At 41.7% G+C, this 72,089-nt stretch overlaps 1 protein-coding gene across 1 annotated transcript; it reads left to right on the top strand.

Annotated features, from left to right (window-relative positions):
* The first annotated feature begins 38,392 nt into the window (after positions 1 to 38,392).
* On the top strand, positions 38,393 to 41,825 carry LOC114265963 (uncharacterized). Its single transcript, XM_082880721.1, has 8 exons — positions 38,393 to 38,468; positions 38,919 to 38,983; positions 39,083 to 39,151; positions 39,311 to 39,321; positions 39,426 to 39,443; positions 40,012 to 40,456; positions 41,033 to 41,241; positions 41,357 to 41,825. The coding sequence occupies exons 1-8, from the start codon at positions 38,393 to 38,395 to the stop codon at positions 41,823 to 41,825; spliced, it is 1,362 nt and encodes a 453-aa protein (XP_082736847.1).
* The last annotated feature ends 30,264 nt before the right edge of the window (positions 41,826 to 72,089 follow it).

The following is a 72,089-nucleotide window of genomic DNA, read 5'->3' as shown; positions in this document are numbered from 1 at the left end:
CAGCCGCCATTCCATAAACTAACGAATACGGAGTTGCTCCGGTAGAAGTTCTAATTGAAGTCCTGCAGCCCCACAGAGCAAACGGTAACTTATCTGGCCAATCTCGATAGGTCTCCACCATTTTCCGCAGTATATGCTTGATGTTCTTGTTGGCGGCCTCAACTGCTCCATTGGTTTGCGGCCGATACGCAGATGACTTATGAAAAGCCACGTTATACTTTTCCAACAAGTCGACCACTTCTTTCTTAAAGTGGGATCCATTATCCGAGATGATCTCATTTGGCACCCCGTAGCGACAAATGATGTTGTTTCTGATGAACTTTGCGACGTGCGACGCTTTCAACACCGCGTATGATTGGGCCTCGACCCACTTTGTGAAATAATCTATCGCTACCAGGATATACTCATGTCCGTTCGACCCCTTCGGGGTAACAGCTCCGATCACATCGATCCCCCACACGGAAAACGACCACGGGGAAGTCATGTTGTACAACTTGGATGGTGGGATATTCATACGGTTTGCATGGATCTGGCATTTGTGGCATCGCCGAACAAAGCCGATACAATCCTCTTCCATGGTCGACCAGTAGTAACCCTGCCTAAGGATCTTTCTGGCCAACATTACTCCATTCATGTGTGCACCGCACTCCCCTCCATGGATGGCCTCCATTAGGCGTTTCGACTCTTCAGCTTCTACACAGAGCTTATGCATTCCCAGATGACCCCTTTTGTACAGCTTACCTCCGCAGATGATAAACTGAATAGCCATTCTTCTAATGGCCCTCTTATCCTTGGCACTTGCCCCCAGTGGATACGTCTCCTTTTCCAAGAAGTTCCAAATATCGTAATACCAGGGGTTGTCGTCTTGGGCCTCATCTATGGCGGAAATTGACTCATATGCTGGCACAAACTTCTGATCAATGATGACTGGACGCATCCGGACTCCCGACGGGATGTCTATCATGGAAGATAGAGTTGCTAGTGAATCTGCGAACCTGTTGTTCTCTCTTACGAGGTGGGTGAAATTTAGTTTCTCGAACCGAGGAATTAACAAATCCAGGGTTTGGTGGTAAATTATCGTCCTTTCCTCCTTGACCTTCCAGTCTCCTTTTGCTTGAGACACAACAAGATTCGAGTCCCCAATGACGTCCAGCCGTCTTACCCCTAGCTCTAGGGCTACTTCCAGACCAGCAATACACGCCTCATACTCTGCCTCATTGTTCGAGACTCTGAACTGGAGCTTGAATGCTAAAGGGATACGAGAATCGTCAGGCGCTATCAGTAACACCCCTATCCCATACCCATACTGGTTTGACGCTCCGTCAAAGTACATCGTCCAAGTTTCATCTTCGATGTGCAGAATGGCTTCATCTGGGAATAGGTACTCAACCGCTTCATCCCCCTCAACCGGGTGATCGGCAAGGAACTCCGCTACCGCTCTCCCTTTCACCGACTTGCGTGTTACATACTTCAAGTCAAATTCGGAAAGCAATAGCAACCAACGAGCTAGCCTACCCGTAAGTGCTGCTTTCTCGAAAAGATATTTGATGGGATCCAAACGTGAAACCAACATTACAGAGTGAGCTAACAGGTAGTGCCGCAGCTTCCTGGTAGCCCATACCAAGGCCAAACAAGCCTTCTCGAGTGGTGTATAGCGGGTCTTGTAATCCAGCATCTTCTTGCTCATATAGTAGATAGCCCTTTCCACTTTGTCTTCTGACTCCTGTGCGAGCATGCAGCCCATGGTGGTCTCAGTTACCGAAAGATACAATATCAACGGTCTCCCCGGTTCTGGCGGTGATAATACAGGCGGGTTCTGTAAATACTCTTTGATCTGCTCAAAAGCTGCTTGACATCGGCTGTCCCATTGGAATTTCTTTCCTTTCTTCAGGAGACCAAAAAGTGGTTCACAAGTCAAGGTTAATTTAGAGATAAACCGTCTTATGAATTGCACTTTACCTAGAAAGCCTCGCATCTCCTTTTCAGTCCTTGGTGGTGGCATTTCTAAGATGGCCTTGATTTTGGAAGGGTCGACCTCGATGCCCCTTTGCGTTATCAGAAACCCTAGCATCTTCCCTGCTGTAACACCAAAAGTACACTTCTGGGGATTCAGCCGCAGCCGAAATTCTATGATCCTTTGAAAAAACTTTTGTAAGGCGGTGTAGTGGCCCTCTCTTTCTTTGGACTTGACAATCATGTCGTCCACATACACCTTGACCTCTTTATGGATCATATCATGCAATATTGTAGTTGCTGCCCGTTGATAGGTAGCTCCCGCGTTTTTCAGCCCAAATGGCATCACTCGATAACAATATGTACCCCACGGGGTAGTGAATGCAGTCTTCTCCCGGTCTTCGGGCGCCATTACTATCTGATTATAGCCTGAGAAACCATCCATAAACGAAAGCAAGGCGTGTCCTGCCGTGAAATCTATCAGTTCATCAATGTGCGGCAAGGGAAAGTCGTCCTTCGGACTGGCCCTGTTCAAATCTCTGAAGTCTACACAGACCCGAATTCTGCCGTCTTTCTTCGGCACCGGAACAATGTTGGCCAGCCAAGTCGGATACTCAGACACCAACAGGAAGCCTGCATCAATCTGCTTGGTGACCTCTTCCTTGATCTTAATGGCCCAATCAGGGCGGATCCTCCTGAGCTTCTGTTTGACAGGTCGGGCCTCGGGATCAAGAGGGATCCGGTGCTGTACAATCTCAGGATCGATTCCAGGCATGTCTTCGTAGGACCACGCGAAAACATCTTTGAAATCTTTTAACAAAGCGACTAAGCGCTCGCGTTCCTCAGAAGACAACGTGGACCCGATCTGGACCAGCCACGGGTCCTTCTCAGTACCAACATTCACAGTAGTGATTTCATCCATTAAAGGTTTAACAAATCTTTCCTGCTCTTGATCAATTAACCATTGCAAAACCGGAGGAATTTCTTCCGCGTCGTTTTCATCAAAATTTTGAAAATCCTGATTTAAGCAATAAATCAAAGGCATAGAAAAATACTCCGAAACCACATCCATGTCGTTCTCATTAAATACTTCCGAGCCGTCGGATTCCTCTGTTACAACAGACTCAAAAGAAAATGAAAAAGACGACCTAGACAAGACTGTGGCATCCGGGTTGTCACCCCCGGGAATACCGGACTCAGACTCAGTTGAGCTGGAATCTGCTTCCGACGTACAAGATTCGGTAGAATCAGATTCCGGCTCACTACCTGACCCGGTGCTGCTTGATAAAAAGCCTTCTTCATATTGCCAGATGAGAGAAGGTGCGATGGACGCATCCAAAATAGCTGATGGTAGGCCCGCAGCCGCTTCATTCCCAATCACACATACCGAGGAGCTATCCCCCAAGCAACTCTGTTCGATCGGAGGATTTGAAAGCAGACACGCCAGCGCTGCCCCCATTTCATTTTCGGCGTCCTCAGACTGCACTTCCTTACTTTGCTCAGCCTCAGCCGATAAATTTGCCTGCCCTTCGGGGGTGTCATCCTCAGGTAACTGTAAATCGAAGAAAATCTCAAATCCCGGTACGCGCTTCTTCTCCGCGTTGAGCCACGGCTCTGGGAAGCCACAGAACGGAAAGTCCTCCCCCTCCCGGACGAAACGTCCGTTCATGGTCCCCTGAATGGGCTGGTGCATTAAGTCAAAGGGCTTTCCCATCTGTTTCGCCCTGGCCCTTCTGGCCATTTCCTTTCCTTTCCTTATCCAATCCTCTTTGGTGGGTAGGTAGCCCAAACCAAAGGTATGGGGGTTATGTGGCACTTCGGTCGATGCTGCGGCACCTTTCCTACCGCTCTTGCCTAATCCCATCCCGGGGATGTGCTGGAGTTTGTTCATGAGATAGACTGCTTGGGCACTGACATACACCCCTACGTTAGCTGCCATGATGTTCTGTACGACCCGAGCCTCGGCCAAGGTAAAACCTGATATGAACACATCTTCTATACCGTGCTCAATTTCTAGAACAGGCGTAGATACCTTTGGTGGCGGATGAATTGATGAGTTTCTAAAAACAATGGCTACTCCCTTCCCATAGGGGTATTTCACCACTTGATGTAAGGTAGAGGAGACCGCCTTTACCTGATGCAGCCACGGCCGCCCCAAAAGCAAGTTGAACGTTGCAGGAACCTCCAAGACATGGAAATCTATCTCGTGCTGTCCTGGCCCAACCTTTGTTTGAATCTTAACTGTCCCCATTACTTCCCGGCTTGTGTTGTCATACGCCCGAATCACCTGGGCCGTTGGCACAAAATCCGCGACTTTCAAACCAATCGCATAAGCTGTCCTTGCCGGGCAGACGTTGATGGCGGACCCCGTGTCGACAAGTACCACAGGTATCCATTTATCTCTGCACTCGACAGAGATGTAGAGCGGCTTGTTATGGTTCGCACCCTCAGGTGGCAGCTCTTTGTCAGAAAAACTCAATGCTGGGGAACTTCCTCCCGAAAAGACTAAGCCCACCAGCTGTTCGGGCGTGGTATCTATGGAAAGTTTGGCCTTATCCATGGCTGACAGGACAGCCTGCCTATGTACTCGACAAGCCATAAGCAGTCCCCAGATGGAGATGTCTGCTTGTATCTTTTTTAATTGTCTCAATACGGCCTCATCTTCGAGTTGCTTCTCCTTTTGTTTCTCTGTTTCATTATCTTTCCCAGACGCCTCCGGTTGATCTAGGTGTGGAGGTTTGAAATACCGTCCACTCCTAGTCATGTGATCGACTTCGCCGATATACCAGGTATCATCTGGTTGGTTACCTTTCCAATCCTCGTCCGTGTGGGCAAGACATAGATCGTTGTCTTCCCACCACATACCATCTGCGACTGACAAGCATCTGTCTGGTTCTGGCACAACTATCCCGATACTTGCAGTACCTTTTATCCCTATGCTCGCAGCATCCTTCGTTTCCGTACTTGTGGCGGTTTCGACCCCCACGTGGCCTTTTGCTTTCCTGATCCTCTCAGAATCCTCGAATCTTTCTTGTTCTGACTGTGTCAATGCAGTAGATTGCTCACTGATCCCTGTACTCAAAATGCTCCATTCCCGAGCGAAACTCTCGACACCGGCGCTCTCCGGCGATGTATTCTGCCCTTCGACACTCCCGGCCGTTGTTGACATTCCTGCCCCTGCCGGGCCTTGTTCTGACTGGAACTCCTCTATTACATCCGGCTGATCGTCTAACCACCCCGTGGCTTCTGCTGACTCTTCATAATCGAACCAGTTGATGGCTGAGTCTTGGTCATCGTGAAATTGGAACTTGACAAAATCCCCTTCCATGGCTGCCAAATCATCCGTTCCCTGTCTTGGACTGTTCCCCCTAATTACACACAGCTCTCCCTCGATTGGAAATCCGACATTTGGTCTATTCTGGCCCACTGGTGAAATGTAGTCACTCGGACTGTAAGCATTCCCAACATCATCCTCAGGCTCCGCAGACTCTGGTTTGACAACCTCTTTCCTGTTCTCGATGGTCACCACCACTGGCTTGGGTTGGGTTATGGAGACGTCCATCATGCACAAATCGGTGCAATCAGGGAGGAAAACTTTAGGTTTAGGCAGGTAGGAGGGTGTGATGTAGATACTAGGATCGTAGGATGCGACCCCAGTGTAGATGAAGTTGATTCTTTTGGGTGGTGGAACTTGGTTATGTGTGGGGAGAGGATTTGTGGTAACATTGGGTTTCTCAGGGGGTAGAATCACCCCATTATCAATGAGATCTTGAATTTCATGACGTAAACGAAAGCATAGGTCGGTGTCATGACCGTGCTGCTGGTGGAACGCACAATACTTGGCCGGATTGTGGGTGGCAGGCAGTCTTTCAGGTAAGGGCCGCGGCTCTAGGGGCTTCAGATGCCCTTTTCTGATCAAAACCCCCAAAGCTTTGGACAGGGGCATATAAAGTGGAGCGAAGGTTCTGGTGTTTCTGGGAGGGTATTTGGCTGTTTGTGAGTTGCTTCCGGACGCACCGGAGAATGGTGTGGCTGCCGTGTTTCTTGGGGAAGGGTTAGTGGTGACCATACTCACTTCGGAGGTCCTGGCAGTCGTAGCGCCGCTCGGGCCTGCATTAGCACTACGATTGAAATGTCTGCGGGGTTGCTCCCGGTCATTATCAATCCAACCTTGTCTCAAGGCGTCCTCGATCTGCACCCCTATTTCATACAGATCAGCAAAGGTGGGAAAGGGGACTACAATCATCTTTTGCATTAGCTTCGGCTGAAGATTGCGCACAATCATCCGAATCTGGTCTTTGTCTGTGGGCCTCAAGGTCATCATTGAAGCCTTAGCCCGCCATCTAGTTACAAATTCTGAGAAGCTTTCCTTGGGCTCTTGCCTCGTTGTCTCGAGATCCCGGGTCGTGATCTCGATTTGTGTGTTATACGAGTACTGCAGGATGAAGGCCTCGGCCATCTCGTCCCAATTTCTCTTGACGTCATCCTCTAACTTGGCATACCATGCGGCCGCCACACCCGACAAGGTCCGGCCGAATAAAGATAGCTTCTGCAATCTAGTGAGGCCCATTGGCCTTAAGACGTCTGAAAATAGTCGCAGGTGTACCATGGGATCCTCAGATCCGTCAAAACGATCAATTTGTGGCATCTTAAACCGGTCTGGCAGCGTCACAGCTGTGTCGATGTATCCATCTCCAATGTCGGGAATGGACTTCGTACCTTGGGATTTCTTGAACAGCTTTTCAAGCTTGTGCATTTTCAATGTCACAGGGTCCACCTCGGACTCGAAGGGAGAATCCGATAGATTGATGGGGGTGGGTGCCTTGGATTGTTGAGGCGGAATTGGGGGTGGAGCCGGCCCCGTTGGGATGTCTGTATCTTCTTGGACATTCTGGGCGTTTGGTGTCTCTTCGGGTATTGGAACCCTTAATGGAGGAGGGATTTGCTGTGAAGGTGATGCCCCAGTTTGCTGTTGCAATCTCCCAATTAAATCCGCTTGCTCACTCATGACTGTAGCTTGTTGCCTGGCGAATTCTGCCTGTCGGACAGCATCTTGCTGTATCATTTTCATGCTTTCCTGAAGTTGGCGCACCATCTCCTCTAAGCTAGCCATACTGTTCTGCTCTGGTTGAATTGCTGGTATGCGTTCCCTCTCTGTGGGTGAAACGGGATCCTGATCCCTACTGTACACAGGTGGGGTAGACGAAGCCCTCTGTACTAATTGTTGAACCGGTGTCCTCTGCCTAGTTGCTTTCCGTTTAGTAACCGGGGGTAGAGAATGGTACACTGGTTGTCCTTCTATCAGATCCTCAGATCGATGGAGCCGGTGACCTCTGATCCAGAGTGCTTGGGGAATGTCTACTGGGTTGGACGCAATGATGCTAAACTACCTAGCAAAAAGATAAATAAAGCAATAAATAAACCAACAACTGGACAACACAACGGCATAAAATAAACAAATAATACAGTCGGGTGTTCAAAACACATAGTCGATAAGCCGAACACACTGTTCCTCGATACTGATCACTGTTCTCAAAATCTCTATTCCCAATACTGAACCTTGATACCCGCAGATAACTGATTCTCTTAAAACTGATACTGATGCCCTCAGGCCTGATGCCCAGACTTACAAACTGGTGTGTTCATTTCCCTTGCAGAAATACATTCTAAAAGCACATAGCAAGCAAAGAGAGCCAAAACACCCCTACATTGTGGTAGGGTTTCCCTGTCCTATTTTGTCAGGAGCTAGGGTTTCACTACGCACACAGCGGTTCTCAAACAACCTAATATCGGGTAAGCAGCCTGTCCTAATTTGGAATGGTCACTATGGATCCGAATATGCACTAGGTCGAATGGTCAAAAAGGGTGCCCCGGTAAACCGGGGTTTGTGTTCCCATGCTGTCAGAGCCCATAGCCGGTCAGCCTTATGGACATGCCTTGACAAGACAAGCCTCCGGCGAACCGTTCAGGAATGGCAGATGGCAAACACTGTGTTCCTAGGCGCACCAATGCACATGCAATGCAAAGAAACACATAAATGAGATCAAAACAGGATATCACGAGTTCGAGTCAAGCGCTCTAATTTCCCCAGCAGAGTCGCCAGAAACTGTAGACGAGCCCGTGGGCCTCATGCTACAGTTCGGACTCGATTTGTGTCACGATTCTTAATCTGAACCAAAGAGTCCAAATCTGGCAAATCGTTTTGAGAAACAGATTTTTGAAAAAGTAGTGCCAAACATGGACTGCTTTGCCAGATACAGAGTCACCACCTAAATATTTTTAAAAAAAAGGGGAATTTAGGAAACCCTGACTCGGTGCCGAAGGCCACATGTCCGTCATCACCGGAGTTGTCTCGGCTCGGGAGCTTGGGTACGATCGGGGAAGGTCAGCTATGAGCACCCCCTTTCGCCCGATCCGAAGACCGGCCTCTACTAACCGTGATATCCATTTTTGAAAACTTTATATGTTCTTAAACCGATTGTTAGCCTAGAATTACTATGTTATGCGCGCAGCAAACAAGTATAGACCAAATCGCCCAAATTGGAATAAAAACATTTCACATTTATTTTGAAAATGGTTTGCTACTCGCAAGTAGGCTAAAATACAGATTTCGCAACCCTCAAGTGGGTTCTTGGAAAAGACGGTTTTGCCACTATCTAGTGGGCTTAAAAAATTACAGTTTTGACGCATTATCCCAGTTTAAACAATTTGACCTCCACTCACAGGCATTCAAGTAGTTTATCTCATGTAAACACTTAGCCGCATGGCAAGCATACTATTATGGCGACATTCACACGCATGTTGGATGCTAAAGCATAACCACTTACATTGTACTCCGTGCCAAAACAATAAACTAGTTAGCAAATGTGCGTGTCCTAGTTCATGTTATTTTGCCTAATGCAACACATACAAGATGCAATTTTGGTTAGGCTCGGTTAACCTAAATATGGCATACGATATGCAACCAACTGATTCATGTATTCAATTTTGAAATTTGAAAATACGAATGCGGTTAGTATGATGTACCGAGCCCGGTGCATGTCAACAAATGCATGAATGAACGCATGCATATCATAAGGTATGCTAATTTCAAAAATGCCCTAATCTACCATCATAAGCAGGCAAATAAAAGGGAAGAAAGAAATGGGGATTGGAAGACATACACACACTCACCCACACTTATTACATGTTTACCCTCACTCAGAGGGTCCGAATGAATATTACAGTCCCAAATAATAAACAAATAAAATTATTACAAAAATTTCTAATTTAATTTAAAGGAAAGGTGGCGAAGGAAAGAAAAGGGGTGGCCGCAGCCGCAGCCTCTGCCTCGGGATGCGCGAATGATGCATGCTCGAATCCGTCTCGTCCGAAAAACCCGTACTGTACTCCTGCCGCCTCTGTTTGTACTGCCTTGTCTTTCTGAAAATTGCCAAAGTACTGGAGCAAGTTCCTTGCATCCTGCAGAGCACCACCGGCCGGACAGAATTACCACCGGCACTTCACAGTTCCCATCGGCATTTTATTAGATTCATCGGCACTCCAGATAGTGCCGGTCGGCACTAAATTCTACCGGTCGGCAGAAGCTTCCTGCAGAAGACAATTTGACAGCAAACAGAGAACAGACAGTGCATGGCATGGAGTTCTTGGACATATGTAAGCATGGTCATACTTCTTATCATATTTTGAACTCAAAGAAGCATGACCTTCGATCTTTGAGCCATCAATGGTGCATGATGACTCAAGGGATCAAACTTGCCACTTAATGTAAGGATGTATGCAACAAACACAATGAACTCCGAAACCTTATCATGGCGAAGTCAAAGGCCTCGGGGACCGAAAGTTAAGGCGCGTTACATCACTTGTGGTATGAACGCCCCTCAACTCTCACACTTGGTTTGACACCCCAAACCAAGTAATGCAATGCATGTAATGTTCAATAAGGCTCAAATGTATCATGCCACCAAGATGTAAAGCACAACAAGCATTGTGCAACCAACATGACAAATGTATAATGCCAGGCATACAAGGTATAAACATGATGCAAACATGAACCAATTTGACCATGGGATTGATATGCTACAAGGCTTAATGGAACAACCATGCAACAAACCTGGAGCAAGCATGCAAGAAGGCCTAAAGCGATAAAAGTCCAGACCTTTATTCACCTCAAAACAGCACCAAAAGTGCTCAAAATGATGGACAAACAACTCATGTTAACAAGCAAGCTCATGGTCCCAAAGTTAAGGCACAAAAGGGGACAACTTTCCCCCACCAACATGACCTCTCATGGCATGATCAAGGCAAGTAAAAAAAGAATTTTTGCATGCAAAATAGGACCCCAAAAACTCCTAATATGGCAGCTAAAGTATCTCCCATGAAGCATATGTACTAGGGCTCATTCCTAGGCATAAGAGGACACACCCTCAAGGCATGAAAGAGGCCATGCGTGCGCACATACAAGCATGATTCTTGGACTAAAAAGTGGTCCTTAGATGATGTTAAATCATGAGGGTAATCACAAACATACATACTAGAGGCCAACATGCTCAAAGCTTTTAAGCCAAAATACAAAGCAACCTTAACACACATGTCAAGCATGACTAAATGGATAACCAACAAACCTTAAGCATGGAAAAACAACACTAGAAACTTCATGGAACTAAGCCAACTTACACAAGGATCATGGCCTAATCATGAGATGTATTTCTAAGCAAAATGGAGCAATACAAAGCAAGTATTACAAGCATACAAGGAGGCCCAAATCCGACCAAAAACAGAGGTTATATATGACCTAAAATGCCTACAAAAATTCTGAAATGAGGCCAAGAAACATCAAGCACACATGCTATCCTTTTGAGCCCAAAAGCAAGGAAACAAAACCATAAAGGGAGAGGGGTGTCCCTCCCCTATGCAAGACTTCAAACCATCCTTTTTTTTTACACTAAAATACACTGATTTTCAATGGTCAAAAGACCAAAACATTGAAGTGAACAAAACCTTATGAAAGGAGCACCAAAATGGATCAAACAAGGCTTAGAAGGGGGAGTTTGCACTCAAACCACAAAATGACCTTAATGAAAGTGTTAAAGCAGGAAAATACAAGCCCTTTTTATGTTATACACAAGAGCTAAAACAGCAAGCTAGATAGGTAAAAAACTATTGCAAGTTTGGGGAATATAAATCAAGATGCTCACCCTTGAAGAACCTTTGAAGAACAAATGGTCTAGCCTCCTTCTTTGGATCAAAACCAGCCCAAAACTCAAGAAACAACTCCTCCAAGTCCCTCAATCTCGGAGTAAGGTGTAATGGTGTGTGTAATGGTGCAAAAGTAAGGTAAAAACCACATTTTGAGCTAAAAAACACACACAAAGGAGGAGAGAGGGGGAGGTATAGAGATAATATGTATCTATATCTTAGAGGTCTGGTTTTTGGTTGCAAGAAGCTAACCTAGATCAAAGAGGAAGACCTTCCTCTTATAAGACTCCCTCTTGCAAAGCTTATTCAACAAGCTTGGCTAGAGGGAAATCCCTCCATACACGTGTATGGAGGGGGGAAGAGTTGGTGCCAGCTATCACAGCTGGCACAAAATATCTCCATAAAGTGGAGGAACAGTGGTCGGTTTCCCAAAAATGCTATTTCGGCAAAAAACAGTGCCGACCGGCAACATATTATGCCGACCGGCAATAAAGTGTGCCGACCGGCAAACAAAAGTGCCGATGGAAGAAAAAGACCATCCGGTGGCCTCCAGCCACTGCCGGTGGTGTGTGGGGATGCCTCATAAGGCATTCCCTGCCCTTTCAAGGCAAAACACAAGTGTTCGGTGCAAAACCAGACACTAAACGGTCAAGTTCGGAGATCCTGAGGCAGGGCGCGCGAGCCGAGACCTCCGGGAACTCTGAACAAACACGATCATGGATGATCACCGAGTGTTCAAACGGTGACGTCCAAGTCTTGAGGACGGTCAAAAATGGGGTGTCTACAATAAGGTACCGATTAACTCAAACCCTCTTTTAATTTAAAAATCCCAATTCTAGGGTTTTCAATAAAATAGGGGGTTTTTCCTCATTTCTTTGTTAAATTCTCAAATCATCAAGTATTAACCATCAAAGTACCAAAACATTCTAAATATTTCAAAGGTTTGAGTGAAAACCCCAATTTTTTAATATAAACTTCTTTTTAATCAAAGATTTCAAACTCAAATGAACCCAAACTTTCCATAATACAACATAATCGAACTAAATCTTAAAAGATTAGAGTTAAGAGAACTCCCTACCTCAAGAAGGTGAGCAAACAACGAAGGCCTAGGTGAAAACTTCGATGAAATCGCAATCCGATTGGTTAAGAGGAGGATTCTCACTCCTTTTTCACTAATCTTGCATGATCTAAAGTGGATCCTTGGTATAATAAGGTAAAATCAAAGGTTTTGTGGCTAGGGTTTTCAGACATGAAGAGGGGGGGGGGGGGTGAGAAAAGAGAGAAGAATGAGAGAAAACGGGCAAAAAGTGGCTTTTATACTGGCTGATCTCGAACAGACCACTCTAGCACAACTTCCTACGCTCGAGCGAACATCAGAAATTTGAAGCGATCGCTTAAGCGATCATTTCACCCTTAAGCAAAAAAAACGAAAAGTCCTATAAGTTTTGTAGAGCTACAGTGAAAATACTGGGTGCATGAATTCTACACTCAAGCGACAACTCCACCGCTCGAGCAGTTCCACCTACAAAACAACCAACTACTTGAAGCTGAAGATCACCCCTTGAGCGACCAAATGACTACTTGAGCGGTCTGAAAAACTCAATTGTCACAGCCACCACTTCCACTACCACCACCACCACCACCACCACCACGTCACTATCACCGCCGCCACCACCGCTACCACCACTACCAACACCATCACCATCATGTTGCCGCCATCACTACTACCACTATCTTCATCACCATTGTCATTATTGCCATAAGTACCACCATTATTTTACTACCACTATCATCGCTAGCACCACCACCATCAACCACCACCTTACTATATGCCTATGAATCACTTAATCTATTTATTTATTTAGTTATTAAATTGGTAAATAACATATGTTAGTGTTGGGTTTTATATTAAAATGAGTTAATTACACCAAGACCTCCAACACTATTAACAAATATTGCTTTGTCTTCTTCATCTATAAATTCGTATATATTGATCTTTTTAACTATACAAATGCAACACTTTCACCTCTTTATATAATTTTTATAGTTGAGGGAGTCGATATGTATGAATTTATAAATGATAGAGAGAGTAACAAAAAAAGTTGAGGAGATCTAGGTGTGATCAACCTTAACAAATAAATAAACATGTACATGCATATTTATTTTTTTAAAAAAATGAAGTTGGGCCAAAAATTATATATTTATATTTAAAATTATTGACAATTAAAACTGTCTAATATTGGCTCGCCTTAAAATATACGCCTTAGTCTAGCCTACCTTGCACTTGATCTAAAAAATTGATTAGTTAATTAGTAAAAATAATTGATAATAATCAATTTAAAATATCCTAGTTTAAGAGGTTGTGATAGGTATGAGTTAATTTGATAGTGTTAGTATTGGATTAAACACAAAAGTAATTTAGAAGCCGAATTTGGATAAATTTTAATGGCAATGATCTAAATTTTAGAAAATTGTCTTGGAATAAAAAATTATCTAATACTGTGTCGACTTAAAAAATGTGCCTTGTTCTAACCCTACCTTGGACCCAACCTAAAAAATTGATTGTTCAGTTAGTAAAAATAGTTGGTAATAATCCATTGAAAGCTCCTAATTTAAAGACCAAACATTTTGAAGGCTCTTAATTATATATAAAAAGAAAAAAATCAAAGATACGAAGATATTAGTATGATTTTGTAATATAAATTATGTACGTTTTGAAAATGTTTGGGAGTTAATGATATAGGGTTATTAAGGAATGAAACTAATATCATAAGAATTTCTACTTACACACACTTAATATTTTTTCCCAACCACCACATGCATAATAAATTTTATAATTTAGGCATAAATATTAGGAGATTTAAGTGTACAAAGAAATTAAATGTGTAATTACAAATATTTTAATACCACCGTTATTGATGGAGTGTTAAGAAGTTTATATAGTACTAAAAATATTAAATGAGGACTAAACATTTGAAGAATCCAAATTTAAAAAAAAAAAAAAATTCAAAGATACTAAAATATTAATATAATGGGTAAAGCACCAATAGGTTTCAAAATCTGATCTTGTGAACAGTTTAATCATCCATTTTTTTTCTTATAAACCCAAAGGTCCCATTAAAGTGGAAATTATACAAAAAGATAGTCACTTGCATGTTTGAGTTTAATTTTTTAATAATAAAAGTGGGTTTCTCCAAATATAGAATTACACATTTAGGTAATCCGCATTATAGATTTTGGATTTTCCATCATTCTGGAACAAATCTCACATTATGAATAAAAATGTAACACTCCAATGTAACACACTACAAAACTCATTGATGTACTTTTCTGAAACGTAACAATGTAACACTCCAAAAAAATTTCTTAGTATACTTTTCCCAAATGTAATACTCTAATATAACACACAAAAAAAACTCTTTAATGTACTTTTTCCAAACGTAACACTCCAATGTAATACATACAAAAAGACTAAAAAGCTCATCAATGTACTTTTATCAAATATAGCACACACAGTTTGAAATTATACTACAATTGGTTTTTTGTACTCCTTAGAGGGGTTTAGTCTCCTCGGGTATGATAGCCCTGCAGTTTAGACTCCCGTGGTTCTGAATATGGTTTCAAAAGTGTATGTGAAGCATGAAAATGAATGAGAGTCCAAATCCGACAAATTCTAGAAAATCCATTAATCATCAGAGATGCCAAAAATGGACTGCATTGCCAGATTTTAGAGTCGCAGCCTAAATATTTTTAGGAAATTTAGGAAACCTGCTAAAGGCTACTTGTCCGTGGTAACCAAAGTTGTCTTGTTTCGGGAACTTAGGTATGAGAGGGGAAGGTCATAAATTGAGCAGCCCTCTTACCTAATCAAAGATCAGTCTCTACTAATCATGATGTGAATTTTATTAACATTATATGCTCATGTTCTGATTATTATACTAACTTATTATGTGAGGCACATAAGTATAGACTGTTTCGTTTGCTTTGGAAATGACTTGATTTTATGTGATTTTTAAAAGCGTTTTGAGTGCTCGCAACCCAAAAAGAAAAAAATGAGCCCGCACATACATTTGATCAAAATCATCCCCAATGCAAGTAAAATAACCTTCATCCACAGGCATTCAAAGAGGTATTTCAAATAAGCACGTAGCCTCATGATAGTATGCTTGTCATGGCAATACAAACACACATGAATATGCTAAAACCAAAAATTGCTCACCTAGTACTCCATCACAAGTCGAAGAAAAAGAAAGCAATTAGAAAAATGCATGACCCTAACAATGCACATGACTAGTGCATCACATACAAAAATGTAACTATCGGATTCAGCTTCTTAACATTACATATGAATCGATTCAAGGCATGCGGTAGCGTAGGTATTCAAGTAAGTAAGAAATGACAATGATAGTATGATGAGCCAAATCCTAATACATGCAAAGATGGATGCAAATCATGGCAATAATAGAGAAAACATGATGCTATACAACTATAGTAAGCAAGTAAATAAAACGGAGAAAAGAATGGGGTTTGGGAGACATACGTCAAGTGTTACAAGTTTGCCCCCGCACAAGAGGGTCCAAATGTCCTAATCAACTAATTAATACAACACCAAATGAATTAACTAATTATTGCAAGTCCGAATGAAAGCAATTAATTAATTACAAATGATTCAAAGCAACAAATCTAAAGGAATTAAACAAAAGGCAAGGAATCGCAAGCGCATAACCAAGAACATCCTCTGGAAACCCCCACTACTCACTACCAGAAGTTGCTCTGTGTATAGTCTGAAAATAGCTCTGTTTTTGGGCCTTAGGATCTGCTCTGTTTATTTGGAAAACTATCATAACCGTACAAAAATGGGTGGCCGGCAGGCATTGAGAAGTGGTCGTCCGTACAAAGTGATGCCCAACCAACCACTATTGCTGGGGAAACACCTGCTGCGACAGAACTGAAACATAACAAGGTTTCCAAAATATGTTCATCCTTCTTTCTCTCTCTTGTCATGAAAAATTCTCAAGGAGAGAGTGCGTTTGTTTCACAAATCATCAATCACTGCAAATTTGTTACATGATGATCTGTAAATGCAAAAGGAAAAAACTTAGCTAAACACAAAAGGAGTGCTATGCTCGTTACCTCCTTCCTATCATGAACTTATTCAAGGAAGAGGTAGATATGCTTCACTCACAAATCATCAAGTCACAAGATAGTACATGATGATCATAGAACAATCAAAATGAAAAAAATGTAACAACTCAAAAGTGTTGTCAACTCATCTCCCTACTCATGGAATAAGAATGAAACATCCATTTCCTTGCTTCAAAGTGGAACTAGGAGAAAGTTTTCAACACTTCTCAAGAAAGAGCTCTTTAGGAGCAACAAAGCAAGTAAGGGAATAAAACAAGAAAAAAAAAAGCTATCTGTAAAAGCTTAAACACACAACTTGCCAAAATTGTTGACAACTACTCTTTTTCATGGAACAAGGATGAGACATCCATTTCCATGTTTCGAAAAATGATCGTTAAGAGAGTTTTTCAACACTTTGACCATGGAAGCTACTACCTAGCTTCAAGGTGGACAACAAGAATATGAAAGCAAGAAATTTACCACTAGATAAGCAAACTTGTGGGGGGGTGGCTAAGCCTAAGCTCTAATTCTCCCATGACCACAAGGTTCCAAGTTACACGAGGAAAGCTAAAAATGATCAACTCAACGGATTGGCAGCTATATCCTAAATACGCCAAATCCGAGAGGACTTACAACGACACAAATATAACATTCAAAGCTTAGGAAGTTAGAGCACATGTAGCGGGGAGGACTAGGACCTTTTTATAAGCCTATATTCAAGTCATATCACACAAAACAATCTAAAAACAGTGCTATAAAGGTACTGAAATTTAACCAAATGAAGTGAAAAGAAAGTAAAAAAATGGAAGAAAAACAAAGGGGTACACAACTAGTGAGCTAGCTAATGGAAGGGTAGCTAGCTCACTCGCTCATAACAAAGTTTTAATCACATTTTAAGCAAAAAAACAACTCTGAAATCACTATGTAAATAAAGAGAAAAGAGAGAAAAGATGGTGAAAAGGTTCAAAATTTACCTCTTGAAAGAGACGAAAAGCTTCTTAGTTCACAAACCACAAACTAAGCACTCTCAAGGAGCAAAAATTGTAATCAAAATCCTAGCAAAAAGCTTCAAGTTCAAGTTTATATGATGTATCTATAGTGTATGTATATTTTAAGAGAGGAGGGAAGTGTGTTGGACAAGCTATAGGTTCTTGGATGATTTTTTCGAACCCCAAACCATGAGTAATGGTGTTGTATTTATAGAAAAATAGTTTCTGATGTCGGAAATATCTGTAAAGAGATAGTTGGTCCAAAGCATGTACATGGGAGCAACTACAGCTGTCAAAAATATCTGTTATGCAGAACATGGTCAGCCGGCTAATTAATTGTATGGCCGGCCCAAAAAAGTGGTCTGCCAGTCAGTTTTTGGTCTTGTTACCACTGAGAGTCAACTGAGCCCAAAATACACACGGCCAGGTCCTATTTTGAAAAGTGGATTTTTTAAGGGTCTAAAACATTTTGGTCAAATATGGGGTGCAAGGTTTAGGTTTGAAGTTCAAAACTGAATTCTTTTGCTGAAGATTCGAATGATTGCACAACATAACATTTCATCATCGAGTTTTCAAAGTAAAGCGCCCAAGTCTTAAGGGTGGTCAAAATGGGGTGTCTATAGTTGCCCATCTTTGACAGAGCTTGGAGTCATGAAATAACGTGAGTGAAGGTCAAAACCCGAAGACATCCCATTTGACGAGGCCATAAGACTTGGGCAAACAAACAAACAAAATGCAGATGCAGTTAGTTGAACTAGAGGGTTGTATGCATATCCCTTCGCAAGGAATCAAACCAACGTAGTTCAGGGACAGTATGCAAATGATACACAATGTAACGAAATAATCAAATCGCAAGCTATGCTTTCCACAAAAATATCATCAAGGAGTAGGAATGCAAATCAAATTACGTTTAACACAGAAAAGGTGCCGACACCCTCAAACCACAATTCTTATAGAATAGGTGGATACACATGTAGAACTATGCCTTTCGCAGAAAGAGTACAAATAATTAGGTGGTATGATATAAGTGAGGAATGATTTGCTAGGGAAAGATAATGATCCTTAATGCTGAATGCAACAAGACAAAATACGATGCAATAGATGAAGTGAATAAGGGGCACAGGCCGAACTACGTCTCACCTAGAAAAGGCATGGACACAAAACAAACCACGTCTAACACAGAAAAGGTACCGACACCGTCAGACCGAAATTCTTGCAGAATAGGTGCGTACACATGCAGAGCTATGCTTTAACGCAGGAAAGGTATGGGCACATGCCAAACTAGGTTTAACATGGAAAGGATGCAGGCAATAAAATGGTACAATGTAATGGATGTAATGGATGATATAGTAGATGCATTCGATAGATGCTATATGCAATGTGATAAAGGTACTAGATAAGATGTGATGTAGCAACTAGGAAGTGGTGCCTTAGAAAGCACCTTACAGGGGTAATTGGCGAGGTCTCACCTTATGCTAATGGAGATCTTCCTCTTCTTTTTGGTTTTAAGACTTCTTTCTTCATCTTGCGTTTCCAAACCAAGGGTACTACTTTTCTCCCTGGCTATGTTTGTAACTTTCTCTATTCTCTAACACAGTGATAGACTAGATTGGTTCAGTATCCAGAATTGAGGTGCCTACAAGCTACCTCAACCTATAGGGCTTCCATATAGATTTCAAGCCGATGATGTTTTGAAATAATCTTTACATATCTGAGTATTTAAACCAGACTTTTGAGTTCTCACCGTCTCAATTGGTCTCCTAGGAACTCACTACAAACACAATCATATCAGAATCATCATGGGGGTGAGTTACCCTAACCTAAGGGAAAGTGCCAAACAAAATGGCTTTGAGCGGACTGAGAGAAAGGTTGGGTTCATGCCCCTTGTTCAATTGATGGCCCAATCAGATGTACTGAAAATTGTCCCTAGTGTCCAGTCACTGGCCACCTTTTTCAACATTATGCAGGCATGTGTGGTGGGAATCATTAGATCCTAGAATAGTTGCCAACCAATCAGACTCATGCTTCTCTTCTATCCCGGCATGTTGAGAACTTACTCTGGTCTCTCAAAGTAGTGACAGATTCCTTACATATACTGATCATGAATGTGATGCCCCTTGTATGGGCACTCTTAGTTTGTTTTGAATTCCACACATGGACTTGTTTTTGAGTTTGGAGCAAACATTCGTGTATGGAATTTTAACCATGCCACTCTGTTGAACTTTGAGCGATAGATACGCTAGGGTGACTCGATAAAGAGCCCAAACTAAGACAAACACAGGACACGACACGACACAACAAAATTCACAACTGACCCAAAAATAGAAAAATACTCAAGGTGACTGATCATTCATAGTGCCCCTAGTATTACTTATGCTCATTTTAAAACTCAATTTCGCAAAACTCGAGTTTTGATTCCTTTTTTTGCTCAGGTAGAGATTCTACTGATAAGCTCAAGTATTGAAAATTTCTCCACTTGTTGATTCAAGCTAGTTCTTTCTTACCCAACTCAAGTATGTGATATGCATAGCAGTCAGTGTAGCTTATAGACTAATGCAAAGATGACGACGTGAATTTGGGCAAGATGATTATGTCGAGATGGATAAGATGGATATGGTTGAGACTGAACTTCAGGATGAAGTTGCCTACATATCCCAACACAGTTCATCGATAAGGCTCACTCGGGTGTTAACACTCTGATTTGGCGCTCTATCTTTTACCAAAGGCGCCCCTTGCGAGCCCTATTTATTTGATTTATCATTTTCTATGCTCTAACTTTTGCCTAGGTCACCCTTTTAAGTTTTTGGCCTAGCGAGCCTCTCAAGGATAACATTACAACATATGCGGTGAATTTGATCAATAGTAATCTTTGCCCTAATACTGGAACTGGCTTCACCTTGATTTGTGTTTGGTTCTCTATTCTCTTATGCAGGTCTTCTTCCTTTCTTTTGCTCCATTTTCAGAGTTGGGTCTTCTTGCAATGTGGTACCTCCTCGCATTGGCTTTCTCGAATTCAGACAACAGTTCCTTTCCTCATAGTTGATTGGATTTCATTCCCTGGCTTGATGGGTTGACTTCTTTTCCCTTTCTTTTTTCTTTGTTTTTTCTTCTTCTTTATCTTTTTTCTTCTTTTTTTCTTTTTTCTTTTTTCTCTTTTCTTTTCTTTTTTGTTTATCTCTTTTCTTTTTCTTTTCTCTTTAAAGTAATGAAAACACCAGGGGCTATGATTGTGAGATCTAAAAGCCGTCTTGTGCTTGCCAAAATGATCGCCTAAAAGTGAAGAGAATTGCCAGGATAATGTAGAATACCATGCACAAAGCTGAATCTATCTTTGCAAGTTTGCAAAAGAAACAACTTAAAATTTTGAAATCATGAAGGACTTTGTGCCGATAATTCAGAATCCACTCAAACCATTTGGGGGATCCTTCTCAACACTAGAGCTTATTAATGGAATCTCATTGAAAAAACAAATTCGAAGCTTTTTTTATTTTTAAAAGTTCACACATGAATTACTGTAGGCACAATAAAATGATCAAAAACTTGACTCCTACTTTATTAATGAAAAAACAAAGACATAAGGGTACACGAGAGTGACTCAAAGGAAAAGACTCAACTGGCGGAACAGCGCAAGAAAAGACAAAGAAAATAAAACTCATGACTCAACTATTTACAAGACACAACTCAAAATAAAATCAACATTCTTGAGACAAAATGGGTTTTCACTCTCCAAGTCCATTGGCAAAATTTAAGAAAAACTTCAAGTAGCCCATGAGAGGGTCCAAACCTGCCATCATTTCAGTAATACTAACATCTACACCTAGTAGGCTTGATTTCAAACTTTCAAGTTGGGTCTCACAGATTGAGCATCACAATTACCCTGATAGTCCCCACACATCTCCTTCACAGTGCTGGCTAGGGTCAAGGTTGGTTGTTGGCAAGACATGAATGGGATTTATGTTATGGAGTGGCAATCTGTTGTAGTCAGGGATAGGCTTATTGATAACTTTGTGATTTTCAAGTGGGGTGATGAACTTATTGTCAATCAAGTCTTGAATTTCTTGGTAAAGACGGAAGCAACAGTCAGTATGATGATCATACTGCTGATGAAATATGCAATATTAGTAGGGTCATGTCTAGGTGGGAAAAGGTTAGGGAGAGGTCGAGGATTGGGGAGTTTAAGATATCCCTTCTCCATCAATAGCTTCAAGGCGCGAGTTGGGCTCATGTGGAGATGGACGAAGGTTCATTTTTGGGAGTAGGAAGTACTAGTTTTAGACACAGTGGCAAATGGGTTGGCGGGTGTTGGCTAGGTATTGATGGGCTTGGGACTAGAATTAGGATGGGTGTTTCTTATAAAGCATCCATTTTCATGGCTTACCCCCTGATTCAAAATGCTCCCAACTTGAGCGACAAAAGTTTCATCCACAATATTTGCAACAACTGCAAGCACTTGCTGCTTGTTCAACCATTTCACCTTCAAAGTCTTAATAGCCCACGAAAGATGTGCATAGGGATCAATACTTGCCTGGCCTTGTTCTTGCCACTCACTCCAGCTTTGCCAAGGGATTGGATGACTATATCAAAGCGAGGCCCATTTGTTGTTAACATGTCATCACCAAGACTTGAGATAGCTTCGGGTTGGCTCCTTCTAATTACAGCTCGCTTTAAGATTAGGGAGCTTTTTGACGTGAAATTCCTGGCACTGGCATGTGATGTAGTCGATGATGGAGCCAAGATCCCAAAGGTTAAATCTGCCACAGTTCTCTAAAGATCTTAAATCATGCTCATTAGCTCAGAAGGAGTGGGCTAGGCCATTGGTGCCCACAGTGTATTTGAACCAACTTAGTCTTGATGAATTGGTTGGGCTGGACTCTTTGGAGTAGGCTGGACTGGAATTGGGCTATTGTGGAGTTCAAGTTTTGGGGTTTGAGATGATTGGGGTTCAAGTGCATCCATTATACACAAGTCCGTGATTTCTGGAATGAACATCTCAGGCATGGGTAAATGGGCTGGGGTGATGTATATGCTAGGGTTGAAGGTAGGTGGGAGTGTATGAATAAGGTTTGGATTTTGTGGAAGTGGAGGTATGCGGTCATGTACGGGAAGTGGGTTATTGGTTACATTGGGTTCTTGAGGTGGAACTATCGTCCAGTTGTTGATGAGATTCTGAACCTCATGACGAAGGCAGTATCAACGATCGGTGTCATGACCGTGCTGCTGATGGTACGCACAGTATTTGGTGGGGTTATGTCTAGCAGGGAGTGGGTCAGGAAGATGTCAGGGATCAAAAGGCTTGAGATATTCTCTTTTCACCAGGACTTTTAGTGAGTGGGTTAGGCTTATATGGAGGGAGTGAAGGTTCTACCTTGACCTTGGGTCAGGCCGGCTATTTGTGGGCTGGTATTACCAAAAGGATCGACAGTCTTGGTAGTAGTGGTAACGATATTGATTTTGGTAGGCCTAAGAATAGTGCTATTGCTAGCATTGGTACCCCTAGTAAACGACCTCTTTGTTGGTTCACCTGTTCTATGGATAATTCCCTCCTTCAAAGTGCTCTCAATCTGAGCCCCCAATTCATGTAATGCAACGAAGGTAGATAGTGGCGCGACTATCATCTCTGTAACATGTCTGGTTTAAGGTTCTGAACTACCAATCGAACTTGTTCCCTCTCTAAAGGCTTGCTTGTCATTCGGGCTGCATTTGCCCTCCATCTAGCAACAAAGTCAATAAAGGGTTCCTTGAATTTTGAGAGGTTGCCTCTAGTTCACTGATTGTTACCTTCATCTGAGTATTGTAAGAATATTGATTAACAAATCCCTCAGATAGTTCTTCTTAGTTCTGCTTGGCCAAGTCTTCTAGTTTGGCATACCAAGTGGCTGCCACTTCTGATGAGGTCATTTCAAATAATGACAATTTCTGAGCCCGCGTCAAACCCATTAGTTTCAAGACATTCAAGAAGAGACGGATGTGGACGATAGAATCTCCGCTTCCATCAAATCTGTTAATGTGCGACGTTTTGAACTTCTTTGGAAATCTTACAGAAGCCTCAGTATAACCGTCTTCAATGTCTGGGATGGAATTGAAGCCTTGAGATTTCTTAAGCATCTTTTCCAGCTTGGTGATTTTTATCATGGAAGGATCGATGTCATCGATGTCTAAACGAAGAAGCCCTCCGTGAGGCTATGCTAAAGGCCTGAAAGCTTGAGCTTGAGCTAACACTTCTTGTGGATCTGGAGCTTGGAGATTTTCAGCTAGGAGAGGTAGATCAAGGTTCGGCGAGGTAGCTGGGACTGGATGTGAGGTAGATGCCCTAGATGGGCATCGCATTTCAGCAATGGTCTCATCTTGTATGGCGATTCTTTGGTTTAGTGTATCTATGGCCTTTTGAAAGGCCATCATCATAGTTGCAACTTTTTCTTGACTCTGTGCCATCATGGGTCTGCTGAATTTGGTAATTAGGGAACTAGATGGGTGTAACCTGAGAGCTAACTAATAAAGATTTAGAACTGGTTACGTTTGATAGATCTGAACTGGATAGATGGATTTGACTGATTGGGCTTTTCAGAATGGATCTTTTGGGATTGAACGAACCTTTTATAAGTTGGCCTTTTGGAATCAGATGGATTGGACCTTTACTGAGTGGGTTTTTTCAAGATTGGATAGACTAGACCTTTGCTAAGTGGGTTTTTTTGGGATTGGACAGACTGAACCTTTGCTGAGTGGGTTTTTCTGGGATTGGATGGACTGGACCTTTGCTAAGTGGGTTTTTATGGGATTGAATAGATGATGATGGGTTGAGTTCTTCCGGGTTAGATTGGGCTTGGCTTTTTTTGAATTGGGTACTGCTTCTTCTTGGCAACCTGGCTCAAACAAACCTAGCATTAAAAACAAATACCCTATCAAATTGAGGTACCGGATATGCTGGTCAAAACATAGCAATATACAAATTTTGGCCCTAGTTCTGGTCTTGCTGAAAATTCACCCATTCAAATACAATCCCCATATCTTAATTTTTTATTTTTACCATATCAAACACAAACCCCTAGGTTTTGACCCGAATTGTAATTCTGATATGACCTTTAAGGTTTAAATGGAATCACCTCAAGATTAAGACTCCCCAAAAATTACATCACACATTGCCAAAGATTTCACATTCTGCACAAACGGCATTCAAAACGCCCCTATGAGAGGTTAGGGTTTCCTTGTCCTAGCTTTCGAGTGATCTACAACTTCACTATTCAAACAAGCGGTATCACAACATCTTGCATATGGGCGAGCATACTGTCCTATGCTGGAATAGTCACTTGAGCTTATTACATGCGCTAGGCCAATTGGACAAAAGGGTACCTCATCAAGATTACCTAATATATCTCTCACACCTAACACCGAAAAATAAAAGGAGGATCAAACGGTATAGCGATAACCCAGATCTGAGGGTTGTATTCCCAACGTGACATTGCCTACATCCGACCAGTCTTTTGGCAAGCGTCCGGCAAGTGGTCCAGGATATCAGATGGTAACATTGTGACTTAAGAGCACCATGCAAATGCAATGCAATGAACATATGTATGTAAATAAATTTCACATCATGAAGTCCAAATCAAGTTCTCTAAATCGCTAGCAGAGTCGCCAGAAATTATAGCTGGTTTTTTGTGCTCCTTGGAGGGGTTTAGTCTCCTCGGGTACAATAACTCTATAGTTTGGACTCTTGTGGTTCTGAATCTTGTTTCACAAGTGTAATGTGAAATAGAAAATGAATGAGAGTCCAAATCCGACAAATCCTAGAAAACCCATTAATCATCAAAGATGCCAAAAATGGACTGCATTGCTAGATTTCAGAGTCGTTATCTAAATATTTTTGAGAAATTTAGGAAACCCGTGACTTTTGCTAAAGGCCATTTGTCTGTCATAACCAAAGTTGTCTCGGTTAGGGAACTTAAGTATGAGAGTAAAAGGTCATGAATTAAGCACACCCTCAGTCGATCAAAAATCGGTCTTTATTAATCATAATGTGAATTTTATCAACATTATATGCTCATGTTCTATTATTATACTAACTTACTATGTGAGGCAGATAAGTATAGACTGTTTCGTTTGCTTTGGAAATGACTTGATTTTATGTGATTTTTAAAAGAGTTTTGAGAGCTCACAACTCAAAAGGAAATAAATGAGCCCGTACATATATATGATCAAAATCATCCCCAATGCAAGTAAAATAACCTTCATTCATAGGCATTCAAAGAGGTATTTCAAACAAGCACATAGCCTCATGATAGTATGCTTGTCATGGCAATACGAACACTCATGAATATGCTAAAGCCAAAAATTGTTTACGTAGTACTCCGTGGCAAGTTGAAGAAAAAGAAATCAATTAGAAAAATGCATGACCCTAACAATGCACATGACTAATGCAACACATACAAAAATGTAACAATCGGATTCAGCTTCTTAACATGACATACGAATCGATTCAAGGCATACAGTAGCGCATGTATTCAAGTAAGTAGGAAATAGCAATGATAGTGTGATGAGCCAAATCCTAATGCATGCAAAGATAGATGCAAATCAAGGCAATGATAGAGAAAACATGATGCTATACAACTATAGTAAGAAAATAAATAAAAGGGAGAAAGAAATGAGGGTTGGGAGACATATATCAAATGTTACAAATTTTCCCTCACACAAGAGGGTCTGAATGTCCTAATTAACTAATTATTTCAACACCAAATTATATAACTAATTATTGCAAGTCTGAATGAAAGCAATTAATTAATTACAAGTTATTCAAAGCGACTAATCTGAAATTAAACGAAAGGCTGGGAATCGCATGCGCATAACTAAGAACATCCTTCTGAAACCCCCTTTGCTCACTACCAAAAGCTGCTCTATTTACAGTCTAAAATAGCTCTGTTTTAGGCCTTAGGATCTGCTCTATTTATTTGGAAAACTACCACAACCGTACAAAAAGGGTTGGCCGGCCTTGAGAAATGGTCAGCCGTACAAAGTGATGGCCAACTAGCCACTATTGTTGGGGAAACACCTGCTGCGACAGAACTAAAATAGAGGCAAACTGGGGGTTTTCAAAAGATGTTCACCATTTCTTCTCTCTCCTGTCATGAAAAATTCTCAAGGAGAAAGTAGGTTTGCTTCACAAATCATCAATCATTGAAAATTTATTGTTTGATGATCTTTAAAGGCAAAAGGAAAAGACTTAGCTAAACAAAAAAAGGGTGCTATGCTCCTTACCTCATTCCTTTCATGAACTTATTCAAGGAAGAGGTAGACATGCTTCACTCACAAATCATCAAGTCACATGATAGTACATGATGATCATAGAGCAATCAAAATGAAAAAAATGTAACAACTCAACTCCTTACTCATGGAATAAGAATGAAACATCCATTTCCATGCTTCAAAGTGGAACTAGAAGAGACTTTTCAACACTTCTCAAGAAAGAGCTCTTTAGGAGCAACAAAGCAAGTAAGGAAATAAAACAAGAAAAAAAAAGCTATTTATCAGAGCTTAAACACACAACTTGCAAAAATTGTTGACAACTCCTCTTTTTCATGGAACAAGGATGAGACATCCATTTCCATGTTTCGAAAAATGATCGCTAAAAGAGTTATTCAACACTTTGACCATGGAAGCTACTAACTAGCTTGAAGGTGGACAACAAGAATATGAAAGCAAGAAATTTACCGCTAAATAAGCAAACTTGTGGTGGGGTGGCTAAGCCAAGCTTTAATCCTCCCATGACCACAATGTTCCAAGTTACACAAGGAAAGCTAAAAACGATCAACTCAATGGATTGGTCGCTATATCCTACACACGCCAAATCTGAGAGGATTTACAACAACACAAATATAATATTCAAAGCATAAGAAGTAAGAGCACATGCAGCGTGGAGGACTAATACCTTTTTATAAGCCCATATTCAAGTCATATGACACAAAAAAAACCTAAGAACAATGCTATAAAGGTACTAAAATTTAACCAAATGAAGTGAAAAGAAAGTAAAAAAATGGAAGAAAAACAAAGGAGTACACAACTAGTGAGTTAGCCAATGGAAGGGTGGCCAGTTCACTCACTTGTAACAAAGTTTTAATCACATTTTAAGCTAAAAAAAAACTCTGAAATCACTATGTAAATACAAGAAAAAGAGAGAGAAAAGATGGTGAAAATGTTCGAAATTTACCTCTTGAAAGAGAGGAAAAGCTTCTTAGTTCATAAACCACAACCTAAACACTCTCAAGGAGCTGAAATTGTATTCAAAATCTCAACAAAAGGCTTTAAGTTCAAGCTTGTATGGTATATCTATAGTGTATGTATATTTCAAGAGAGGAGGGAAGTGTGTTGGATAAACTATAGGTTCTTGGATGATTTTTTCTAACCCCAAACCATGAGGGCGATATTGTATTTAAGAAAAACAATTGCTCACGTCAAAAATATCTGTAAAGAGACAGTCGGTCCAAAGCATGTGCATGGGAGCAGCTACAGCTATCAAAAATATCTATTACGCTGAACATGACCGGCCAGCCAATCAATTGTACGGCCGGTCCAAAAAAGTGGTCTGCCGGTCATATTTTGGTATCGTTGCCACTGAGAGCTGTCCAGGCCCAAATACCCCCGGCTGGGTCCTATTTTGAAAAAAGAATTTTTTAAGCGTCTAAAACATTTTGGTCAAAAATAGGGTGCAAGGTTTGGGTTTGAAACTCAAAACTGAATTCTTTTGCTGAAGATTTGGATGATTCCATCGCGTAACATTTCATCATCGAGTGTTCAGTGTGAAGCACCTAAGTCTTAAGGGTGGTCAAAATAGAGTGTCTACATATGCATTTGCTCAAAACTTACTAAAAAATTTTTGTACTCCTTTTGGAATAGTTTGAAGAATCCCACATCCTTTTGGAATGGTTTGAAGAATTCCGCATCCTTTTTTTGGAATGTTACATTGGAGTATTATCTTTTGAAAAAGTACACTAAGGATTTTTTTTTTTTTATATGTTACATTGGAGTGTTATACTAAGGAGTTTTTTTTTTTTGGAATGTTACGTTTGGAAAAATGCATTACGAATTTTTATTTTTTTGGAGTATTACATTGGAGTGTTATATTTGAGTGTTACAGTTTGAAATTAGACATATGCCCAAAGCTTACTAAGGAGTTTTTGCACTTCTTTTGAAATGTTTAAAGAATCCCTCATCCTTTTGAATGTTTGAAGAATCTCATATTTTATGTCATTTTTGTACTCCTTTTGAAATGTTTTCCATATAAAAAATCAATCAAAATTTGATTCCCATAGATTGTGTACTTTACCTTTCGAAAACAAAAAGAAAAAAAGAAGAAGAAAATAATAGAAATAAGGGTATAACCGTAAATCTAATTTTTAAATAATATATTAAGAGTGATGTTCTTAACACCCTGTCAATTATTTTGGGCTCTCCATTTCTTTAGACCCCCACTTATAAATTTTAAAACCCTTAAAATTTCTTTTCTCCTCCTAAATAATACCAAAATATCCCTCTGAAAACATTTTACCCATTCAATTGAATGCACACCCCCCACACCCCAAAAAATCTCTCTCTCAAAAACCCTAACAAAACCCACAATGGTGATTACTACTTCATCTCCACATACTTGTTCATAACCTTATAATGAAAAAATAAATATAGGATTTTTAATCTTCAATCCCTGGAATATATAAGCAAGAAATTGGGTTGAGATTTTTCTACATGAGAAAGAAGAAGAAGAGCCAAATGTGATTACTGTCAATTGCCAGACAAGACTGACTTGGGTTGTGATCTCTACCGCCTCATTCTTTTCTTCGGTTTGACGATTGTTAGAGTTGGTTACTTGTTCCTGAGCAAATAAGAAATGTTCGGTTACCTGTTCCTAGAGAAATAAACAATGTTCGGGCCTGTGTTTCTGTGACAACCCTCACCTCTGATTAGTGCTAATCTCTGATTGAGCATGATAAGTAATTGAACAGACTGAAATTCTGAACTGAATGCATGAGTATATTGCTTTACTTGCATTTCTATCTGTTTGTCATTTGATTGATCTGTTCATGTTTTAAGTTTCAAACTGTAAATTGAAGGCCTTATCAGCGACCGAATCTGAAATTGATTGGTATTTTATGCTAATTAGAATTTATGTGATTTTATGGTGAATTTAATTGAAATGTGATTTGGTATGATTAAATTAGATTAAATAAAGCTAAATTACATTAGTTTAAGTTTATTACAATATTGCCATTGAGTGGCCATTTTCTACAACATTGTTTGGCACGTTTATACATCATTTTATTCAGCCATTTTCTTAGACCCAAACTGTGGAAGAGAGAGAGAGAGTTAGGAGAAGTTTGGAATTCATCTTGAAATCTTGCTTGAATCTAGAGGAATTGAAGAGAGATTGCATAATTGAGCTTCTATACTTGGAATTCAAGACTTAAGGTAGAGATTTCATCCTCTTATTTGTACATTTGAGTTGTTCTTGCATGGTTCATGGTAAATTGGTGATCTAAGTCAAGAATTGACTTAAAGAGTTGATTTGTGTAGCTAATTCATGTATGCATGTACATGTTCTTGGAATTTGAGGTTGTTTTTAGAAAATCCTCACATGCATGTCCATTTTCTAGTTGTAGTTCATGAATCCATCATGTTTTTGGAAGGGTTGACTCATTTGATCATGTGTTAGAAGCTTTGAATTCAATTGAACACTTACATGTTAAACGTACATCTTGTTCTTGAAGTTTATTTGAAATTCGTGTCTAATTGACTTACCCTTGGGTTTTGATTTTTCAAATTGATCTTCAAAACGTGTTATATTATGGGTTTAAAGTGTTTTTCCAAAAAATTGGCCAAAAGGATCGAATTTGAGGCTTTTAAAGTTGAGTTTTGTGCTTGGGGATGAATTTGGAAATTCCAGATTTTGGACCCACGCTCGAGCGTAGGACTTCACGCTCGAGCGTACACTCTGAGTTGTGCATCTCCGTTCGAGCGTGAAAAGTCACGCTTGAGCGTGAAATGCATATGCCTAGAAGTTCATGTGTTTTACAGTCCGCTCGAGCGAGAAAGTTCACGCTCGAGCGAGGACCTGAGTCTCATGCTCGAGCCGAGGTCGAGCGTCCGTCGAGCGTGAATTGCATGCATCTAGTACTTTTCATGAAGTTTGCAGTCCGCTCGAGCGAAGGAAGTCACGCTCGAGTGAATCTCCTTTGTCTACATGTCCGCTCGAGCGTAGAAAGCCACGCTCGAGCGAGACCCTTGTTTTCTGAAAATTTTGAAAAGTGTTTTAAAGTGCATCTTTGCATCCTCTTTCCATCGTAGGCATTCTTAGGCCATATTTAAGGCATCTTATTGAGGATATTGATGTAGAACTACATCGAGTCAAGATAGGGACTAAGTTGTTGATTCCCAAGTGTGTAACTTAGTGTGTGTTCGTTCTGTAACTGTGTAGGGTTGGCATCCGAGGACGCTCATTAGCTGCTTATAGCCTAGTGCTCTGAGAGTAACAATGTTGTAAAGATATATTCAATCATGAATATTTTCTGAATGATCAACTGTACTGCTTTCTGAAAAGATATTTCTTACTGAATGAATGTTTGTCCTATTTGTGAACTGTATTCGTGACATCCATAGCAAATTACTGTTATTGCTACTGTTACAGAGATCTCTGTCAGTTCCAATGTTGGAACCACTACTGTTTACTGTTATGATGGCTATCAATTGACTGTTCGGTCTGTTAAGACCTACTGTACTGTTTTGCTATTGGATACACCACAAATAACTGCTATGGTTTCTTAGTGATTGATATGGCTGTTTAAATACTGAAAGGACATTCATTCTTAACCCCTTTACGCATATGTTATTCATTAGGTTTTAGCTCACTGTTTCTATTTATATGTAGGTGTCTAGGCACCGGACCGGAGCTAGGTGCGTCGGGTTAACTCCCTTTTGTCAAGCTAACCTTTGTGCCTCACTTCGAGGTTCCAAGTTTGTTCAAGCTAAGGCTTTTTAGGATGTCTCAGCTCACCCTTCTGTCTCCGTTTTGTTGTATTGTTTAAGACTTGCACTGTACTGTTATGGTAGGGATTTGGTCCCTAACTTGAATGTCTGTATATGATGTATGTATATACTGTTTTGGTTTTGAATGTGAATATATTCAGAAAAGTCTTTTTGCATTCAGACTGTCACAGCTCATTGGATATCTTTTATTTACTGTTTTGGCTTCCGCCAGCCCATTTACTCAGTATTACTGTCATTACTGTTAAGCAGGCCTTCGGTGATCACGGATTACTGGCCGGTTGCAATGCTAAACCCATATCGTTGGAGTTGGAGGGTGGCGGTGGCGGTGGGGGTGGGGGTCCAATATTATAGAATATTAGTTCTTATTGATAGGTGGGTGTTCCATTTAATAATGTCTTTTAATGTAATTTTATTTTATGGTATAATTGTAAAAAAAAAATTATAAAATGGGGGGTCCAAAGAATTTTGGCAGGTGCTAATAGCAGCACTCTTATTCTTTTAATTACGGTGGTGCTAGATGCACCAATTAGTGTACTGACTAGTGTATCAGCACTAGTTATAACATTATTATTGACATCACTCATAATATAAATTATAAATACCTTATGACATTATTATTGACTTCACTCATTACATAAATTATAAATACCAAAAATCTCTTAAATTATGTCACATCATCAATTGGTACACTAATTGGTGAATATAGTATAATTCTTTTAAATATGGTGGTGCTACATGCGCCAATTAGTGTATTAACTAGTACACTAATTAATATACTAATTGATGTATATAATATTATTATCGGCATTAAATAAAATAACTTTCTCCATGGTAGTATTAAATAATTTTGTTTATTTTTATAGTAAAATCATTTATTTTATTTATTTATTTATTTTATTTTGTTGTAGTAGACGACAAGAGATAATATTACATCACCACATCATCATTTTCATAAGAAATACTACAAAGCAAATTTCTTACTGTTTAATAAGAAGCACTTATAAATAGATGCGTTTTTATACTGTTTAATTTTAATTTTAAAATTGATTATTAATTATTTATTTGAAACTGTGCGTAGCACAGGTATTACGCCAATATAATTTAATACAAGATACATATTATATCTTGCAACAGTGAGGTATTAATATTAGGAAAATGTTATAAATTTTAAATAATTTATCAAATTTTTCATATCAGTGTTGGATCCACATACTATCTTGCAACAATGGGGTATTAATATGAGGAAATGCTATAGACTCTAAATAATTTATCAAATTTTCTATCAAATTTCTCACATGAGTATGAGACCGACACAAACCCACATGTGTGTGGATCCCACACCCATATGAGAGATTTAATAAAAAAATTTGGTAGATAATTTGAAATCCCTAGCATAACTCTTAATATTATGAAAATTACTTTTCAGAGAGTATTTTCAAAAATTATTAAAAAATAAAAAAAAATGTATAATTTTAAATATTAATATTGATAATATTTATTATTTTAAATATATATATTGTGCTAAAATCCTTTGATATCTAATTGTCCCTTAATATCATGTTATGTTTGAGAAATTATTCAATAATTCCAGAAAATCACGTGATCATACTCCAAGTCAATCACCAATTACTTAGGGCCTATTTGGGAAGGGCTAATTTGGCTATTTTAGCCACAAAAAACAAAATAGGCTATTTTAGCCATAAAAAATAAAACATCACATCTAATCCATAATCATTATACTCTTCTCTCACAAAAAAAGTCAAAAAAACCAAAAAGCCCTTCCCAAACTAGACTTTTTAGCCTATGCTAAAATAGCCCAAAAAGCCAAAAATTCAAAAATTCAACCCACTTCCCAAACCAACTAGGGATGGCAATTTAAACCCGGTCCGACGGGGACCCAACCCCCCGATCCCGATTTGAGCAGTTTTTCCCTGAAAAATATCCCCAACGGGGCGGGGATGGTATTCAAAAATTAATCCCCGATCAGTTTTGGACCGGGGACGAGGGTAACTGTCTTAGCCTCGTACCCGGCCCGGCCTTGTCCCCGTTCCCTGGCCCCGTCCCCGTTTTCCCGATATAAAATTACTATTATACCCCTATATATATATATATATATATATATATATAAATCAAACCCTAAAACACACACAACTCTCACACGGTGTGAGTCACACCGCCTCTCTCTCTCTCTCTCTCTCTCTCTCTCTCTCTCTCTCCGCCGAGCTCCCTTCTCTCCCTGCCGATCTCTAGCCGAGCTCCCTCCTCCTCTCTCTCTCCCCACCGATCTCCCTCATCTACCCGCAGATCTCTCGCCGATCTCCCTCATCCTCTTCCTCAGTTCGACCGGCGAACGAGACCCACCATCATCTCCAAACTTTGTCGCAACCACAGCCCTAAGAGGCTGGCCACAGCGGCTCTGATCGGGCTCCCCGCCGATCTCCCTCCTCCTCTCTCTCTCCCCGCCGATCTCATGCTTTTGGGTATGTCTGTTGGGTATTAATTTTTTAGAACTGGGGCTGATGAGGAAGATGATGATTCCGCTGCCATTGTTGACAACTCTTGAGCTTGTTCTTGACCCCTCTCTCTCTCTCTCTCTCTCTCTCTCTGTGAATGTTTCTGATTTTTTATTTTTCATTTTTTACATTTGATTTCCGATCTGTGCGATTTGTTGAATATATATGTTAAATTTGATGTGTGTGTGTGCTGTTGTTGATGATGATGAAGAAATATGTTCAGATCTGTTGTTATTGAAAATCTATGGTTTGTTGTTTTTTTATTTTTTGACCGGGGAATCTTCGGGGTCGGGGATCCCCGATCCTCGTTAGGGGGCGGGGGCGGGGGTGGGAGTGGTAATAGGCTCCCTGTTGGGGATCGGGGTCGGGGACGGGGAAATTTCAACCATCGGGGATCGGGGACGAAGAGTGTGATCCCCGGCCCCGCCCTGCCCGCTTGCCATTCCTAAAACCAACCCTTAGTCTCATGTTATTTCTCCATCCCTAATATAAATCATGGGCTCTGACCTCTCTCTACCAATCAAAATTTTAAGAAACACCACGTGTCTATACCCTAAAAATACTAAATAATCACCTTTTATGTAAACCACCGTTTGCCGCCAATAACTGAAAAAGCTCTAAAGGAATCAAAAACAATCCCTACAAAATTCCATTCCATCTTTGTCTCTCTTTCCTGCCTTCTTGATGATTGTCAATTTTAGAAAGTAATAGTAGCAACTCAATCACATAAAACACAGAATCAATCCCATAAAATATAAGTAAATGGTAAAATCGTATCTCTTATGATAGATTCACCATATGGTATGTATGGTCATAACTATTTTATGTGATCAATTATTTTGCCAATTTTGTATGCATAGTTTTATTAATATTTGGCAAGTTGGGTTTGAGTTATTTTTTTTGCCTAAAATTCGTAAAAAAACAAAATAAGTTAAAACAGTTAATAAGACAAAATATCACATTAAACATATAATCATTTCATTTTTTCTTTCACAAACATTACATCCAACAAAAAAAAATCTAATCATCATTTCAAATAGTAAAATTTTAGCCTATTAAAATAATAAAAAATTAAAATCACATACTAAAATAGTAATTTTCTAAACACCCACGTAAAAATAGGCAAAAATATAGACACAAAATCAATTCCATAAAATAATCGCAATCAATACTTGTTTCCATAAAAAGGTCTGACATTCTCCATAGCAGTAGATACAAAGTTTACGGTTATGATTTTTTTAAGCACCTATAAATAGATGCTATAGGTATGAACATTATAATTAGCGTACATTCTTTTTCATAAGAAACACTGCAAAGCAAGTGAGAGAGCAAAAATGGCCATGAACAAATTGGCACCCCTTTCCATGCTGTCTCTCATTGTCCTCTTTAGTTTACTCCCTCCCTCAAGGTACTATTATTCTCAAACTTCTCTCACACTTTTCAAAAGAAGACTCACTTTAGTATATAACTAAGAATATTGATCAACAAAGTTTAAAATAACTATGTATTTTTTTACTGTATTTCACAAAAAATTTCAAGATGTCTCCTTTATAACAAAATAAATCATGAATTTTTAATTTTGTTAAGTTAAATATTAAATTTTTTATTTGTTTTCAATATAAACTTTTCTCTTATTTCTGTTATATAAAATCGACCAAAAAAAAAATAAAATTTTAGTTTTTAAACTCAACGAAAAAAATATGTTAAACATTTATATACACTTATATTGAGTTTAATAACTAAAACTATTTTGGGTTAATTAAAAAAAAAAAAACTTAAGAGTTCACGCATTTTTCGCTTTAAAGCCAAGTGTTTTGATTTTGACCAATTAAACTCTGAAATTATATTTGTATTTCAATATGTCCCTTTCGTCCATCTCTATCTGTGTAAGGTAACGGATGGCGTTTAAAGTAAAAAATGTATGAAACCTTGGAATTTTTTGTATAATTAACCATTTTTTAAAATTAAAATCACTAAAAATAAAAAAAAAGGATTAATTACGAAATAAATCCTAAGGTTTCACATGTTTTTCATTTTAAACGATGGAGATGGACGGAGGGTCACATTGAAACAGGCCTCAAACTACATGGTTTAATTTGTCAAAATTAAAATACTGAGATATAAAGTGAAAAACGCATGAAACCTTAAGCCCTTTTTATTTTATTTCAATTAACCCCACTATTTTTTCGTTGTTTTTACTTAATGAAAAAAAAATTAATAATTTAGATTGAAAATAAATTAAAAAAACTATAATTTAAATTGATAAAATTAAAAATTAAAATTTAGTTTATTATAAAAGACAAATTTTGATTTATTTTATTTTTATAATTTTCTCGATTTTTTATTTGTTTTCTTTACTTTGGTGCAGAGGAGTAGAGTTTTGCGCTCAGAGCTTGAAATTGCCAGGGACATGTGGGCCAAATGCAACTTACGATTGCTTCTTGGCATGGAATGCCAAATGTGGAGCGAGTGCGATTACTCACGGTTGCACATGTGCCCCTGCTGCAGGGAATCAACACTATTGTACATGCCAAGTTGTTTGTGGTCAATGTTTGCCTTAGTACTAGTGCTAATTAGGCAGTTATTATTATTGGTGATCATGATAAATTTACAAATGTTTGCCTTCATCATCATAGATTACCACGAATGTGGAGGCTTATAATGTTATTGATGACAATAAATCACATTGCTTGATACTTACATGTCATCTCCCATTGGTTAATTCAAGTGCTGTAGCTCGAAAATTATAAAAAAAAATTAAATAAATAAATAAGTGGATGTTTGAAATGTTTTCACTTTTTAAGTTGAAAGTCAAAATTATTTGTCATTAGTTAAAAAAAACTCAAAAACTACTCAACTTTTTTACTCATAAAAAATTGGATAAATTACTAATAAGTCCTAATAGTTAGATTTTAATTTTCATCAAGTTTTATTAAAAATAAATCCTAATAAAATTGTAGCTAAAAATAAATTTTTTGACAATTTTTTATATATGTCGCTAAAAATTGACCATTAGTAACTTTTTAGTCATAAAGATTGTGCAGGGTAATTTAGTCATAAAGATTTAAAATGAAACAAATTAGTAGATGAGGGAGGTTAGTTGTTACCATTTTTAGTTGAATAAGGCAATAGTTGAAAGGGGTAAAATATAATTTACTCTACCATTATGTTGATTTGATTTTAAATGTCATAAATTCAAATAATGAAACAACCTCTCCACACAAGATAAATTTGTGCACATTTGACACTTTCCAAATTCTATAATGTTGATAATTTTGTGTGTGAAAATTATCTTTTTTACACTTGCTTTGACCAATTTTGTGTGTGAAAATTATCTTTTTTACACTTGCTTTGACCCTGTGAATATATATTCTGGCTTCATCCCTATCTATTGATTGACCATTTTTCTTTTTTTCTACCCCTTTCTCTACCCTCATTATCATGGCAATTGTCAATGGTTACTCTGTATGCATCTCATGGGTTGTTTTTTCCATCTATATTCGTTATTAATACTCCATTTAATAGCTTTTATAAATTATAGTAATATACATGACCAAAAAAGAAAAAAAAAATCTTACAAAATTTATATATCATGATATGGCGGGTGACTGTAAATGTGCTTCAAAATTTTGATTAGGCACACTAAGTTAATAAATTTATTTTATTACTATTATGACCCTGTTCAAAATAATCAAAATATACTTAAGCTAGAAAAAGTGCAAATCATATAGTATCTTTGAACACCCATCTCATAACGAGTACCAATCTTCTCCTCTATTCTCTTACTCTCTTAACTGTCCTTGAATCCATCATTCACGCATTTTATTTTATATTGAAGTGTCAATAATCAACAATGAAAAAGATATTTTTAAATTGCTTCTGATAGAAAATTTATGATTTTTTGTAAACTTAATACTCCATCTAATAGATTTTATAAAGTATGGTAATATATATGACCCAAAAAAAAAAAAATTTCTTACAATATTTATATATGTGATATGGTGGGTGGCTGTAAATGTACTTCAAAATTTTGATTGGGCACACTAATTTAATAAATTTATTAAAATGATCAAAATATACTTATGCTATGAAAAAGTGCAAATCATAATATCTTTGAACACTCATCTCATAAGGAGTGCCAATCTTGTACTCTCTATTCTCTTACTCTCTTACTCTATTACCCTTGAATCCATCATTCTTGTATTTTATTTTATATTGAAGTGTTAATAATCAACAATGAAGAAGACATCTTCTCAATTCTCTTACTTTTTTACTCTACTGTCCTTGAATCCATCATTCTTGCATTTTATTTTATATTGAAGTGTTAATAATCAATAATGAAGAAGACATTTTTAAACTGCTTCTGATAGAGAATTTATGATTTTTCATAAGCTTCTTTGTTTCTAGGAATTGATTTTACGAACTTTATTCAAAAATCTCATACCAAACAAATTATATTTATTCGAAACTTGTTTTAAACAAATTATACTTTTTTGACATTGTGTTTCCAAATTATTCGAAGTTGTTCAGTACTTCATATTCAAACAAAATACATCTATTCGGCTTTTTATTTTTGTACATTTTAATTTTATAATGACGGTGGTAGCCGGCGGTGCAACGGTGGTGTGCAACAGTTTGAATGATAGTGGGATTGATGTGAGAGTTTCTTGTAATTTTGTTTTTGTTCAAGGGTGGATTATGGGCTATTTGTTGCATGGGTCTCTTAAGAATGTATTTACTCTGAGGATAGAATGATCATTATTTGGATGTTTAAAATAGTAGAATAAAATTTAAATTTCATAATGTGATGTACGAAGTATTGGGACATTCAATCAAAATTTTGGGGTATGTATAAATTATTAGCTTTAAAACAAAATGCTCACAAATATAATATTTATTTACTAAAATGATATTGTCTCATAATTTTTGTGTTATTTTTTGCCTAAATTTTATGTATGAATAGCATTTTCTAGATATAAATATTATTATTGGGAAATTTATTGGAAACACCTATTATAGTAAATTATGGTCCATTTGGTCCCCTGTTTTTTCCCTTTGTTTGACAAGTCCATTTAGTGAGTACTTTCTTACTGGGTAGTCCTTTTTCAAATGTTAATAGGGTGTAGCCGGACAGATATGCCCTCATGTTCCAATTTTATGAGGATTCTTATGCGTTTATCTTTGGTATGTGCAAGTCACGTTTTGGGAGAGTTCAGGATAGCAGTTTACATAGGTATCAAATGGGGGGGCTAGGGTTTTATTGCTTTCTGTTATTCGGAGTAGGGCAACGCAATTAGGGTTGCAGTGAGGGGTTACGTGGATCTCTGGCTTCTACCGGTCGTTTTTTCACAGGTACATTATGAAGCCATTTTATTATTCAACATTTGCACCTTCAGGATCACTCAATATTGAGGCTGTCATTGAACATTGGTTTAGTGTGTGTACTCATTTTGTGCCTGTGCCCGGTTCTTTTTTATCAGTTGCATTTATATGTTGTTACATTGTTGTCAGGAAATTCGCCGGTATACCCCGTTCGGTGATTAATCAATGCAATCGTTTAGGACTTCATTTTTTTTCCTGTTCGACTTCTATTGTTTTTTGTTATCGCACATGGTTCTTACTGCAGGTCTATTTCAATTGTGGGGTTCGTGTGGGAGAGGGGGAGTGTTTTTTTCTTGTGCTTGTGGGGGAGAGAAGGGAGTGTTTTTTGCTCTGTTCATGTGGGGGAGGGGGGGAGTGTATCATTTTGCACCAATGGTGCGTATTTCTATACGACTTACACATCTTTTCCTTACAGATGGACGCATTTATAATGCTTATGTGTTGTTACCAATCTACGAATGTCGCGTACAACCCACAACCGCCACACATTTATGACAAACTAGCGGAATTCGTTTGTTCAAAATTCAAGGAACTCACCCCGGGGAATTTATTATTTTTCTTCAAAATACTGGGATACAATGAGTTCACGTTACAAAATGATGTTGACGTGGAAAATATGCTTTGTCTTGCGTGGTTGTTCCGGTTACAGGTTGTTGACGTGGTTGTGAGACAAAATTTGGGTGCGGACACATGGATCCAATCCAACAATCAGAGTGTTAGCAAAACATTATCGTCGTGTCGCCCAAGTGTGTTGGAAATTTTCGACATAAATGATGAGGTTGATTTGTTGCAGACATTCTGCCCCTATAATGATAAGGTATTCATGTCAGAGTCATGGAAAGTGGGTTCACTCATAGAGGACAGCATTTTGAAGGTGGTGCAGCTGAATTCCGCAATATGTTGCGCAAATACGCTGTTCAGTGTGGCTTCAAGTTCACATATGTTAAAAATGACTCTGTCCGGATTATTGCCATTTGCACAATGTCTGCAACGAAGGGCTGCAATTGGAATATTCATGCAAGAAAATTGGAGGCATATGGGTTCTTCTACCTCTGCAAATGGGTTAGTGAACATACTTGTGGTGTTGCTATACGCACGTCCACAAATCGGCTTGTTGGATCTGACCTGGTGGCCGACATCATAACAGAGCAGATACGTGACAGGCCGCTCACACGTCCCACTGAAGTTATACTTGACAAGAAACAAGATTACGGTCTTGACATAACTTATCGTGTGCCATGGCTTGGGGTTGAAAAAGCAAGGGGGAACTATTTGGTGTGCATTCAATGTCATTCGATCAGTTGCGGTGGTATAGCGTTGCTGTGATGAAACACAACCCCGGCAATTACGTTACCCCCAAGCACGATGAACACACCCACCGGTTCACAAGATACTTCATATCTTTCAAGGCATGCATCGATGGGTTCACCCACTGTCGTCCACTCTTTTTCTTTAATGCCACATTCCTCAAAGGTTCTTCAAAGGATTTTTACTAGCAGCCACTGCGAAGGACGGCAACCAAGGTTTGTATCCCCACCAAAATTTTTGTACTAACGCATCATTTTATCATACATAAACGTTTCCACCATTCACACATTCACGTTTGACATTCACAAAATATACTTTTCAACAATAGTTGTAAACGTCCATCCATGTTTTATAGGGTTATTCCCACTAACATTCGCTGCGGTCGACTCCGAGAACACGACAAACTGGTCTTGGTTTCTACAAAACCTCGCACATGTTCTAAATGGGGACAGACCACTCACATTCATTTCAGATCGGAACGCCGGGTTACTGGAAGCAATGCCAACTTCTTTCCCTAACGCAGAACATGCCTTCTGTTTGCAGCATTTGCATAGAAATCTACGTGACAGGTTGCGTTATACAAACAGTATGCACCGGGCTGGGTTGGTGAGCAAATTACGCCATTGTGCATATGAACCAATGATTACCGCGTTCAATGATAAACTCGAACAATTCCACAAATCAGGTCGTGATGTTGTATCTGAATTCCTTGTTACCACACCACCACAACATTGGGCTAATGCATTTTTCAGGTAAATGAAATGGGCATCACCATTATTCTCAACAAAATTCACCCTACACAATGTTACTAAACCGTCCACATCGTGCTACAATCCATAACACCCGTAACTCATTTTTAAATTGCAGGGGAAGACGGCACGGCGAGATGTGCTCAAATGCTGCAGAAGCATTCAACTCATGGATACGAGAGGCCCGTAATCTGCCAGTCACCAGGATGGTTGACAGCATTAGAGCCAAAATAATGCGTCAAATGTCAAAGCGTGGAGATGCATCCCAATCATGGACTGATATAATATGTCCCAAAATGGAGTCCCATTTGGAGAAAGCATTCAACAAAGGCAGGTTATGGCAAGTCAGCCAATCAAATGCAGACGTATATGAGGTCCACTCATGCCCTTCGGTTACAGTCAACATTGACACCCAAACATGTACATGTTTCCAGTGGCAACTTAATGGATTCCCCTGTGCACACGCGATGGTCACCGTTAGGAAAAGCGGTCGTGATTTGAACGATCTTGTAAAACCCTACTTCCATGTGTCAGAATACCATTCAACTTACGCTGTAAGTATCTTCCCAATTCCAACCGTGGAATAACCACCGTTTGATCCGCATGACTACCTCATCAACCCTCCCGTTGTCAAACGCCCTCTCGGCAGGCCAAAGAAGAAGCGGATACTATCAAGGGGTGAGCATGTGCAACAGATCCGATGCAGTAGGTGTGGCCACATGGGGAACCACAACAGGAAAGCCCGAACGTTCAACATTACAATTTTTCAATTTCTGTACCTATGCTATGACAACGCCAAACAAATATTTATTTACGTTTTTGTTTTTTTCATGAACATTCTCTATCCACTTTTGAGGCAATTATATAAAAAGTGTGCAACGACACACCCTTTATGAATATTCAATGTGTAATGTACACATCATATAATATGTGTATTACGACAATAATCAACCCTCCAAATTTCACACATCCACACATTGCCAACAAAAAAAAAAGAACAACACATACTGTACCAACATTACTATGGGACTAAAACAGCACATTTTAATCACTCACCAGTTTTCGAACATTGAATGTAAACAAGTTATTTTCTTGTAACAACACCGTGCCATATCCACGTAAATCGTTATTTACTTGTTTGTTATTTTCTATAACTATGCAGTGCCACAGACACATAATATGTTATTCACGTGTTTGTTGTACCGTCCTAACATTACCCTGGGACTAAAACAACAATTTCGGAGCCACTTCCATTTAGAAAACATATTACATTATATTCGTTTCTCACCAGATGTTATCGTCGTGTTAGGTTGACATTACACGTACACAAACACTCCCTTCAAACGTTAACATAGCGTCGCACATGCTAGAAACCACATTCCTAACACTTACAGCAACCAAGTCATACATAACACTTAAACACTATTGCAACCACTATGCCAAACATAGTTACATCACATCCTTTTCTTCTAACGTTATCACCACACATTCACATCACTCAATTGCATCCACTTCCGTCCTACAAACGTGTGACAAAAACTAATACAGCGTGACATGCACTTCACGATATGCAATGCATGGTTTTCGTTCCAACTGACACGTTCTCGTCATTTCAACATGCCATCACACTCACACCAAAACTCCCTTCAAACATCAACATGGCTTTCTACATGCTCCCTTTCCTCACACGGCGACGTAGTGTCCAACGTGGTTGACCTTGCATTGCTCCCACCCCCAGTGATCACGTTCCACTACTACCCACACAAAACAACCACTACACACACTTCACATTGCACGTTAGGACAACATCATTAATAATAGAACACTTGTTTCAAAGCATACGCCAACCATGGTCATACCCCACACCTTTTCAGCTAACATAAACAACGCACCACCCACCTTTCACTGCATCCATACATTATCCGCTGCATGATACAAATATTCCAAACACGCTCCCACAAAATTGACCACGTTACTCAAACAACACCAACCCCCTCCAAACTTATAAAATCTCCAACTCCACTCACTCGTTACATACACACGTCCCATGAACAACACATCAACTGACCCCACCGTTGCCCAATAACCAAACGAGAACCAAAACTTAACCTCGCACACCCACCACCCAAATAAAAAGAAAAAACAAACAAAATCGCCCCACCCACTCCAACAAACACACAACCAACACACACACTCACTGTTGTTCCACCAAAATAAATTTGAATCCACAATCTTAGCGCAACAAACCAACCAAAAAACATTCATGTGCAATTAAACAGTTTCACCAAATTTCAAAAAAACTCAAAAACCAAATCAACATATTCCCCATGTTCCAAACAAAACAAACAAACCACAATAACTGTATGCGCACATAGTTCACTACACTACCCCCAAAAAATCCTAAATTATTATAATTTTCCACATTATATCAATGTTTGCCCCATATTGCTGGCAACCCCTCTCAGCAGATCCCCAATCAGCTGTTTCACCATGTTATCCCGAAGAACACTGCAGTTGCCTCCTTGCAAAGACCGTGCAACATCCACATGGTGCACGTACTGTCTCATGATGGCGCAAACTACAATTGCACAGTCAAGCCTGTGAAACCAAACATATAATTAAAAAACCAAATTACAAAATGATATGGATCCAATTTGTGGCATTATTTACGCTAACTAGATTACGCGCCACTTACGATTCTAGCCGTTGCTGTGGGCATTCCACGACTAACTCTACCGGCGTATCGACTTCCTGTGTTCCGATAACGTCAAACACTCCACGAGACGCCATCGACTCCCGTTGCACTTGGAAAAAAATTCTTTTCTGCACAATTACCAAACAAAACAAACTAATATTAACCCTTATGCAATTTCGAGGGAAACCCAACACATGCACTAAATCACCACTGCGCAAACTCACCAACATCATAGCTTCCATGGTATGAGCATCTCCCGCACCACCCCTATTATGCATCGAGTTGTAATGTTTCCAATTACCATCCTCCGTGTCGTGCACAACAAGTGTCCAATGCGATTGGTGGCATAGGGGGAAATGGAAGTAACGTGCGTCTCTTGCGCCACACACGTTATTCATCACGTATTTCGCCCTGGCCGACTTATTATCATTCTTCATCATGTCCTGAATTAGCCAAATAATCAACAACATAAAATGATATAATGTACCAAGCAAACACATAAACATATGCACGCGTAAGACCCTCACCAAACATATACTACTGAAGAAGTAAGATTTATCTGGGAAATCGTTCACTGCATCAACTTCTCCTACTCATCTGTAAGCACTTCAGCGTACGCATCTATCACCTGTGAAATGGTAATAACAAACTGTGAACTATCACACCCACAATGAAAACATGTGCGACCGAACTATCATTCAGTAGCACTACAATATCCAATTACTAAAAAAAATTCACCACAACTTACATTTCTTCTCACAGCCCCCTGTCGCACAATAGCTCTTACATCAGAAAAGTAAACAGCCTTACCATCCACTCGCCCAACCCACATCACCGCCCTGCACACATTTTACACAACAAAACAGTTAGATAAAAGCAACACACGTCAAACACATTATGTCAAAAAAAAAAATAAAAAAAAAAAATAAACAACAACAACAAATAACAACAAACAACACATTTGCTTACCTATCACCATATCTGTCATACGCAATCTATATGATACATTTCTCGCACTCAGACATCATCTTCCACACAGTGTTACAGTTGTTTATACCAAACCCAGAAAAATTCTTACCCACATCACCAACCTCTTCAACGTCAATAACATCATCACACTTAACACGGTCGAACCCATGCCCAACATTACCGTCTTGTGCACTTCCACCTTTGTTACCCACCTTCTGATTCCGCAAATGCACCTTTGGAAATTCAAATTCTGGTAATTTTAGATTTTTCCTAACCTTCCCTTTTATATTACGCACAAACGAATTCGTACCATCGTCCAACGCACCACCATTCCCAATCACAAGACTGATGACAACCACTTCATGCTCTCCAACCTGACCCACACCAGCATTTACATCCGTCTCACCACTACGTCTGAAACCATGCACATACGACAATGGGGACTCATTTATCACAACATCGCTACAAACTGCTTTACCACCGCTTCCCACCCCCTGCACACCTCTCCCCTCGTCCCTCTCAGGTACCATTTCACCAACAGCCTCACCAATGAACCCATTGTAACGTTGCATGACATTGTGCATGGCCTGATCTGCAAGTTGCTCTTCCAAACACGCTACAGTCCTCTTCAACTCCGCATTTTCCTCTGCCAATTTTTTAATTTCCTTATCTTTAACTTTAAAAATGCTCTCGAACCCTCCAACCAGATTCAGTGCCTGCATCTCATTCTTCTATTTCAACATTGCAACCTCGTCCATCAAATTTGCCACAAACTTTTCTGTCTCATCTCTACTCACACCGTCAACCACAGATTTTGTACTAGTTTGAAGATGACCCCCCTTGCCACTAACGTCTTCAAAATCCAACCTGGATGTTCCCACTTTTATCCCCGGACATGCATCCACGTCGCTCCCTAATTCCCTCAACTGTCTACCCACTCCTTCATCATTGCCAATGGACATCTTGCCATCTACTACTTCAGTCTTACCCCCAGCATCATCGGTATTCGCGTCACTACATCATTCATGTAAGCCACCTACCACTAAGCCCGTACCGTCATTGACCATGTCTGCATCATCACCCGAGCATGTACAGCCCATTAGGATGGAACGTTCGTGTTCCGCAACCACCAAATTATCTGGTAATACCTACACGCAACACAAATTCCCCAAACCATTCAGATGTGGCCCACTAATTACATCGGAAACAATAAATACACATTTTAACAATAACACCACATATAAACAAAGCAAACAATACCTCAAATTTTGCTTGCACAGATAGTTTCACCCCTCGTGCGCTGGATACCAATTCACCAACATTCCATTTCAAAAATCTTGGAAACATGTGCACCAATTTCGCTTTAACTATGGTTGTGTGTTCGCATAACTAGAACTGGGAAGAACAATACACAACACGTTACACGTCTTACACATGTCTACCACAAGCAAACAAGAAAACAATAAGCACCAATTTCAAATCAGCTACACAAACATTTATTCCACACACCACTTACTAACAAGGCGATGACACATCCAGTCACTTTCTCAGGCGTCCTGTGGAAATCCCTAACAGAACACATCAGTGAGTGTCGTATCGCTCCACACCAATCGTACAATTTCATTGCTTCTAAATTTTAACATATCGGATAAATGTCCAACTAATTGTCTCTCCAGAGTTTGCAAAAAACAACTTCCCACAAACATAAAGGCATAACAATTTTGCTGTGTCCTCATGATCACGTGGGGTGTCTCCCGCTGCTGCCTCAGTCAATATATCCCTGACAAGTTTTGCTGCAATTCGACTCGTTCCTCCACACCTACGTTGCACAAAATCCAACGAAGGCCTCGGTCTTGGCGTCAAATCAAGAAAAACATCCCCACATTGCAATCCAAATAACAACTTGATATCCTCATCTGTAAGATCAACACTCTGTGCACCAATAACAAACTTCCCATGCTGTATGTTGTATTCCTTTATGATGCTGACCACCAAATCATTACCTTTTCTAAATTCCGTGTGATCAAGTTGATTTATCAATATCGCTTTGTACATCAGCCATAAAGGGGTTTTCCTCAAATGCACAAGGTGCACGTCCTGAAGCTTCACCGCGTACACCAACTTAATAATGCCAGACATGTTTGACCGGAAATTTAGACGTGCCTTCGGACGTATATGTGAGCCCCCCAAACATGAGCCAACTTCTTTCTGGTTGAACAACACACGCGCTGGCATCTTAATACATTTTTCCTTGCTATCTGCCAAGCCTAACGTTTCTTGCCATTGACGTTTACATGACCGCGTCCACGGACTGAGACCACTTCCACGCCTTGTAGCATGGAACAACAACATCATAAACGCTTGCTCCAAACATAAAATGAACAAAATAGCAAGTTCTTACACCAATCCACAGCACCCTAGCAAATCAAATTGACAAAGCAAAGTTCACTATTTGCATGTATCAAGATTTTATCATTCGCCTTAACCGTAACAAATGTGTGACGCGAAGTACAATCCAAACAAAACAATAAAAGTAAGCACGTGTTTATGTCCATTTCGGACTTACGACCCGCACATCCATACCACAATGTCATTCAACTATACTAACATAGTCAACACAATGAAACTTCCCAACCTAAACTAACTCACACCACCCAAGCCACAGTGTAACCACACATATATGTTCACGTACACAAAACCAAACATATGCAAGCACATGGGGGGTTACGTATCACATTAACATACACAATTTCACATTACAATTACACTTTGTCCTCAGACTCCTGTGCAAGCATGCATCCTATTGTAGTTTTAGTCAGTGAAAGGTACAGAATCAACGGTTTCCCCGGCTCAGGCAGTGACAACACAGGTGGGTTTTGTAAATATTGCTTGATCTGTTTGAAAGTAGCTTGGCATCGGCCGTCCCATTGGAACTTCTTTCGTTTCTTCAAGAGACCAAAGAGTGGTTCACAAGTTAAGGTTAATTTTGCAATAAACTGTCTTATAAATTGCACTTTACCCAGAAAGCCTCGCACCTCCTTTTCAGTCATTGGTCGTGGCATTTCTAAGATGGCCTTGATTTTGGAAGGGTCGACATCGATACCTCTCTGTGTAATCAAGAACCCCAGCATTTTCCCTACTATAACACCGAACGTACGCTTCTGAGGATTCAGCCGCAATCGAAATTCTCTGATCCTTTGGAAAAACTTTTGCAAGGCGGTGTAGTGGCCCTCTCTTTCCTTGGACTTGACAATCATGTCGTCCACGTACACCTCAACCTCTTTGTGGATCATGTCATGTAATATCGTGGTCGCAGCCCGTTGATATTTAGCCCCAGCGTACTTCAGCCCAAACGGCATCACCCTATAACAATAGGTCCCCCATGGGGTGGTAAAACCAGTCTTCTCTCGGTCTTCGGGTGCCATCAGAATCTGATTGTAGCTAGAAAAGCCATCCATGAATGAGAACAATGCATGCTCAACTGAAAAATACACTAAGTCGTCGATATGCGGCAGAGGAAAGTCATCCTTCGGACTGGCTTTGTTCAAATCCCTGAAGTCCACACATACCCGAATTCTGTCGTCCTTCTTCGGCACTGGAACTATGTTGGCCAACCAAGTTAGGTATTCAAATACCAGCAGGAACCCTGGGTCAATTTTCTTGGTGACCTCTTCTTTGATCTTGATAGCCCAGTCCGGGCGGATCCTTCTGAGCTTCTGCTTAATAGGTTGGGCCTTCTAGGTCAAGAGGGATCCAGTGCTGTACAATCTTAGGATTGATTCTAGGCATGTCTTCGTAGGACCACGCGAAAACATCTTTGAAATCTTTTAATAAAGCGACTAAGAGCTCGTGCTCCTCCGAAGACAAAGTGGATCCGATCTGGACCAGTCGCGGGTCCTTCTCAGTACCAACATTAATTTGGGTGATTTCATCAACCAGCGGTTTTACAAACCTCTCCTACTCTTCATCAAGTAAATATTTCAAAACCGGAGGAATTTCTTCCTCGTCGTTTTCATCAAAATTTTGAAAGTCCTGATTAATACAATAAATCAAAGGCACAGAAAAGTACTCAAAATCCACAGCCATTCCATTCTCATTAATCACTTCCAAGTCACCTGATTCCTCTTTTACAACAGACTCAAAGGAAAAAGAAAAATACGACCTAGACAGGATGGTGGCATCCGGGTTATCACTCCTAAGAATACCGAACTCAGACTCAAACGAGCTGGAACCTGATTCCGACCCCACAGACTCGGTTGAATCGGATTCCGGCTCACTACCTAACTGGTGCTATTCGATAAGAATTCCTCTTCGTACTGCCAGACGAGGGAGGGTGCAATGGACGCATCCAAAATGTTTGAAGATAGGCTCGCAGCCGTTTCATTCCTGATCATAAACACTGAGAGGTCATCCCCCAAACACTCATGTACGATCGGAGGATCTGAAAGTAGACAAGCCAGTGCTACCCCCATTTCAATCTCGGTGCTCTCGGAATCCACTTCCTTTCACTGCTCAACCTCAGCTGATAGGTCTGTCTACTCTTCTGTAACATCATCCCCGGACAACTGTAAGTCGAAGAAGATCTCAAAACTCGGCAAGCATCTCTTCTCGGCATTCAGCCATGGCTCTGGAAAGCCGCATAATGGAAAGTATTCTCCTTCCCGGACAAAGCGTCTGGTCAGCGTGCCCTAAATAGGCCGATACATTAACTCAAAATGCCTCCCGGTTTGCTTGGCTCTGGCTCTCCCAGCCATTTCTTTGCCTTTCCTCACCCAGTCCTCCTTGGTAGGCAGATAACCTAAACCAAAGGTATGCGGGTTGTGCGACACTTCGGCCAATACAGTAATGCCCTTCTGGCCACTTATTCCTAGTCTCATCCTAGGGGTATGCTGGAGCTTGTTCATGAGGTATACAGACTGTGCGATGACATATAACCCCTCATCAACAGCCAAAATGTTCTATACGACCCGGGCCTTGGCTAGGGTAAATCCCGACAGGAACACATCCTCCGTGCCATGCTCAATTTCCAAAACCGGTATAGACACCTCTGGCGGCGGATGGATTGACGAATTCCCAAAAACAATAGTCACCCCTTTCCCGTGGGGGTATTTCAACATCTGAATCAGAGTGGAAGAGACCGCCTTCACCTCGTGCAACCACGGCCGCCCCAGTAGTAGATTGAAGGTTATGGGAATGTCCAAGACAAGAAAGTCAATCTTGTGTTGTCCTGAACCCACCCGAGTCCGAATCTTCATGGTCTCCATCACTTCTCTGCTTATATTGTCGTAGGCCCTTATCACCTAGGTAGTTGGCACAAAGTCCGCGGGTTTCAACCCGATTGCATATGTCGTCCCCGACGGGCACACATTAATGGTGGATCCTGTGTCGACAAGAACCACCGGTACCCATTTGTCTCTACACTCGACAGAGATGTAGAGAGGTTTGTTATGATTTGCGCCCTCAGGCGACAGCTCCTTGTCAGTAAAGGTCAACGCTGGGGAAACTCCTCCCGGAAAGACTAGTCCTACTAGCTGCTCAGGCGTGGTATCGATTGAAAGTTTGGCTTTGTCTATTGCAGAAAGGACGGCCTGTCGATGAACTCTTGAGGCCATAAGCAATCCCCAGATAGAGATGTCTGCTTGTATCTTCTTAAGCTATTTCAGCACAGCCTCCTCTTCGAGTAACTTGTCTTTCTGCTTCTCTGCCTCCTTGTCCTTTCCGGACGCCTCTGGTTGATCTAAGTGCGAGGGTTTGAAATACCGCCCGCTCCTAGTCATGTGGTCCACTTTGTCAACGTACCAGGTATCATCCGGTTGGTTGCTCCCCCGATCTTCATCGGTGTGGGCAAGAAATAGGTCATCATCTTCCCACCACATGCCATGGGCAGCCAACAGACACCTGTCAGGCTCCGTTACAACTACCCATGTGCCCGCAGCACCTTCCGTTCTTGTGCTCACAGCACATTCTGTTCCTGTGCACACAACACGTTCTGTCATCGCAGGGGCTTTGGCTTTTCTAGCCCTCTCAAAATCTTCGATCCTTTCCCACTCAAACTGCTTCAGTGCAGCCTACTGTTCAGTATCTTCGGTACCCAAACTGCCCGTATTCTGAGCAAAATTCTTTACATCGGTGCTCTCCGATGGTGCAAACTGATTCCCGGCCCTTCCGGCCACTATTGATGTCCCCGTCCTTGACGGACCCTGTTCTAGTTGAGGTTGCTCAATAACATCCGGTTCGTCACTGAGCCACCGGGTAGCTTTTGCTGACCCTTCTTGATGAAACAAGTTGACAATCACGTCCCCCGGATCTTGTTCGTTGAAAAACTAAAGGTTAGCAATGTCTTTTTCCAGATCCGCTAGGTCATCTAGCCCCCGATTAGGTCTATCCTCCCGGACTACACAAATCTTTACCCCCACTGGCAGCTCCACTTTCGGCCTAGCCTGGCCTGCTGATGTAATGTAACTGCTCGGGTTGTACATGAAACTCGCAGACCCCTCAGGCTCTGACTGATCATTCCCATCTGTTCCCATAGTCGACCAACTTCTATCTTCGACAGCCACCACCACCGTTTCAGGTTGGGTTTGGGAGATGTCCAACATGCAGAAATTAGTGCTGTCAGGAATGAACACCTCCAGCTTGAGTAGGTGAGAAGGGGTGATATATATGCTAGGGTCGTATGACACAACCCCAGTTTAGATTTGATTGATGCGTTTGGGAGGTGGAGCTTGGTTATGTGGTGGGAGAGGGTTGGTTGTGACATTTGGTTTCTCCGGAGGTACGATCACCCTGTTGTCAACGAGATCCTGAATCTCGTGACGCAAGCGAAAGCAATGGTCGGTTTCATGACCATGCTGTTGGTGAAAGGCGCAGTGCTTCGCCGGGTTATGGGAGGGGGGAAGTTTTTCTTACAATGGCGGCGGCTCTAGGGGCTTCAAGTGCCCTCTCCTGATCAAAACCCGCAAAGCCTTGGACAAAGACATGTTTAGTGGGGTAAAGGTTCTCTGGCCTCGGGGTGGGAATTTGGTTCTTTGTGAGCTACTTTTGTATGCGCCGGTGAATGGTGCAGCTGCATGGGTTCTTGGGGTAGTGGTGGTGACCATCCCCAGATGTGAAGATCTGGCAACTGCAGCACTGCTTGTGCCTGCATTCGTAGTGCGATTGAATGCCCTCCTGGGCTGCTCTCTCTTATGATCAAAGAGGCCCTATTTCATTGCGTCCTCGATTTGCACCCCGATCTCATGTAAATCTGCAAAGGTGGGTAGGGGGAGGACGATCCTTCTGCATGAGCTTAGGCTGGAGGTTGCACACAACCATCCGAATCTGATCTTTGTGAACAGGCCTGATGGTCATCATCAAGGCCTTAGCCCTCTAGCAGGTCATAAAATCGGAGAAGCTCTCCTTCAACTCTTGCCTGGTTATCTCGAGATCACGAGTTGTGACCTCGATTTGAGTATTATAGGAGTATTGGGCTACAAAGGCCTCAGTCATCTCCTCCCAGTTCCTCTTGGTAGAGTCCTCTAGTTTTGCATACCAAATAGCCGCTACACCCGACAGGGTCTGGCCAAACAGGGAAAGCTTCTGTAATCTGGAGAGGCCCATCGGCCTTAGGATATCTGAAAATAGCCACAAATGCACCATAGGATCTCCCGACCCGTCGAAACGGTCTATGTGCATCATTTTAAACCGGTCCGGCAGAGTCACGACCGAGTCGGTATACCCGTCCTCTATATCTGGGATGGATTTCACACCTTGAGACTTCTTAAACAGCTTTTCCAGCTTGCTCACTTTTAAAGCTGTGGGGTCCACCTCGAACTCATAGGGAGAATCTGGTAGGTTGGTAGGTGCTTTGGATAGTTGGGTAAGAATTGGGGGCGGAGCCGGCCCCGTGGGATCGTCCGCATTGTCCTAGATGTTAGCAGTCTCCTCGAGTATGGGAACTCTTGGTGAGGGACGATCTGGGTGCGAAGCAGACGCTCCGGTTTGCTGCTGTAACCTGGCAATTAACTCTGCTTGTTGGGCCATAACTTCGGCCCGGCGTGTGGCAAATTCTGCTTGACGGGCAGCGTCCTGCTGCATGGTTTTCATACTTTCATGGAGCTAACGCATCATCTCTTCCAAGCCTGCCATATTGCGCTGATCTAGCTGAATAACCGGTATATCTGTCCCTTTAGTAGAAACAGAGACCTCAGCCTGACTGTTCACTGGTGGGGTAGACCACTGATCTGGCGACCGTTGTACTGATACACTGCGCCTTTTTGACCTTCGTCTAGTAACTGGGGGTAAAGAAAGGAACACTGTTTGTCCGTCTATCAGATCCCTGGATCGATTAAGTCTACGACCTCTAACCCAGAGTGCTCAGGGGATATCTATCTGGTCGGATGCAATGGTGCTAAACTACCTTGCAAAAAGATAAATAAAGCATAATAAGGAAATAATGAATAGAAAAATGGACAACATAACGGCTTAAGTAAAGGCAACACACAGTTGGCAAACACAAGCTGGAAGAACTGTTCTCAACCACTAATCACTGTTCCCTAAATCACTGTCCCAAATCTGAATCTGATACCCGCAGGTAAAATTGATTCCCCAATACTGATGCTGATGCCCGCTGGCCTAATACCTAGACTTGCAAACTGATACATGCATTCCTGTAGAGGCCAACTCTAAAAGCTCATAGCAAGCAAGTGAGAGCCAAAACACCCCAATGGAGGGATAGGGTTTCTGTAGACGTCCCCCGAACGTCCCGGGAGGGAAATCCCGTTCTATTCATTTGGGCTCACTACAGTTCGAACTCAAATTGTCACGGTTCTTAATCTGATCTTGCAATGTGCAATGCAAGACTGATGAATTATCAAAGAGTCCAAATCCGGCAAATCGTTTTTGAAAACAGATTTTTTTTAAAGAAGTGCCAAACATGGACTGCTTTTCCAGATACAGAGTCGCCACCTAAATATTTTATTTTGAGGAATTTAGGAAACCCTGACTCGTTTGCCTAAGGCCACGTGTCCGTCATCACCAAAGTTGCCTCGGCTCGGGAACTTGGGTACGATTGGGGAAGGTCACTTCGTGAGCACCCCCGCTCGCCTGATCAAAGATCGGCCTCTATTAACCATGATATCGAGTTTTGAAAACATTATGTGCTCTTCTTCCGGTTTATTAGTCTAGAATTACTATGTGATGCGCACAGCATACAAGTATAGACTGGATTGCCTAAGTTAGAACAAAGCATTGCACATCCGTTTGTTTTTAAAAATGGATTGAAGTTTGCTACTCGCAAGTAGGCTAAAACACGGGTTTCGATGAATTATCCCAACTCAAGCAACCCAACCTTCACCCACAGGCATTCAGACAGGTATATCACATAAGTACATAGCCTCATGGTAAGCATGCTATCATGGCAGTCACTCACACACATGCAAGGATGCTAAAGCATAAATACTTACCGAGTACTCCAAGCCAAAACAGAAGCTATGATAGAAATCCATGCATGATCCTAACTATGCTGAAATGCCTAATGCAACACATGCAGGAATACAAATACAATAGGCTCGGCTATTCTAAAGATGGAATGTGAAATGCTACAACTAACAAGTATTCAACTCAAAATTGAAATACGATGCAGTTAGTATGATGTGCCGAGCCCGGTGCATGCAAGACAGATGAATGGATGCAAACATGAGAGCATAAGTATGCTAATTGAAACATGCCCTAATCTAACCATCATAAGCTGGTAAATAAAAGGGAGAAAGAAGTGGGGATTGGAAGACATACATCACACACACGCACACTTATTACAACACCGCCATCGCTCGGAGGGTCCGAATAAGTAATACAGTCCGAATAAATAATTACAGTCCGAATGAATAATTAAATATTACAAAACCCTAATTAATTAACAAATTAACTAGGAAAGCAATAAACTAGTATGCAAATTCATGGACCGCCTCAGCTCTGTTCCGAATGATGAAAGATGCATGCTCGAGTTGCCTTGCACGGAAATCCATTGCGATGCCCTGATTCGCCTCTGTTTGCAATTAATTCCGGAATGCTGTGCAAGGCTTTAGGAAGTTGCTGATTTCTGATTTGCTGTAACAGAGAGCAAGAAAGGGGCATGACAAAGTATTTTCACATATGTATACACACCTCGATCCTCGTGCCACCAATCAAGCATCTCGATGCATGATGGCCTAGGAGTCGAATTGCACGACTCGATGTGAAATGAATGCACATATAAACACAACAAGGCCTAGACTCCATCATGGTTAATCCGGAGCATCGGCGACCGGGAATTGAGACACGTTTCGTCACTTTGAGTACGAAACGTCCCTCGTTTCCCGTGCTTGGGCTAACTCCTATCCCAAACACAATGCAAATAAGATGGCATACACAATGCGACTAACATGTAACCTAGCATACGCAATGCTATGGACTAAAAATGGCATACACAATGCACGTGATGTAACATGGCATACACAATGCTCTAACATACAACCTAACATACGCAATGCTATGGACTGAAATGGCATACACAATGCACGATGGACTTACACCAACATGAGTGGACCTCAGCCACAGTCACATCAGTGGCCATATGATGGAAATGAGACAACCGAAACACATACAAACATGCACGATGCAAGGGATCAATCCTAAGGCATCAAATGCTACTCTACCAAAGCATGGAAAATGATGCAATATGGCATACAAACACACAAATTCCAGCTCTGAAACATGATACAAAATGGTCCCGAAACATGCAAACATGGCACACAATGCAAGCTAGGGGGCCCGGGTACTGAAACTAGCGAAGTGCGTTACTCTAGAGGTACCCAAAACAATGCACTAATGGAAAAACCAACCCCAAACAGACCCTAGGCAGGTCTGAAACAGTGGGGAAATGGCTTAAAATGATGGCTCGGGATGCAATGAAATGGAGCTCATTCAAAGGTCCGAAAACAAGGCATTCATGGACAACTCTCAAGCAAACTTAAGGAGTATAAAACATGGCGATATGGAATTGATACAAGCTCTGAAATATGATATATAATGGACCCAAAAGATGAACACACCTCAGTATATGCATGTAATGAGCCTCAAAACTCAAAATTAAGCATGGGTATTGAACTACAAGCATTCAAAACAAACATCATTCGACCACAAGACCCAAAAATAGAGCTAGGGCAGTCTAAAATATGCACAAAATCAGTTTAAGGCAAGGCCAAAAGGAGCTAAAATCAAGGGTCAACAAAGCATGCGAAATAAGCTAGTGAACCATGATTTACACTACAAGTATGTGAAGCACATGAGGGCTCACTGAACCAGCCAAAAACAGAAGTATACCATGCCAAAATATGCCCAAATAACCACTGAAACTCAGTCAATGCATGCAAAAATGAAGTGTTCCTTTGGAAGGCCATGAGGTGGATTACTCTACACATACATGATAGACGTACAAAGTGGCAAAACTACCTCTAGAAAGAGGTTATGAAAGCCCTAAAACTCACTGAAAAGGGCCTGAAATGGGTCAATGAAGCACGCAATGAAAGGTCCCTTTGAAAGGCCTTGAGGAGGATTGCTCTACACATGCATGAGGGACACAAAATATGGCCAAAAGGGCTCCGAATAGAGCTAAGGAAGACATTAAAACTCACCAAATAGGGCCTGGAATGTGACTTCACAACATGCAAGTAGGGGTCCCTTTGGAAGGCCAAAAGGGCCAACAACCAAGACAATGAGAGAAGGGGTCACCCCCTTTGATTTTGGCCCTCAAAATAGTGTGCTAGCCACTGAAAATCCACTAGATTTCAATGGCTAGGAGGCCAAACAAAGCATGAAACAAAGGCCTAGATGCAAGGCTCAAAACAAGAGGCAAACAAGCATGCAAGGGGGTAGAAGACCCCCAACAGAAAAATGCCCTTAACCAAACTTCAAGAGGGGCTCAAAACAAGACTCTTTTCAGTTTATGAAGAATCTCGAAAATGCTTGCAAGCAAGGCTAAGATAGGAAGCAAAATAAGCCTACAAAGAGGGATGGAGCATAGAAGGAGGTAGATGACCTCAAACAGAAAAGTGTCCTTAATTAAACTTCTAGAGGAGCCCAAAATAAGACACTTTTCAGTTTAAGATGAAACCTAGAAATTCTTGGAAATAGGGCTAAGTTATGAAGCAAAATAATGCAAAAATTGGGAAAATAGAGACTTACCCTTGTAGCACAGCAATGCAGCAAGTTTTGGACCAAGAAGGTGAGCCTGCAACCTCTGAAAAACAGCTCTGGGGTGATTGAATGGATGGTGGAGGTGGTAGGCTATGAGGTGTAGTGTAAATGGCCAAGAATATTAGGGTTTGGAGCTTGAAGAAGAGAGCTATAGAGGGTGGGGTGTATCTATCTCAGCCAAATTTTTCTAACCCTTGCAAATGGAGAGGGAATGTTTGTTTTATAGAGGAAGAGAGCCAATGCTTCTTGGAGAAGCCTTAAGAAAGGGTCAAAACTTCTCAAAGAAGCTTAACCAAAAGGGTCAAGCTTCTTAAGGAATCTAGACCAAAGGGGCCAAGCTTCCTCAAGAAGCTTGACAAAAGGGTCAAGCTTCTCCTTGAAGCTAAGCAAAAGGATCAAATCTTCCTTAAGAAGACAAACAAAAGTCTCAAAATATCGGAGGAAGGGTTAAGTGCTTCATAGCTGGCACAGCTGTGTTGCACTCAGGAGGGCCAAAAAGGAGATGGTTGGCCGACCAGTTCAAGTGGTCGGCTGACCACTTGCCCTGGTCGGCCGGCCAGGGTTCAAAAGGGTCAAGGTGCAAAGCTGGTCGGCCATACTAGAAAGGTGGCTCCCAGATGAGTAGAATACAGCTGTATGGTGGGAGACCAGAAAATATGGCCCAAGAGTGAGAAAAACCAACTTTCTAGCAACGTTCAAAAGGGTCAGGAAGAAAAGCTAGTTGGCCTACCCATATTGGTGGTGTCCCAGGTGAGTACAACACAATGGTGGTATGGGAGACCAGAAATTATGGCCCAAAAGTGAGGAAAACCAGCTTTCTGTCAAGAAAATCGGCTGGAGGAGAGAGAAAATGGTTTCCAAAAGAATTGCTGGTCTCCCACCATACTACCACCTTCCTAACAATGAAAATAGGGTCCATATCAAAAATGAACCCTAACCGATGCAAAACGAGGGTTCGGGGGCCAAAACACGCAGCCTGGGGCCTCGAAAACAGGCTGTTAGGTACCAGAAGTGGCGTGCGACCACGAAGGTGGTCTCTCGGGCCACAGTGTCCCTCAAAAGAAAGGAAACAAGGTGTGTGCCAAAAACAAGAGCAAACGGAGGTAGTTAAGCGGTCCCGAACCACGGCACACGGCCGATGGCTCCAAAAACCGGAAACTGGTCCCCAAATGGGAAAAATGGCCTACGACCACGAAACGTAGCCTACGGCCACTGAAAAATGGTCTATGAGACCTCTCCCTCCCTTCGGGAAGAGAAAATTGAGAAAACAGGACATGGTTCACAAACCGAGGCAAAGCACAAAAGAGTCCTGAAGTCCGGAGGCAAGGCTCGCAGCCGAGACTCTGAAACCTCTAAATGAGCACAATATGCATCATCACCGAGCGCTCAATTGGTGACGTCTGAGTCTTAAGGTCGGTCAAAAATGGGGTGTCTACAGTTGCCCCTCTTTGACAGAACTCGGAAGTCATAAGTGACGGGAGTGAATGTCAAAGCCCAGAGACGACCCATTTTTGACAAGGCCGAAGACTTAGACAAACAGGCGAGATAAACAAAGATGTGCTCGCGGGCATGCCCTCAGGCAGGGGAAAAATGCAGAATGAAATGTACAAAGCCGGACGTAACTCATGATCATGCAAAGCAGCAAGTTGTAATGAAGCGAACACGCAACAGTTTTAAGCAAGAATGCAAAGTAACAACTACATTTCATGCAGTTTAAGAATGCGAAGAATTATTCAATTCTCGCCACGTCTTACACGGAGAAGATACAATACCTGTGCGGCTCGTCTGGTGGCACCAGCCTCGAATGAACCATACATACAATATCGTGCCTGTAAAAGAGAGAAACTTAATGCACACAAAATAGTTAGCAACATATGTTTAACGCTATATCGAACGCAGACAAACATGGTGCCGATGAGAAAGTGCATCGCAATGCAAGAAGAAACGTGTATGACAACGCAAGTTAAGCATGGAGGCATGACAATACCAATGAAACGTGCACAACATTGCAAGTGGTGTGCATGAGAATGTAAGTGACGTGCATAACAATGCAGGATAAGTGCAAACTCGAATGCGTATTTGACACAAAACAACGAGCAAAGAAATGCAAGTTTCGACAAGGGCGACTCGATCGCGGCCTCCGGTTTACCTCCCAGAAGGGTCACAACATATTCAAAAAGGATACACCTTGCTCTTGATGAGTAACGACGAAACACGCATCGAAAGTTGGAGTTGAAGTTCCCGCGGAGGGATTTCGCGACGAAAAGTGCACTTTCCTTGTACTTTCTCGAGTGCCGGGGACTCCGATCATTACCAAAATTTGCAGGGAGTTCAAAGAGACCTTGGAGACCACCTTGGGAACACCACCGACCAGGTTTGGAGGCCATTGGAGGCCACCAACCAGGTTTGGTAAAGGGGGTGGTCGGCCTGCCAGGAAAGGTGGTCGGCCGACCACCTAGCCAAAATCCGGGGCAGTTTGGTACTTTCACACTTGTTTCTTTAAATGTACTCGGCCTAAACACTTTTTGCTCACATCTTCAGATTCAAAATCACATTCTCCTCCTTCTTAAACCATTTTCTCCCTCAGATCTACACTCTATACCCATTTTCCAATGCCCCACGCAACGTTGTTTCGCAAAAACTTTCAGTTCTCTTCACTTTGAACCGATTAAATTTTAATTTTGGTGCTTCTTTCTCCATTTTCACCACTTGAGGTAAGTTTGTCTCAATATTTGGAACATTTTCTCGGGAGTTGACTTTTGTTGACTTTTTCATTTCCTGAGAGTTGACTTTTGTTGACTTTTTCCAATTTTAGCTCATTTTGCTCATTTTTGCTCCGTTTTGCAGATTTTTTGAAATGGCAGGTCATTTCCCTCATGGCGGAGGTCCTCCAGGTGCCGGAGGTGAGCCAGATATCATGTCTTTACCTCCGAGGGTTCGGCCATTCGATCCCGAGAGGTATCACCCTCGGGAGCATATCCTTCCTCGGGTCATTTTCTACCATTTTACCGATTTTGATGATCGAGCACCCGTGGATCTGCTATTACGGGAGCCGGAGTCCCACCTCTCTCATCAGGTACGGGAGGTATGCACCTCACTCTTACGTTTTCTGCAATATATTCTGCATTTTTCGTGCATTTCATGTTTTCGCTATGAATGCTTATCTGCTCGTTCTGAACACACTCACACCATACTTCTGCTCATTCTAGCACACAGCTTGTTCTGAATACTTAGTCTATAACACAGTATTCTGTTTTGCATCTTGAACACACAGCTCAATCACTTGAATTTCTGAACCCGCAGCCCATATTTGATTGTGAACACGCGGCACACACTATTTCTGAAATCTGAACACACAGCCTAAACCTTGAATTTCTGAACATGCAGCTCATATTTTGATTGTGAACACGCGGCACACACTATTTCTGAAATCTGAACACACAGCTCGAACTTTGAGATGAACACACGGCCCACTGATTTTGAAATCTGAACACATAGCTCAAACACTTGACGTTGAGCATACAGGCCGAACTTTGAAATGAACACACAGCCCGAATTTGAGGTGAACACACATCACACACTTGTATTTGCACGCAGCTCGAACTTTGAGATGAACACATAGCCCAAATTTGAGGTGAACACACAGTACACACTTGTATTTGCACGCAGCTCGAACTTTGAGATGAACACACGGCCCACTGATTTTGAAATCTGAACACACAGCTCAAATACTTGACGTTGAACACACAGCCCACTGATTTTGAAATCTGAACACACAGCTCAAATACTTGACGTTGAACACACGACTCGAACTTTGAGATGAACACACAACACACACTTGTATTTGCACGCAGCTCATACACTTCCATTCTCAACACACAGCTCATATACTTCATGTTGAACACACAGCTCACAGTATTGTATCTGATTTGGTTTGCACATAGCTCACACTTTTCATTTGCACGTAACCTATTCATTTCATTCTAAAACTGAATACATGTGTTCATTATGAATGCAGGTGTCTTCCTGTGTTACACAAGGATATGGCTCCATTGTTGCGAGGGAATGGTACACTGAGCTCCCGGAGGTCGTTCGTGATTGGGTTGACCAAGCAGGGTTCAAACCCTTCTGCACGGGGATATCTCGCTATCCTGCTAGCAGGACATTGATGGGCGCCCTTGTAGAGAGATGGTGGGACACCATCAACTCCTTCCATTTCTCAGCCACCGGGGACATGACTATGACCCCGTTCGATTTTGCTGTGCTGACAGGCCTTGACGTGGGAGGCTGGTCGATTCCTTATGATGAGGATATCGGCGAGTAAAAGGCCGCCGGGATCTATCTATTGGGAGCTCTCCCACCGGTTGACAGGTCCTCAGGCAGAGTCCGGTATACCTGGTTTTTTACACATTTCAGAGAGATGGTGCCCGTGACTCCCGAGGAGATAGAGCAGTATACTCGAGGGTTTTTGATGTTCTTCTTCGGGACCACTCTGTTCTCCGATAGGGGAAACACCGTCGGACTCTATCTATTGAGTGCTCTGGTAGACCTATCACAGGTTAGTCGGTATGACTGGGGTGGCGCCGGCCTGGCTACCCTCTACTGCTACATGAGCGCGACCTCCCGCGGGCGGGAGAACATAGTCGACGGCTATTGGAGAGCCTGGGAGGTACTTTCTGCCCCCTTGATTTACATTTCTACTTTTCATTACTTGTATATTGCACACACGGCACACTTTACATTCTGTACTTTGCATTCTGCTCTCAGCATTTTGCATTCTCTGTACATACTGCATTCACATTCTGCACTTAGCATTCTATATTCTGATGGATATTGCCTTGTTTTCCACAGCTATGGGTCTTTGCGTACTTTCCGACGCTGGCCCTGGAGCTCGAGGTGGCGGTGCCTCTCACGATCCCTTACTCGCTTGTATTCGAGGGCCAGTACCGGCCGAGGGCCCGGGAGACTTTGCCCTACCTGCGGCAGTTTTTCGACATAGTGCGGATGACAGAGGTAATTTAGAACTCTCAGTTCTCCATGTTTTCATCTTTGATCATCTTGCACATCTACGTTTTCTAATCGGCTTATGCATTGGTTATCCGCAGATCTCATGGCAGCCTTGGGCGCCTTTGGGTGGAAACACTCGATTTCAGTTTGCTGGGGGATGGGCCGCTTCTCGGTATAGGATCCTATTTGAGGGGCCCGTTGGTAGGGCCTAGTTTCTGGGGGATCGCTTCCTGCGCTAAACGATAGGCTACCCCAAGTAAAGTGTCCCCGCAGCACCTCTGGTCGATATGCGGTCTACTGAGGGGCTCACTCCCCAGGATGTCGATAGCTCCATGTTGGGTATCGACGTGCTCTTACATTTGGAGGAGGGAGAGAACGCGACTTACCGCCATACATACTTGATGCCTCCATTGAAAGGTGTCCGTACTCCCACGAGTAGGTCTGTTGGCATGCCATCATCGAGTTGACCCCGGGCTGCAGATGTCCCTTCGACTAGCAGGACCGGCACATCGAGAGGTGGGGCTGGACTGGTTCCCCCTATTCCCCCGACTTATCATCATGCCGGATGGCCATATTTCTCGACCGAGTTGACAGGATGGCGATACGGGACTTCCTATCTGATTCCGATAGAGCCTCCTATGCCTCATCACCGATACGTCAGTGATCCTGACTCATCACCGGTATGCTCCACTATTTTTCATTTATCACTCAGATACTAAGGCACTCATTTATTCATTGATGATTTAAGCTTGTATCTGCAGCCACCCAGAGAGTACATGGAGGGGATGCTCGGATTGGTGGCCTCAATTGAGGGCATGGTCTTGCGGAGAGAGGCGCAGCTGTCTATCCTCGGTTTCCCGGTACTTTTTAGTTTTCTTGCATTTATCATACTTCTGATGACATGCTGAACTTGAACATCATACTGCATTGATTAACTGTATGTGTAGAGCACATCTGACACACACCACATTCATGTACTGTATCTGCATGCACCCACTTCATGTAGTTTTCTTGTATCTGCATCTGATATACATACTTTGGCTGATGTATTCAAATTGCGCTCTTCCTTTTCAGATGCCTCCGCTACATACTGGACCATAGGCTGGGCCATCCAGGCCTCCTCGGAGAGCTGGGAGAGGGGGTTCGACTCGTGGCCGAGGCAGACACAGAGCACCTGTCGTAGAGGAGGAGTCCAGCGAGGAGGAGGAGCCTGCACATCCCCAGTCAGAGACATCCGCTGGTAGAGAGGATGACTCTGGTTCTGGTACCGGTAGTGGAGATGATGCCGAGGAGGATTCCGAGGGCGGCGACTCTAATTCCGATGATGATGATGGTGCAAAGGTTGTTCCGCAGAAGAGGACGAAGAGGGCCTCTTATTCTTGTGCTTGATAGCATTGATATAGTTGTTCCTGCTTTATTTGCCTGTTTTACTAGTAGTTGTAGCACATTGTACATTATTAGGCAGTTTTATTTTCTGCAAAACTTGTACCCTTGTTGTAAAATGTTGTAACAAAGGAAGCATGATGGAATGAAACAGCTTTTTGAAAAAGTGTTGCATTTTATGGTCTTAGCATTGCATCGCATCATTTTGCACGAAAATGAGATTGAATGGAATTGTGCACTGAAAATTGCTAAGTCAGGTAGCGAACCGACACAACAAACTAAACAACTTGACTTACTTAGAAACAACAAAACCTTAGCAAGTTTACAACTCGATAAGCAAAACACAACAATGTTGATTAAACAAAGGGTAGCAACTCAATACGCGAAACTTGATGACTCGATAAACAAGACTCGATAAACAAAATAACTCGATAAACAAATAACAACTCGATAAATAAAATAACAACTCGATAAGCAAAATGCATTTTGGACGATCGGAGTGACGGAACGCATCCGAAACAGAGGAAAACCCACACCTACAACACTCCCGATGCATGGAAATGCTAGGAACTTTCTTTTAGAGGCTAGGACAAGACCAAAGCCCCATTTTCCTCCATGGCCGACCACCTAAGGGAGCTGGCCGACCAGCTTTTTCCATTAGAAACCAAATGGGTGGTCGGCCTACCAGAAAAGGTGGTCGGCCGACCACCTGGCATGGCAACCACCAAATTGTTGACACATGTCCCCCAAACAGTGCCTTATCCTCTATAAAAGTCCCAGCTTCGTGGTTCATTCATTTTATCTCAGTTTTGCATCAAAATGGAGGCGTTCCTCATCCAAAATCTCACAGCTTGGATTGCTTTTTTGGATGGCTCGGAAAAGTTGAACTTCCGGGGCTTTGGCTTGAATGCACTATTCACGCTGGGCCGTACTCCGCTGCATCTTCCTTTCCTCCATGCCGGGGCAAGGTTTTGGAACCCGGTAACACACATCTTTAGCTTTGGTGGGCAAGAGGTATGCCCTACTTTCGAAGATTTCTAAGCTTTGATGGAATCCGAGCACAATGAGGAAATCTTGCCTCAACTCCGATTTGGCCATGTCCAAGCCCTAGGGCGAATGTGCGGCCTCACTTTGCGTGACGCTCGGTCGTTGATTCATAACGGGGAGCTGGACATCCCAAGCTTGGTTCGCTGGTTTTCAGATGCTGGTGACCGCGGCGACCATCATTGGTAGGGCTATCGGCAACACCCGCTTTGCCTATGCTTGCTATCTCATTTCTTGCTTGCCCCGGGCTCCGGTGGATTCAGTGTCCGGTTGATCGCGGTTGCCCAAGGTTTGAAGGAGGGCAAGAGCTGTATCGCCATGACATTGGCTGAGACATTGATGGGCTTAGATGCTTTTCATTGCCAGGAGACGGCTAGGCTTGCGGGGAACCCACTACTATTACAGGTAATGTTTCCCACCCAATCTCACATATGAATAGCTTACATCACTCGGCACTCAGGCTCGGTTTTTCTTGCAAAACCCTTTTCTTTCTTTTCTCTCATCATACATCTCTCTATTCTTTATTCTCTCATTTTTCATCCCTCCCCAGGTGTGGTTGATGGACAAGTTACAGATTGTGGAGTCTTGCCTAGCATACTCAGCTCGCGGCTACTTTTTTTGACAACGCCTGGCCGATGCCCTGGATGAGGGGTGGTGGTACAATTAGATGTGCAGTTTGTCTGCAAACCGCATCGCTTGGCGCTGCCCTTGGCTCAACCTGCCGGCAATGAGTTACAACATGACCCGTCAACCTGGGATTCAATTGATTGGCATGACACATTGTGTCTTCTACTTTCCGTTCCGGTGCCAGTTCGGACATGATCAGACTTGCCTGCCAGAGGGGATAGAGTACCCTGCTGCATTCCCAGTCCGAGGTGCATAGCTTGCCCGGTATGCCATAGCATGGAGGACTAGAGAGCTTCTGGCCCCCGCTCCCACTTTCAGTTGCACTTTGTCCGATGAGTGCTTGGATTGGCTCAATGAAGAGGCACTGAAAGGGCCCACTTTGGCATCAGAGGCTTCGGCCAGCCCTGGGAGGGGGCGCAAGAACACCTGACTTATCTATGCCCCAGATTTATTGCTTTATTAGTACTTTCAAGTTTTCTTTATGAATGTAATAAAAAGCAACTTCAATTTGTATGGAAGAGCAGGAGAACTCTGTTTTGAAATCAATGAAATTGAAGGTTGTGGGTACTGAAAATTTTTCGCTTAGGTCCAAAAATGGTCTAAGTTGTAAAAAGATTAATTTTGAACAAAGTCAACTTTTATTAAAACTTTTCAAAACCATTTTCGATATGGATCAAAACTAGACATGCCTGAAATTTGTCACTGAGATGCACAGCCTCGGATCCTAGCAACTGGAAAGTTGTCCCTAGTCTGAATAGTACTGCGGCACTGCACAGCAACGGAAAGTTGCCCCTAGTCTGAAAAGCACTGCACCGGAGATCATAATCGAACTCTTGAATGCTGAATAGATAAAGGTGGCCGAGATGATCTAATGGACAAAGTTGATCGGGGAAAAGTTTATGGCTGAACTTCAGGATGAAGTTGCCTACATATCCCAAAGATGGGAATCAAGCCTTACGTAGTTCAAGCTGGTTCACTCGAGTATTTTCACTCTCCTTTTACGCTCTAACTTTTGCCAAGGCCGCCCTTCGTGGGTTTTCAACCTTGCGAGCTTAGTTTTTATAATTTCAAAATTTTTTGTGCTCTGACTTTTGCCTAGGTCGCCCTCTCGGGTTTTCGGCCTAGCGAGCCTCTCAGGGGTAATATTTCTTCAACTTGTCCATGTTGATTGGCTGTGAGAACTCTAGGCCATCTAGGTCCATCAGAACCACAGCTCCACCTGACCAGATAGACTTAATGATGTAGGGACCAGTCCAATTGGGTCTGAACTTGCCCCTAGGGTCATGAATGGGGGCTCGGTTGTCCTTGAGCACCAAATCTCCTTCTTTTAGATTCCTGGACTTAACCTTGTTGTTGAAAGCCCGGGCAATTCTGCGCTGATAACCTTGAACATGGTACAGTGCTTTTAGTCTTCTTTCATCAAAGAGCATGAGTTCCTTAAATCTGCTTTGCTGCCAATCTGCTTCGGCTATCTGACACTCAGCTAGTACTCGCAAAGACGGAACCTCAATCTTGATAGGTAGAACGGCCTCCATCCCATAAACTAATGAATACAGAGTCGCCCCAGTAGAAGTTCTAATTGAAGTCCGATAGCCCCACAGAGCAAACGGCAGCTTATCTGGCCAATCCTGGTAGGTTTCCACCATCTTCTGCAATATGTGCTTGATGTTCTTGTTGGCGGCCTCAACCGCTCCATTGGTTTGCGGCCGGTATGTGGATGACTTATGAAAAGCCATGTTGTATTTCTCCAAGAAGTCAATCACTTCTTTCTTGAAGTGGGAACCATTATCTGAAATGACCTCGTTTGAGACCCCGTAACGACAGATGATGTTGTTTATGATAAACTTTGCAACGTGCAATGCCTTCAACACCGCATAAGATTGGGTTTCAACCCACTTCGTGAAATAATCTATCGCGACTAGGATGAACTCATGCCTATTCGACCCCTTTGGAGTAACAGCTCTGATCACATCGATTCCCCAAATTGAAAATGGCCATAGCGAAGTCATATTGTACAGCTTCGATGGTGGAATGTTCATGCGGTTTGCATGGATCTGACACTTGTGGCATCGCCGAACAAAGCCGATACAATCCTCCTCCATGGTAGACCAATAATAACCTTGTCTGAGGATCTTTCGCGCTAGCATTACCCTGTTCATATGCGCACCGCATTTCCCTCCATGGATGGCCTCCATCAGGCGTTTTGATTTTTCAGCTTCAACGCACAGCTCATGCATTCTTAGATGACCTCTCTTATACAATTTACCTCCACAGATGATGAACTGAACGACCATTCTTCTGATTGCCCTTTTACCCTTGGCATTTACCCTTTGTGGATATGCTTCCTTCTCCAAGAAATTCCAAATATCGTAATACCAAGGATTCTCATCTTGAACCTCATCTATAGCAGCAATTGACTCGTAAGTGTAGACACCCCATTTTTGACCGTCCTCAAGACTTGGACGTCACCGTTTGAACACTCAGTGATCATCCATGTTTGTGTTCGTCTTGAGTTCCCGGAGGTCTCGGCCACGCGCCCTGCCTTAGGATATCTCGACTCGACTGTTTTGTGTCTGGTTTTGCACCAAACACTTGTGTTTTGCCTTTAAGGGGCAAGGAATGGCTTGTTGGCCATTCCCACACATCACCGGCCATGGCTTGAGGCCACCGGTTGGGTTTTGTTTCCATCGGCCAAATATTTGGTCAGTCGGCACTCTGGATGGTCGGTCGGCCATCTATTTTGGTCAAATTACATTTTTGGCTGGCCGACCACTATGCATCTGCTTTTGGCAGATATTTTGTGCCAGCTGTGATAGTTGGCACCCACTTTGCCCCCCTCTATACACGTGTATGGAGGGATCTCCTTCTTGACTAGCTTACTTGAGAAGCTTTGCAAGAGTGAGCTCTATAAAAGGGAGCCTCTTCTCCCTCCATTAGAGTTACAAAAAAAATACAGAGGGAGCTTTGAGTTAGGGTTAGTTCATAGTTGTAGCTATTCTATCTCTATATCTCTCTCTTTTGCCTTAAGGTGTTTTAGTCTTACTATTGCACACAAACACATAGAGTTACACCTTCTCTTGGTTTCTGAGGGGCCAGAGAGCTGTTCTTGGTGTTCTTGAGTGGATTCAAGCTTGAAGAACCAACTGGAGCATTGTTTGTGAAGAGGGTCATCAAGGGTAAGAACTTCACCCTTTATTCCCCATTTTTGCATAGCATTTTAACCAATCTTGCAACTATTTTTAGACTTTGTATATAACTAATAAAAGTCTTAATTTTGAGTGCTTAACATAGTTGTTTAAGGTTGCTTTGTCGTTTGGGGGTGTTTGACCCCTCTTAGGCCTTGTTTGGCCCTATTTTTGTGTTATTTTTGTGAGCTCCGGGACCACTTTGTTTGGGCCTCATCACCACTGAAATCTTGAGGGATTTCAATGGTGAGGATGGTGTCTTAAGGTCCTAAGAAGGAGAGGCCACCCTCTCTCTTTGTTGTCCTTGAAAATGGTCATTTTTGCCTCATGTGTGAGCATCTTGTTTAAGTGTATGATGGCCATGCCTTAGCTATTTTTTTTTATGCTTATATTTCCATGTATTACCTCTGTTTTTGCTTGGTTTAGACACACCATACTTGCCTTGCATACATGTTTTGTAATGCCATATTTTTGCCTTAACATGCTTTAGGCTTTAACCCTTGTTCTAGCATGATTTCGGCCTAGCTTTGTGAAGCTTTTATACTTGTTTTAGTATGCTAAGGGACTGTTTTTGTTCATTTGAGTCATCCATGCTTTGCTTTGTATAGCTATCATGCAACCTCTCTTGTATGCCCTAAGCACTAACCCCTCTAGCATGCCATCCTTGAATCATTTCAGTGGTTTGGCACTACTTATAGCATCATTTCAGTCCTTATGGTATGCTTGTATGCTTGCATTTGATGTCCCATTAATGCTTTACAAGGTTGTCATCTTATGCTCCATGTGTGGCATCTTTTGTATGCTTGCATGTTTAGACCACTTAGATGCCATCTAGGTGTGTCCTTAGCTTTGTTTAGGTCTACCTTGGACCTGTTTTAAGTCCTTTTAGCTTTGTGAGGCTTGTTTGACTTAGCCATGGTTTAAGCCCCTTAGGTTTTCCTTCAATCTTGGACCATTGTTGCATGTTTAGCTTGTCTTGTTTACTTGGTTTGGCACCTTTATAACATGATTTTCAAAGCTTTCTATGCATGCTATGTGTCCATGTTTATCTTCTTTTAAGTGTGCTTAAAAGTTGTCTCTTTGATGCTTAAGTGTTGGTCCATTTGCATGCACACTTGTATGTGCATTTGGCCCCATCCTTATAGCTTTTGGCCCCATCCTTATAGCTTTTGGCCACTGTTTTGGGCCTAGTATAGAGCTGCCTAAATTATTCTAAGTCCACTCTTTACATGTTGTTACATGTCTTACACTCCGCATGCTTTGATTGCATCATATCTTGCATGTCCATTAGCCTTGTATGTTGTGGCATACTTAGCCTATCACATGCTTGTTTACATGCTTGAACATCCACATTACACCTTGCATACTCGTCATTAGCATGATTGTCACATGCCTTGTATGCTTGTTTGCATTGCCATGTTGCATGCTTAGTTTGCATATCTAGGTTGCATTGCATTGGCATGCATGCCTTGCGTCTTGATCAAGTGATAGAGGTTGGGGCCTCATTTGTTTGTTTATGTGCATTACATTTCATTCGATATCGAAATGCACACTTAGTTACTTGGGCCATCACGCATCAAAATGCGCGATTGGTGGTCCGAGAATCAAGGAACATACTCCTTCGAGTCACAAACATGATAAGGGATATATTGGTGCACACATTTGCTTGAAATACATTGTCATGCCTTGTTTTGCCCTCTGCTGCTGTCAAAATAGGTTCTGCAGGAAGACTTGGCCGGTCAACTACATGGAGTGCCGACCGACCAATTGTTAATGGCCGAGAGCTCAACAAATGGTCGATGACCATCCAGACATGGTCGGTGGGGTTTCCACATGGTCGGTGGTGATCCACAGTGTCCATGGAGCATACCTTGGGAGTTGTGCAATTTTCAGAAGAGCAGAGCAGGGGAAACAGAGGCAAACTTGTGCATGGTGGTGGGTTTCCGAGCGGAACCGAGCGCGCATGCATTGGGCCCTCTTCCTGAGGCTACTTTTACTACTTAATTAGCTTAGTTAATTTGCTTAACTAGTTAATTGTCTGTAATATTTAATTAGCTTGATAGTTTGTTACATTGTATTATTCTTTCGGTCCCTCCGAGCAAGGGCAAATTTGTAATAAGTGTGGGTGTGTGTGTGCATGTCTTCCAACCCCTATTTCTTTCTCCCTTTTACTAACCTGCTTTGATGGTTAGTACTAGGGCATATTTAATTTAGCAACCTTATGCTATGCATGCGTGCATCGTTCATCAGTATTGCATGCAACGGGCTCGGCGCATCATACTAACTGCATAGTATTTCAAATCAAACTTGAATACATGTTATCTGTCGCATCTCACATGCCATTCATAGATTAGCCGAGCCTATTCTAGTGACATTTTGTATGAGATACATTAGCCACCTTAACATGAATTAGGATCATGCATATGATTACTAACTAGTTCACTGTTTTGGCACGGAGTACGATGTAAGTATTTATGCTTTAGCATCTCGCATGAGTGTGAATGTTAACATGATAGCATGCTTACCATGTGGCTATATGCTTATGTGATATAACTGCATGAATGCCTGTGGGTGAAGGTTGGATTGTTTGAATTGGGATAATTCATCGAAATCCATATTTTAGCCTACTTGCGAGTAGCAAAATTCAAACCATTTTCCAAACAAACGGAAATGCGATGCTTTGTTCCGGCTTAGGTAATTTAGTCTATACTTGTTTTGCTGTACGCATCACATAGTAAATCTAGGCTAATAACCAGAATAAGAACGCATGTGTTTTCAAAACTAAATATCATGGTTAGTAGAGGCCGATCTTTGGATCGGGCGAGAGGGGGTGCTCATAGCTGACCTTCCCCAATCATACCCAAGTTCCCGAGACGAGGCAACTTTGGTGATGACGAACACGTGGCCTTAGGCAAACGAGCCAGCGTTTCCTAAATTCCCCCAAAATAAAATATTTAGGTGGCGACTCTGTATTTGGCAAAGCAGTCCATGTTTGGCACTTCTTTACAAAAATCTGTTTTCCAAAACGATTTGCCGGATTTGGACTCTTTGGTGATTTATCAATCTCACATTGCACATTGTGAGATCAGATTAAGAACCGACACAAATCGAGTCCGAACTGTAGCATGGGGCCCAAGGGCGCGTCTACAGTAAGCCGGCACAAATTTCTGGTCGATAATGACTGGACGCATCCGGACTCCAAACGGGATGTCTATCATGGAAGATAGAGTTGCTAGTGAATCTGCGAACCTGTTGTTTTCTCTTAGTAGGTGAGTGAAGTTTAGCTTCTCAAATGAAGGAATCAGCAGGTCCAAGGTCTGGTGGTACATTATCATCTTTTCTTCTTTGACCTTCCAATCCCCCTTAGCTTGGGATAGGGATACAACAAGGTTCGAGTCCCCAATGACGTCCAACCGTCTTGCCCCTAGTTCCAAGGCCGCTTCTAAACCAGCAATGCATGCTTCGTACTCTGCTTCGTTGTTCGAGACTTTGAATCGGAGTTTAAATGCTAAAGGGATACGGGAATTGTCGGGTGCTATCAACAACACCCCTATCCCATACCTGTATTGGTTTGACGCTCCGTCAAAGTACTTCGTCCAAGTTTCCTCTTCGATATGCAAAATGGCCTCATTTGGGAATAAATACTCAACTGCTTCACCTCCTTCGACGGGATGATCGGCTAAGAATTCTGCTACTGCTCTTCCCTTGGCTGACTTGCGTGTCACATA

Source organism: Camellia sinensis, chromosome 7, assembly GCF_055761805.1.
Source record: "Camellia sinensis isolate YWXY chromosome 7, ASM5576180v1, whole genome shotgun sequence".
NCBI classification, from domain to species: Eukaryota; Viridiplantae; Streptophyta; class Magnoliopsida; order Ericales; family Theaceae; genus Camellia; species Camellia sinensis.
Note: the sequence above shows the minus strand (reverse complement) of the source record. Positions and strands in the feature narration are given on the sequence as shown.

Excerpts from the sequence above, each read along its gene's own strand:
- LOC114265963 (XM_082880721.1), top strand. The coding sequence starts at position 38,393 with ATGACGGTGGTAGCCGGCGGTGCAACGGTGGTGTGCAACAGTTTGAAT. Across the intron at positions 38,984-39,082 it reads TTCTTATGCGTTTATCTTTG|GGCAACGCAATTAGGGTTGC; the intron begins GTATGTGCAAGT and ends TATTCGGAGTAG. Across the intron at positions 40,457-41,032 it reads AAGCAAGGGGGAACTATTTG|CATTTGCATAGAAATCTACG; the intron begins GTGTGCATTCAA and ends TTCTGTTTGCAG.